At 36.4% G+C, this 72,089-nt stretch overlaps 1 protein-coding gene across 1 annotated transcript; it reads left to right on the top strand.

The window, feature by feature from the left end:
• Window positions 1-42,810: 42,810 nt before the first annotated feature.
• Window positions 42,811-53,543, top strand: LOC308415579 (UDP-glucuronosyltransferase 2B7-like; the record flags this gene model as incomplete). Its single annotated transcript, XM_080910622.1, has 6 exons — window positions 42,811-43,534; window positions 44,835-44,983; window positions 48,752-48,883; window positions 50,445-50,532; window positions 52,211-52,430; window positions 53,267-53,543. The coding sequence occupies 6 exons, from the start codon at window positions 42,811-42,813 to the stop codon at window positions 53,541-53,543; spliced, it is 1,590 nt and encodes a 529-aa protein (XP_080766748.1).
• Window positions 53,544-72,089: the final 18,546 nt, after the last annotated feature.

The raw sequence follows: 72,089 nt of genomic DNA, 5'->3' as shown, positions 1-72,089 counted from the left end.
CCTATAATACCACAAATGTCAGCCAAGACTACCATACCCAGGGAAAACTTTCAACCATTATGGATGGAGAAACCAAGATATTCCATGACAAAACTGAATTTAAACAGTATCTTTCCAATAACCCAAGCCTACAGAGGATACTATAAGGAAAACTCCAATACAATGAGGCAAAATACAGTCAATAAAATACAAGGAAAAGATTATTTAACACGCTTAAGACCAATATAAAAGACACACTACCACTAACATCAAAATAACAATCATTTGTCACCAATATCTCTCAACATCAATGGGTTCGATTCTTCAGTAAAAATACATGGGCTAACATAATGGAGGCATAAATTAAATTCATCATTATGCTGTGTACAACTAACACATCTCAGCAGTAAAGATTTTTATGTAGTAGCTATTCTAATATCTACTAAAATAGACCTACAAACAAAAGTAATTTAAAGGCTACTCCATATTCATTAAAAGAGAAATCCATAAAGATAATGCTTCAATTTGGAACAATTATGCCATTAATGCAAAGGCACCCATATTCATAAAAGAAACTTTACTATAGCTTAAATCACACATGAAACCCCACTCATAAATAGTGGAAGTCTTCAACACCTATGTTCACCAATGGGCAGGTTATTGAAATAGAAACAAAACAGAAATAATGAAATTAGCAAAGGTTATATGATACAATGAACCTAACATATGTATATAAAAATATTTCACCCAAACACAATAGAATATACTTTCTTTGAAGCATCTTACAGAACATTCTCAAGAACTATAATTGGACTGTATAACTGGGCACAAAGCAAACCTCAACAGAAACATAAACATTGAAATAACACCTTGTGTCGGAGCACAATATATTAAAACCAGACTTCAACAACAACAGAAACCATAGAAAGCCTACATATTCATGAAAACTGAACAATTCTCTACTCACTGATAACTGAATCAGGGAAGAAATAAAGACAGAAATTAGAGACTTTCAAGACTTCAATGAAATTAGGGCACAGTACACCCAAACTTACGGGACACTATGAGAAAAGTTCTGAGAGGAAAGTTATAGCACTAAGTGCCCCCATAAAGAAACTGTAACATTCTCAAACTAATGAATTGGAAGTACACCTGAAGGCTCTAGTAAAAAGAAGTAAACTCAGGTAGAAGTTTTAGACACCAGGAACTAATCAAACTCAGGGTTGAAATCAATGAATTAATTAGAAACAAAAAAGACCAATACAATGAATCAACAAAACAAAAAGCTAGTTCTTCAGGAAAATTAACCAGATAGACAAACCCATAGACAAAGTCTCTGCCAAACTAACTAAAAGAAAGAGAATGTACCCAAATTAATAAAATCATAAGTGAAAATGGAGGCATTACAGCAGGCAATGAGGAAACTCAAAAAATTATTAGGTCTTACTTCAAAAGTATGCATTCCAAAAAATTGGAAAATCTAAATAAAATGGATGGTATCCTAGACAGATACTATTTACCAAAGCTAAATGTCTCCCAACCAAGAGGAAAAAAAGTCTTAGGCCAGATTGTTTTAGCACAGATTTCTACCAAACTTTCAAAGAAGAGCTGATGCCAATACTTCTCAAACTCTTCCAGAGATTAGAAACATAAAAAACCTTGGCAAACTCACTCCATGATACCACAGTCACTATGATACCTAAACGCACAAAGATTGAACAAAGAAAGACAATTTCAGGGGCTAGAGTGCTGGCTCAGCAGTTAAGAGCACTGACCGCTCTTCCAGAGGATCTAAATGCAATTCCAAGCAACCACATGGTGGCTCACAACCATCTGTAATGGAATCCAATATCCACTTCTGGTGTCTGAAGATAGCAACAGTGTACTGGTATATATAAAATAAATAAATGTCTTTAAAAAGACAATATCAGATAATTTCCCTTATAAATATTGATTAAAAATACTCAATAACCAAACTCAAAAACTGAATCAAAGAACACATCAAAGACAGCATCCACGTTGATCAAGAACCTTCATCTCAGGGAAGCAGAGGTAGTTCAATATGTGAAAGTTCTTCAAAGTAATCCACAATATAAACAAATAGAAACAAAAAACAACAACAAAACAAAACAAACAAACAAAAACCGGGATAATCCCATTTAATGACAAAAAGAACATCTGACAAAATCCAATAGCCCTTCATGTTAAAAGTCATGGAGAGATCAAGGATACAAGGTACATACCTAATCCCAATGAAGGTAATATACAGCAAGCCAATAGCCAACATCAAATTATATGCAAAGAAACTTAACACAGTTCCTCTGAAATTGGAAACAAGACAAGGTTGTCTACTTTCTCCTTATCACTTCAATATTGCAGTTGATGTTCTGGATAGAACAATAAGACAACTAAAGAAGATTAGGAGGATACAGATCGGAAAGAAAGAAGCCAAAGTGTCACTTTTCACGGATGGTATGATTATACATAAGTGACCTCAAAGTTCTACCAGAGAACTCCTACAGCTGACAAACACCTTCAGCAAAATAACTGGATACAAAATTAACTTAAAAATAAATCAGTTGCTTTCCTTTATATAAGAGATGTGCTCTGAGAAAGAAATTAAGGAGCCAATACCCTTCACAATAGCCAGAAATTTTGAGCTTAACATTTTCAAAATATAGTTTTAAAAAGGGTTCTTAAAGGTTTTAAATTCCCTTCCAGCCCACCACCTACCAGAGGCAGTGGAAATAAAAGGTTATTAGAATACAAAGGAAATAGACCTGTTTAGAAATTGTTCTTCGGAGCAAATCCCATCTGTGTTATCAGTAAATAAGCAGTTCAGTTCACAGAACACTGCAGCTGCAGCTCCATTTACTCACAAGCACTTCAGGATTATGCCAGCAGGCCATTTCCGTAGTGTTTGGGATAACAAAAATGAATCAGCAGTGAAGGAACAACCTAGCAGAAACAGCCAGGCCCCAGCCTAGTTGGCAAGAGTGATAGCAACCATCAGGGACACCAGAAGTTCTTTGCCTTGTCTCTCTCAATGAAGTGAAGACCAGCAAAGGCAGAGACCAAGCAGTGTTGCAAGGCTAGATATGCAAGCCTTCTTCTTCTTTCACTGTATAGTGTGTCCTTTTATATTCCCACTAAATATTATATGTCCTGCAGGGATCTTGACTCTCCACCTGTCTTGTCTCAGCATCTGAGTCTGTCTTATCAAATCTCTACATGATATCACTTTGCCAATCAACCAGAGTCCACAGAAGTAGCAAGAAGCCACTAGAAACACATGAGATTCTTTATGTGTGTTTTTCTCTATGGAGTCTCAACAAAGGTAGCTCAGCTATGTAATATAAGGTAAACAAATACAAATGATTTTTCTCTTGCCTGAGCCGAGTCTTTATTGAAAATTAAAATGTAGCATCCGAAAACATGACCAAAGAGTTAAAATCATTGCTGTACAGTTTTAGTACCTGAGCAGTGTTTCTACCATTCTTCTTGACCTGTGGCTCTAAGTTGCCTGTAATGTCGTCTTCAAGGAAACTGCTGCCCCTTTATGATATCCACAGGCACTGGCATAAAGTTAACATATAGTCATGCAGAAATACATACACATAAATGAAAAGATAAATTATAAAATATTTTCTATGTATTTCCTAAAAAAAATTTCCATACCCTTGAAAGTTATTATGTTATTTCCCAAGCTTAAAAGTGGAAATGAGATTCCTACCAGCCCTGAATTTCTTTACTGGGTCCTTTCCTAACATTGACTGTAAATGTTTCAATGCTACAAAAGCATGGATACACATGTACATGGTCTGTATTTATTGAAGTCATGGTTTTGTCTTTAAAAATATATTATAATTATGACTGGCTGAAAATTTCTGTTTTAATTATTTTGGAAACTATTGATTGTTTTTTATAGAATAAATACTATTAAATGTGTTAATAAGAAACAAGATTTAAAGCACTAACCAGAAACCCAGCCATTCATGAATTTCTCATTTCTCTTGGTAAGAAAAAAAGAAAGAAAGAAAGAAAGAAAGAAAGAAAGAAAGAAAGAAAGAAAAATTAGCTACAAACTACTGTGACCCTGGGACTCCTGTGCAGGGTACACAGCCTGGGGTGACTTTTGAACCTGAATGTGAGTTTCTATTTGTACAGATCCTTTTAAAGGGTCAGAGAGAAGCAAAATGTGTACTCACTGACACAGTAGCTCAGTGGGTTATTTCATTGGCTATTTCTGGCATTAAATTAATGAGGATGCATGAGGTAAGTCCTAAAGTTTGCTTAAAAATAAACCCAAACTGACATTTATGCATGTTATATGAGCCAAAAATCAGTTGTGAATTAGAATTATATTACATAATTTTATTATTTGTTTATTTACAATCTAGCTTTTGCCACCATCTGGTCCCCACCTCACAGTTCCTTATCTCAAGCCTCGTCTCCCTATCTCTGAGAAGATGCTCCTTGCCCACAAGACCTCCTATCTCCCTGAGGCCTCAGGTCTCTTGAGGATTAGGCACATCTTTTTTGTTTGTTTTTCTTTTTTATTGGATAGTCTTTGTATTTACATTTCAGATGTTATCCCTTTCCACCAATCCCATCCCCCATCCCCCTCCCATTGCCTCCATGAAGGTGCTCCTTCTCCAAACCTCCCTCTCATGCCTCAGCAGATTAGGAACATCCTAGCCCACTGAGGTCAGACCAGGCCGTCTTCTACTAAACACGTGTCTGGACCTCAGACCAGCTCCTGTATGCTGCCTGGGTCACCACCCTCACTACCCATGCTCATTTTGCAGGAATTCCCAGAGACCAGGTTAGTTGAGACTCCTGGTCTTTTTCCTATATGGTTGCCATCCTCTTCAGCTTTTTCCATCCATCCCATGATACAACCTGAGGGGTCCCCATCTTCAGTCCAATGGTTGGGTTTAAGTATCTGCATCTGTCCCGATCAGTTGGTGCTTGGACCTCTCAAAGGAGAGCCACGCTAGGCTCATGTCTGTAAGCACACCATACATAGCATCAGTAAGAGTCAGGCCTTGGTGCCTCCCCACGAGGTGCATCATTGTCGCCGCCATCTCCGACCAGCAGAAAAGGAGCAACTACACAGCGTTCTTCTCAAAGCGGTTTATTCAGGAACCATACAGCATGCTCATGAAAATCTTTCTGTCCCCTCTCTGTCTCTCTTTCCGTCTCTCTCTAGTTTCTCTTTCTGTTTCTCTTTTTGTTCTCCTTTCGGTTTCTCTTTTTCATTTTTCATTAGACTGCCTCTAAGCGCAGTCCTATTGTCCTGATCTTGCATCATGGGTGCACCTGCGCAGCTTGCACGGTTGGGAGTGGCTAATCTCAGGGGCAGGAGGAGGTCAGGTGCTAGTCACAAGACAAGCCGGAGTCCCAAGCATCATCTTGGGACTACTGCTACACCCACTCTCCACAGATCATAAGTTGGCTTGGTCACTGGACTGCCTTTCCCTCTCTTCATTTTTGTACCTGTAGTTCTTTTAGACAGGAATAATTCTAGGTCAGAAATTTTGTTGAAGATATTTACTGGGCCTTTCAGTTGGGAGTCATCACTCTTTTCTACACCTACTATCTTTAGGTTTAGTCTTCTCATTGTGTCCTGGATTTTCTGTATTTTTGGTTATAATCTTTTTGATGTTTTCATTTTCTCCGACTGTTGTGTCAATGATTTCTATTGTATCGTCTGCTCTTGAGATTCTCTCCTCCTTCTCTAGTATTCTGTTGGTGATGCTAGCATCTAAGACTCTCAATGTCTTTCCTAGGTTTCCAACTTCAGGGTTGTCTCCTTTTGTGTTTGTTTTTTTTGTTGTTTCTATTTCTGTTTTCAGTTCCTTAATATGGTTGTTTGTGCTTTCCTTTAGCTCTTTAAGGTTTGTGTGTGTGTGTGTGTGTGTGTGTGTGTGTGTGTGTGTGTCTCCTCTTTGAAGGCTTCAACTTATTTGCATGTATTTTCCTGGTTATCCTGTACTACTTTAAGTGTTATTTATGCACTTCTCAAAGATCTTCATCATCAGCATGAAGTATCATTTTAAGTCTAAATCTTGTTTTTCTAGTGAGTTGGGATATCTACTATTTGCAGTGGTGGGAGAACTGAGTTCTGATGTTTCCAGGTTTTCTTGGTTTCTGTTTCTTAGAGTCTTGTGCTTGCCTCTTACCATCTTGTTATAGCTGATGCTGGGTGATCTTGTCTCTTACTGGAACTTGTCTCTCTGTGGGTTTGTGGCCGCTAGAGGGCAATTATTTCTGGGTATTCTTCTCTCTGGGTAGCCTGTGTCTTCTTCTGATGGCAGAGCCCAGTCCTTATCAAACCTGGCCTTGGATCAGAAGTTTGTACTCTCAGGCAGTACCTCTGCTTGTTCTGCAAGTTCTGGGAGGCCTCTCCTGGGATAGACAGTGGTAAGAAATTGACTCACCTTTCCACTTAGGATGGAGAATGCTCCTGCAATTTTTCCAAGCTCCCAGCGACCTGTGGGCAAGCGGGCTGCTGGCCCTGATAAAACTGGGCTGGGTCTCCCATTTATCAATTGTTGAGCTTAGAGTGAGAGCCATAGGAGTTTTGTTTATGGAATTTCCCCCTGTGCCAATTAGTTAGAGGTTCTTTTCCACTTTCTTTTTTTCTATTTGATTCATTATATCTGGTTTTATGTTGAGGTCTTTAATCCACTTGAGCTTTAGCTTTGTGCAAGGTGACAAATATGAATCTATTTTCATTTTTCTATATACAAACTGCCAGTTAGACCAACAACATTTATTGAAGACGCTATCTTTTTTTCCATTGTATATTCTTGGTTTCTTTGTCAAAATCAAGTGCCCATAGGTGTATGGTTTATTTCTTGGTCTTCAATTCTATTCCACTGATTGACCTGTCTGTCTCTGTACCAATACCATGCAGTTTTTATCACTATTGCTCTGTGATACAGCTTGAGATCAGGGATGGGGATTTCCCCAGGAGGTTTTTTTATTGTTGAAAATCATTTTCACTATCCTGGGATTTTTGTTATTCCATGTGAAATTGAGAATTTATCTTTTCATGTTTTGGAAGAATTGTGTTGTGAGATTATGATGAGCATTGCGTTGAATCTATAGAATGGTTTTGATAATGTGATGCCCAATTCATGAGACCAACCAAGAGACCTCTAGGACTACAATCCCTATGTAAGCACAGGAGAATTGTTATTGCAGTTCAGACTCAGGTCACAGTCCTCCCTGATACAACAGGTTAGGAAAGTGATGCTCAGGTCTAGGGATTTAGGCTTTATATAGAAAAATTGCAAGCACAGGCTTTTAGTTTTTTTCATTAAGTGACTGGGAAAATGGGTAAAGGGATGTTAAAGTTTAAACTGATTGGTGCATAGCAATTTTCAGAACCACAAGGAGAGATAACACACCTAAAAGGGTTATCTTGACCTGGAATTGATTCCTGCTTTCTTAACTCATCCCATTGAGACCAGTTTTCTTGCTCTTGCAAGCTGCTCACAGGTGCTATATCTATTATTGACTGCTGGGAATGCTTTCTGGTCTCTTTCCCAGAGACCAAGTGTAGGGGCCATGTCTCCATAAGGACAGCATCTTAAAATGGAGTTTGGAGGACAAGATGGAATCTGTCCTGCTGCTTTGGTCTCTTCAGTAAGATGGCCCTTTTACTATGATAATTATACTACCCCCTGAGCATTTCAATTTTATAAGATCTTCTTTGGTTTCTTTATTTAGAGACTTGAAGTTTTTGTCATACAAATTTTCAGTTGTTTGGTTAGAGTTATACAGAGAGATTTTATCTTTTTTGTGACTATTGTGAAGGGTGTTGCTTTTCTGTTTTCTTTCTCAGACTGTCTGTGATTTGTATCAGTAAGGCTACTGATTTATTTTAGTTAATTTTATATCCACCCACTTTTTGAAAATTGTTTATTAGCTGTAGAAGTTCCCTGGTAGAGTTTTGGGGATCAGTTACTTATACTTTCATGTCATCTGCAAATATTGCTACCTTGACTTCTTCTTTTCCAATTTGTGTCAACTTGATTTCCTTTTGTTGTCTTATTGCTCTGATTAGAACTTCAAGTACTTTATTGAACAGATACAGAGACAGCACGCAGCCTCTCTTGTCCCTCATTTTAGTGGAAATGTTTCAAGTGTCTCTTCATTTAATTTAATATTGGCTGTTGGTTTGCTGTATGTTTATTTTATTGTGTTTAGGTACAGGCCTTGAATTCCTGATCTCTCCAAGACTTTTAGCATGAAGGGATCTTGTATTTTGTCAAAGGTATTTTCAGCATCAAATGAGAACATGTAATTTCTGAGTTTGTTTATATAGTGAATTACATTAATGGATTTTCATATATTGGACCATCCCTGCATCTCTGGGATAAGGTCTACTTGATCATGGTGAATGATAGTTTTGATGTAATCTTGGATTCAGTTTGCAAGAATTTTATTGAGTATTTTTGCATTGATATTCATAAACAAAATTGGTCTGAAGTTCACTTTTTCTGTTGGGTCTTTGGAGGTTTTGATACCAGCATAACTGCAGCTTTGTAGAACAAACTAAGTAATATGACTTCTGTTTCTATTGTATGGAATAGGTTGAGGAGTGTCAGTATTGGTTCTTCTTTGAAAGTCTGGTAGAATTCTACACTAAAACCACCTGGTTTTGGACTGTGGCTCCTGCACCAGGAACAGCTCCTCTGAACCGGGCGAAGGCCTAAGGGTTTGAAAGAAATGCTTTATTCCATCTTGAACTGCAGTCTGTCAAGACTGACTCCAGTCTGGTTAGAAACACTCAGGTAATTACAGAGGGAATATGCAAATTCCCAAGCTGCTGGGTAGAGGAGTCACCCCCTAGGGTGAAGTCTGTAACCTGGGGCAACTGGAAACCTTAGTATGGAGTTTCAGAAACAAGTTAATACTGAGGATACTAGCCTGCTAAAATGGTGAGATTTATGTTCAATGAGAGACAGTCTCAAAAAAATGTTAAAGATTGATAGAGTAAGACACGTCATTTTAATTTTGGGTTGCATGAGCTAAAACAAAGGCAGGGTACCTCCCCAGCACCACCATTCTGAGCACCTACAAATATAAACACACACGCACACACACACACACACCTCACAAACTTACACACACCTCACAAACTTACACACAGGTGCATGAACATACAATACACATATATAAACTCACACAAAATGTCAGGGAAATTAAGTTGCTTAAAGACATCACATCAGAAACTGTCAATCATTCAAAAGCCATGATTATCACATATCAGAGTTAGTTTTTTCAAATCCAGAGAAGCAACACAGATATAACTTCTAATCCAATCATTGAATTGTTCAGGTTAGCTCTGAAAATAATGTAATTTATGCACAATATCAGAAAATTATTACACAGTTCCTGCCTACCATGCAGTTATAATAGTTTTACAAAAATTAAAACATTGAATTACTTGTAGTAGGAAATTTGTGTTAACTACCACATATGTACCTTCTATAACCTAGATATTATTTCATCAAACACTAGCTAATAATGTTAAATCAGCCATCATAAAAGAAAAATAAAGAAACAAGAAAAAAATCATACATTCTATCGGATGGAAAATGTAACACAGCTACAAATTTACAAATATTTCATATAGCATGTTGCACTCCTGAGCTTTTATTGAGCCAGAGAAGAATTTCGAGAATGTTTATTGAACATGTATCAGTACACACAAGGATTCCTGTGACACTCAAAGTGTTTGTTAATGTGAGTTTTTGTCTTCTGTGTATGTTAACACCACTATTCCTAAGAACACTTCAGTTTTTATTCTCTTATGTCTTACATAAAACTTTCATAAGTGATTTTTTAAATGTTGTTATTGTGTGATAAATCAAGTTCTTTCTTCACAGAAATGGAAGGATTCATCCAAAGCTCTGGACAGCATGGAATGGTGGAGTTTTCTATGGGGTCAATGGTCAGAAACATGACAGAAGAAAAGGCCAATGCAATTGCATGGGTCTTAGCCCAGATTCCACAAAAGGTGAGGCAAACTGCCTATGGGAGGGGAATGGATTCTGAGTCTGTGAAAGAAACTGATTCTAGAAATGACTGTGAGAAAGATAAACATTCAGGCAAGCTCTAATTTGCATTAGGCAAATTAGAAACAGATACACACAAAAAAAGATGCTACCATATTACAGTTGGTGTTTTTGACAGCAAGTACCTTGGATATCAATGTTGTGATCTCTGTGGGAACTTTCTGAAATGCTGACCTTGTGTTACTATCACTGTCAAGAGTGTGTAAACATAGCACATACTTCAGAGTTACTTGTTCCATTTGTTGATTATTTAAGTCACTGCATATGTAAGATTTTTAAGGGGGGGTTAATCTGTATTAGCCAGGAGAAGAACATTAAGCAACTATTGAAAATGTTAAAAACGAAGCTGCATCCTAATTTTGAAGTAGATCTTTACAGTTTGCATTTGAGAGTGCCAATCAAAGAAAGGGACTCCAATGTTAGAGTACCCTTCTAGCTAACTAAGGAAAAGGAAAAATAAAGAAAGAGCCTATCTTCATGGGTTGCCCTGCCAATATTTGTATAAGAAATATATAAAGGAAATATAGAGATTAGTACTGCCTTTGTGGTTATCCTTGTGCAATAGAAAACATGAATCATGGGACTCTCGTTCTAAAACCAGTCAGAGTGAAAATCCTACCATTCAAGGAAGAAATAAAAAAGTTTTTTAAAAGTTCAAAAAACAAAAAATATGATGTGGGATAAGTGTCAGATGAATCACTTCATACAGAATACCCAAAAGTAATTTTCTAGAGAATAAATGTGAATGTTTATGGATCTTTTAAGTTTTCTTGTGGAAAACCCTCTCCTTAATTACATACAATATTTTTTAGAATGATCCTTAATTGTATCAGTCTCAGAGAATCTTTGCTATAGGCATGTAGATAATGGTCCGTTTTATGAGATTGGTCTGAGAATAATAGTACTAGCACATGAGCTTGGATAGCATCATCAGCCTGGTCTTGGAACTGTTTTTTTCTGTCACAGAAAATTCTGACTGCTATGCTGGGACTCTTAGCAACTGTTGTCCTGTGATGGAGAAGGAGTGCACCCCCTGTGAGGTCTACCATTCTCTACTGCAAGACCACTTACACACAAATGTTTGATGTGCACAAATTGGTATTGAAGTGTTTTTAAGGATAGTTAGTTGGGTTAATAGGGAAGGACGTGATTTACAGAAGATTGTGGTCAAAAAAAATAAAATTTACAAGTACATCATATGAAATTCTCAGAGAAATGAAAAAAAGAGAAATGTCATTCTCACTCGGCGCACTCACAGTATCATTTGTACAGCAGAAAAAGGAGTTGATGCCTGCATGTTTTGAATCATTAGTCCAGAGCAAATACTCTACAAAGGTCATATGTCTATTTGGGTGAAGTTAGTATAACAGGTTTAATATCTGTGTTTAAATCCTACCCAGTCACCATTCCAGAGGAAGTGGGGGATAAAAGTCACATGCAATACCCAACTTTATAAGGATCAAATAACTTACACTCTGAGGCCTAACAAAGGTCTTATGCGTACGTATCACATGAGTTCAAGCTTCCCATCATCATAAAAATGAGCTGTGTATGGTAAGAACATGCTTTTCCATAGAGGAACAGAAAGGACAGTTTATACATTATACAACAGTAGCAAGCCAAAGTGATTAATCAGAAGATGATCCATTCTTATCAATAAGATAAGTCTGGGATGAGGCCAAACACACATTCCAAAAACAATCTCTTAGTGTAAAGAAACAAGGTCAAAGTCTCTTGTCCTGTTTAGTCTTCTCATTGTGACTCTCTTCCTGAACTATTTCTAATATTTGCCTCTTCGTAATTTTTTAACAGAGAATAGTCAGAGTGTTTTGTTTTGTTAGTTTGTTTCTGTCTGTGTGTGTGTGTTTTGGTCTGTTTTACATATAGATCTAACTGTCCTTTGAAGTGTGAGTTTTCACAGACACACAGGTCAAAGCAGCTATAATCACTGTAGAATAATTCTCAGGTGACAAAGGGCTTTGTGTAGCTTCTCGCTTTAACTGGCTCCAGATGTGCAGACTTGACCTCTGATGGTTTGGTCAATACATTTTTGTGCTCTTCTAGCTGGATGATTGCTGTGTGTTTTGGGGAGAAGAATGAAGAGAGTAAGGGGAATATGGCCCATGGAGGTGCAGCGAGGCCTGGGAGCAAGAAAAATGCTTCTGGGGGGCCCATGTTGAGAATACCTTCCCCCTGAGGGACCAGCCACACGATGGTATAGTACAGAATAGAGTTTATTCAGGTCATGGAAGCATTAAAAGGGTGGTAGAATGAGGGGGGAGGGAGAGAGAGAGAGAGAGAGAGAGAGAGAGAGAGAGAGAGAGAGAGAGAGAGAGAGAGAGAGAGGAATAGTGGAGTAGAGGCTGGCCATGAGCACGTGGAGGAAGAGGGGGGAAGGGAAGGGGAAGAGGAGGGATAGGGCAGAGAGCAAGGTCACAAGAGAGCTAGAGCAAGAGAGAGAGGGGTGGACAAGCAGCTCCTTTTATAGTGTCAGGTCAGTGGAGCGGGGCATACCTGGCCACTGCTGGGTAATTGAGGGGTGGGTTATACCTGGCTGTTGCTAGGTAACTGAGGGGTGGGGTTTACAAAATCCCAAAAGTCTTCATGATGGCTGCATTATTCTCTCCCACTCCACATTCATGGAGATGTTCTTCATGGCTCAGGGCTAGAGGATGCTGGGAGAAATTCATAATCTTTCAGTGAAAACATCTGCAATGCGATATGCATACCCTTTCCTAAATTATTTTAGCCAACCAGGCTTCCAAGTCTCAAAATGTTTAGATCTCACAGGCCTGTCTAAAGGCAGTTCAGAATGCTCTGTGGATATATGGATTGGATTCCTGAACATGTATCACCTTTAGCCAATTTTCAAATTAAGTGTAAATAAGAAAAGTACAAAGGCTTACCTTAGTGTCTCCCTCATTTTTTAAATAATTGTTATTTTAATGTTTGTTTTGCTCTTTCAATTATTCTCTGGCCTTAAGGACTAATCAAATTCTTCTGATTTTTTTATTTTTGTATTTATATTTCAGGAGGTATCCCCTTCTCCAAATCTCATCCCCTCTCCCTCTATCTTCTATTGCCTCCATGAAGGTGCTCCCTCTCCTAACCACCCTTTCCCAACTCAGCAAGTTCTTATAATATGAAAAATATTGCATCATTTTCAAAAGATTTTAATTTTTTTCTACTACAGACAAATCCATTGTCACTTTTATTGAACCAGACACTCCGATACCAGCAAAAGTTTGGATAAGAAAACAGTATATTCCAAAAGATTTCTCTGAAGATAGAGGTACAACCCAACAAAATTTAAAATATAAATCAATACATACATGCACATACAGAATTCATGGCAGAATCAGTTACATATAATTTTCATAATTCACTAATATTTTGCCTCTTGGATTAACTCGAGCTATGGAACTATGCAAGTGTAAGTGAAAACAGCCAGGACATTCTTGTACAATTTGAATCATTTGTGTACGTGGGATGTGATATTGCACGTGAACTCTGTTAGCATTACTGTGTAGGCGATTATGTTTGTGTTATGGATGGTAAAAATAATAGCACCATTTATTGCATCAGCTTACCTAGTTTGTTCTGCAATAGAACTTGGGAAGACAGAGAGTGCACAAGCCTGACTGATGAACAAAGGATAAATGCAGGTTTGAACCAGATGTTGTAGATCCAGTAGATACAGAAGCATGATAGGATGTGAAGAGAAAATTAAAAGGTTCCTATCCTAGCGCAGTAATTTGAGTTAAATTCCACTGACCAACCTGTCTGTTTCTTTGCCAATACAATGTAGTTTTTACACTATTGCTCTGCAATACAGTACAGCTTAAGGTCAGAAATGATGATTCCTGCAGAAATGTTATTGTTTTATATATTCTGGATTACCTTTTATTGTTCAGGATTGTTTTATATATCCTGGATTATCTTCTATGAGTAGTTGAGAATTGCTCTGTCAATGTCTGTGAAAATTTGTGTTGGAATATTGATAGGAAATGCATTGAATCTGGAGCTTGATTTGGTAAGATTTGATGACTTTCACTAAATTAAGCCTATCGATTCATAAAAATTGGAGATCGTTCTGTCTACTTTTTTATTAACAACTTTATTTTACAAAACAAAGATAAATGTACAGATTTTAAGCATTTTTTCATAAAATTATACAATATATTTTTGTCAGTATTTTTTCAGATTTTAAAATAATTTTTACATAAAACAATATGAATATATTTTTTAGTCAGTACTTGATTTTTTTAAAGGTTTGAGAGTATGCATTGAAAACTTAATAGTTACAATGAGCATAAAGTACATGTAAAACAAAATGTAACATGGAAATAGTGAAAGTTTTCTTGTTGTGTAAAGATTTTTTTGTTTTGTTTTGTTTTCTTTATTTCTTGGACTTCTTACAGTCTGTGAGTTATTTCTGGGGGAGTGCGAGCCTCTGGGGTTAGCATCCCACTATCAGTGACTGCATATTATGTCTGTTCTTTTGTGACTGGGTTATCTCACTCAGGATGATATTCTCTAGATGCAGCCATTTTCTTAAGAATTTCGTCAAGTCATTGTTTCTGGTGGCTGAGTAGTATTCCATTGTGTAAATGTACCACAATTTTTTTATCCATTCATTTTCTGAAGGACATCTGGGTTCTTTCCAGCTTCTGGCTATTATAAATAGAGCTGCTATGAACATTGTGGTGCACATATCTTTGTTGTGTACTAAGGTGTCTCTGGGGTATATGCCCAGAAGTGGAATAGCTGGGTCTTCAGGTAGTATTATGTCCAATTTTTTGAGGTATCGCAAGACTGATTTCCAGAATGGTTGTATTAGTTTGCAACCCCACCAAGAGTGAAGAAGTGTTACTCTTTCTCCACAACCTCGCCAGCATCTGTTGTCATCAGAGTTTTGGATCTTGGCCAATCTGACTGGTGTGAGGTGGGAACTCAGGGTTGTTTTGATTTGCATTTCTCTGATGTCTAAGTATGTCGAGCACTTCCTCAGATATTTCTCAGCCATTTGATATTCCTCAATTGAGAACATTTTGTTTAGCTCTGTACCCCATTTTTAATAGGGTTATTTAATTCTCTGGTGTCTAGCTTTTAGAGTTATTTGTATCCCTTAGATATTAGGACTCTATCTGATGTGGAGTTGGTAAAGATCTTTTCCCATTCTGTTGGCTGCCATTTTGTTTTCTTGACAATGTCCTTAGCCTTACAGAAACTTTTCAATCTCATTAAGTCCCATTTGTTAATCTTTGACCTTAGAGCTTGAGCCATTGGTGTTTTGTTCAGAAAATTTTCTCCTGTGCCTACATGTTCTAATGTTTTCCCTACTTTCTCATCTAATATTTTCAGTGTATCTAGTTTAATGTGGAGATCTTTGATCCACTTACACTTGAGCTTTGTACAAGGAGATAAGAAAGGGTCTATTTTCATTCTTTTGCATGTTGAGTGCCAGTTGGACCAGCACTATTTGTTGAATAGGCTGTCCTTTTTCCATTGAATGTTTACGGGTCCTTTGTCAAAAATCAGGTGACCATATAGCGAGGGCTCATTTCTGGATCTTCTATTCTATTCCATTGATCCACATGCCTATTTCTGGACCAGTACCATGCAGTTTTCAGCACAATTGCCTTGTAATATAGCTTGAGGTCAGGAATAGTGATTTCTGCAGATGTTTTCTTGTTGTTGAGGATGGATTTCGCTATTCTAGGTCTTTTGTTGTTCCATATGAAATTGCACATTGATCTTTTCAATTCCATGAAGAACTCTGTTGGAATTTTGATGAGGATTGGGTTGAATCTGTATATTGCTTTTGGTAGGATGGCCATTTTTAAAATGTTGATCTTCCCAATCCATGAGCATGGGAGATCTTTCCATTTTCTGAGATCCTCCTCAATTTCCTTCTTTAGAGGTTTGAAGTTCCTGTTGTACAGGTCCTTCACTTGCTTAATGAGTCACACCAAGGTATTTCATAGTTTTTGTGACAATTGTGAAGGGTACCTTTTCCCTAATTTCTTTCTCCACATGTTTGTCCTTTGAGTATAGGAAGGCTACTGATTTATTTGAGTTGATTTCGTGTCCAGGCACTTTGCTGAACTTGTTTATGAGCTGTAAGAGTTCTCTGGTGGAATTTTTGGGGTAACTCAAGTACACTATCATTTCATTGGCAAAGAGTGATGTTTTTATCTCTTCCTTTCCAATTTGTATCCCCTTTGATCTCCTTTTGCTGTCTAATTGCTCCAGCCATGACTTCCATTACTATGTTGAATAGGTAGGGGGAGAGTGGGCAGCCTTGTGGAGTCCCTGATTTTAGTGGGATTGCTCCAAGTTTCCCACCGTTACGTTTGATGTTGGCTGTTGGTTTGCTCTATGTTGCTTTTATTATGTTTAAGTATGGACCTTGAATTCCTGTTCTTTCGAGGACTTTTAACATGAAGGGGTGTTGAATTTTGTCAAATGCTTTCTCAGCATCTAGTGAGATAACCATGTAATTTTGTTCTTTGAGTTTGTTTATATGGTGGATTACATTGATGGATTTCCTTACATTAAACCATCCTTGCATCCCAGGGATGAAGACTACTTGGTCATGATGAATAATTCTTTTGATGTGTTCTTGGATTCGGTTTGCAAGGATTTTGTTGAGTATTTTTGCGTCAATGTTCATAAGTGAGATTGGTCTGAAGTTCTCTTTTCTAGTAGGGTCTTTGTGTGGTTTAGGTACGAGGGTTATTGTAGCCTCAAAAAATGAGTTGGGTAGTATTCCAAGTGATTCTATCTTTTGGAATAGTTTGGAGAGTATTGGTGTTATATCCTCAATAAATGTCTGATAAAATTCTGCACTGAACCAGTCTTGACCTGGGCTTTTTTTGGTTGGCAGGCTTTTGATGACTGCTTCTATTTCTTTAGGTGTTATAGGGTTATTTAGATGAATTACTTGGTCCTGGTTAAACATTGGGATCTTGTATCTGTCTAGGAATTTGTCCATTTCCTCCAGATTTTCCAATTTTGTGGAGTATAAGTTTTTGTAGTAGGATCTGATGATTTCTTGAATTTCCTCAGTTTCAGTTGTTATGTCTCCACTTTCCTTTCTGATTTTGTTAATTTGGATACTCTCTCTTTGCCCTCTAGTTAGTCTGGCTAGGGGTTTATCAATCTTGTTGATTTTCTCAAGAACCAACTCTTGGTTTTGTTGATTTTTTCAATGGTTCTTTTTGTTTCTATTTGGTCTATTTCTGCTCTAATTTTGATTATTTCTTGCCATCTACTCTTCTTGGGTATATCTGCTTCCTTTTGTTCTAGGGCTTTTAGCTGTGCTGTCAGGTTGCTGATGTGAGCTCTCTCCAGTTTCTTTTTGGAAGCACTTAGGGCTATAAGTTTTCTTCTCAGTACTGCTTTAATTGCATCCCATAGGTTTGGGTATGTTGTGTTTTCATTTTTGTTGAATTCTAGAAAGACCATAATTTCTTTCTTTATTTCGTCTTTGACCCTGCTATCATTTAACAGAGCATTGTTTAGTTTCCATGTGTACGTAGGGTTTTTTTTTTTTTTTTTTTTTTTTTTGTCTTTGTTGTTGTTAAAGACCAGCCGTAGACCATGGTGATCTGAGAGGATGCATGGGAGTATTTCAATCTTATATTGATTGAGGCTCATTTTGTGTCCAATTATGTGGTCAATTTTCGAGAAGGTGCCATGGGGTGATGAGAAGAAGGTGTATTCTTTTACTTAAGGATGATATGTTGTGTAGATATCTATTAATTCTAGTTGATTCAAAGTCTCTGCTAGTTTTGCAGTGTCCTTGTTCAGTTTCTGTTTCCATGATCTGTCCATTGGTGAGAGTGGGGTATTAAAGTCTCCCACTATTATTGTGTAAGGTGAAATGTATTTTTTAAGCTTTCGTAGGGTTTCTTTTATGAATTTGGGTGCGCTTTTTTATTTGGAGCATATATGTTAAGAATTGAGAGTTCCTCCTGACAGATTTCCCTGGTAATGAGTAAAAAGTGTCCTTCCTTATCTTTTTTGATAACTTTTGGTTTGAAATTTACTTTATTTGGTATTAGAGTAGCCACTCCCGCTTGCTTCTTGGGGCTGTTTGCTTGGAAGTTTATTTCCCACCCTTTTACCCTGAGATAGTGTCTGTCTATGTCTCTGAGATGAGTTTCCTGTATGCAGCAAAAGGCTGGATTTTGTTTATGTATCCAGTCTGATAGCCTATGTCTCTTTATTGGGGAGTTGAGTCCATTTATGTTAATACATATCAAGGAATAATTGTTTCTGTTTCCTACCATTATTGCTTTTGTGGGTTGAGTTGTGTCTGTTTCTTTTTATTTCTTTTAGTTTTCTTGTTTAGGAGTTTTCTTGTTTTTACTAGGCTGTATTTTCCCTTATTTTATTGGGTTTTCCACCTATAATTCGTTGTTGTGCTGGGTTTGTGGTCAGATATTGTGTAAATTTTGATTTATCTTGAAATATCATCATCTCTCCATCCATGGTGATTGATAGTTTTGCTGGGTATAGCAGCTTGGGCTGGCACTTGTGCTCTCCTAGGGTCTACATGATGTCTGTCCAGGCTCTTCTAGCTTTCATAGTCTCTGTTGAGAAATCAGGTGTGATTCTGATTGGCCTGCCGTTATATGTTACCTGACCTTTTTCCCTTACTGCTTTTAGTATTCTTTCTTTGCTTTGGGCACTTGGTGTTTTGACTATTATGTGTCAGGAGGTATTTCTTTTCTGGTCCAACCTATTTGGAGTTCTGAAGGCTTCTTTTATGCTCCTGGTCATCTCATTCTTGAGGGTAGGGAAGTTTTCTTCTACGATTTTGTTGAAGATATTTACTGTGCCTCTTAGTTGATACTTATCTCCCTCTTCTATTCCTATTATCCTTAGGTTCGGTCTTCTCGTTGTGTCCTGGATTTCCTGGACATTTTGGGTTAGGAGCTTTTTGTGTTTTGCATCTTCTCCAGCTGTTTTGTCTATGTTTACAATGTTGTCTTCCGCCCCTGAGATTCTCTCTTCTATCTCCTGTAATCTATTGGAAATGCTTGCTTCTGTGACTCCTGATTTCTTTTTTAGGTGTTCTACCTCTAGGGTTATCTCTTTTAGTGTTTTCTTTATTGTGTCAATTTCCATTTTAAATTCCCTCTTCCATTCCTTCATCTCTTTGGTTCTGTTTTCCTCTAGTTCTTTGAGTGTTTTTCTTGTTTCCTCTTTAAAAGCTTCTGAATCTTTTTTGCTTTCCCTCCCATTCTTGTTTAAGAATCTCTATCAGCATCTTGAGGTATGATTTCAGGTATGCGTCTCTATTTCTGGAGTGTTTTGGCATGCTAATCTTTGCTTTTATGGAAGAGCTGGGTTCTGGTGTTGCCAGGTTGTCTTGGATTCCTTGGGATATACTCTTTTGCTTTCCTCTTGCCATTTTGTTGTCAGTGATATGTTCTCGCCTTTCCCTTGTATCTGGTCTGTGTCCCTGGATCTCCACTGGTCCAGTTGGCAGATGGGCCCAGCCCTGTTCTATGCCTCAGAGTCACTGGGTGGAAACAGAAGTTCCAAAGTTCTGTTCCTGGTCCCTGGATCAGGCACGTCAGAGGGTCCGCTTACCGTGCGCACTCTGCAGAGATCTCTCTGCTCGCTGGCTGCCTAGATCTCCTACTCACCAGTTTTTCAACCTTTAGGTGCTGCCAGTTGGAGTGCTTGTTCTGTCTTCTGATATCTTCTTCAGTTTCCTTCTTTAGGGACTTGAAATTTTTTCCATACAGGTCTTTCACTTGCTTGGTTACATCAAGAAATTTTATATTTTTTATGGCTATTGTGAAAAATGTTTTCCATCATTTATTATTCAGCCTGGTTATCATTTGTGTAGAGGACTGCTAAGTTTTTTAGTTAATTTGTATCCAACTACATTGTGGAAACTTCATAAAAAATAGGAGCTCTGTGTTAGAATTTTGGGGGCCATTTATGTATATAAACATATCATATACAAATAGTGATATCTTGACTTTTTTCTTTTGAATTTGTATACCTTTGACTTCCTTTCCTTGACTAATTGCTCTAGTTAGAACTTTTGAGTACTATATTGAATCAATAGAAGAAGAGTGGTCTGTGCCTCTGCCCTACCTGATCCAGGGACCAGAAACCCAGCATTGGGACCTCTGTTCCCACCCGGCGGATTTGGGGCACAGAACAGGACTCGGACCATCTGCCACCTGGACCAGTGGAGATCCAGGGACACAGACCAGGTACAAGGGAAAGGCAAGAACATATCACTGACAACAAGATGGCAAGAGGAAAGCGAAAGAGCATATCCCAAGGAAATCAAGACTGCGGCGTGCTCATCGACCAGCAAGGAAAGACGACCACCACCAGAGGATTCTTCTCAGATCATGCTTTATTGTGGGAGCCTCTTGATTGAAGGGGAAAGCAGGAAGAGAGGGGCCCCGAACTACCCTACCTATCTGCTTATATAGGGAGAAACACATACAGGGCTTGCCATGATTGGTTGTCTCCAGTCTGCTGATACCAGAGGCCTCGGGATTGGCCGGAGATAGGTTATATACTGCACGTGCGCAGGGTACAGTGCCTTAGCTGACAAGAGCATTACTATATATGGAGTTGTTTACCTCAAACCATGAGGGAGCCAGCGCCATCTTGTAATGGCGTCTGCATTCGGCTCCCTACAGTTACCCCTTCTTTTTTAACTTGAGCACAAGCAACATTGGACTTACTCCTGTACAAGTCCCGACCTCATGATGTGTGGACTGCTTCGAAGGAGGCCGTGTCCAAGGCCCACCTTCTCCCATGCAATGGGAACTAGCCCAGGGAGGTGCAAAGGCTACACCAAAGACCGGGTTTTACACGTGCCTTCCCCAGTGCAATGAGACAATGTGGTCTCATGGGGGTGCAAAAGCCGCATGTGCAACCCAACTTAAGTGCTCTTTAATGCTGAGAGCCAAATTTGGGGTGAGGCACCATGCTCCAATGCAACAAATGCCTGGGTAATAGAAACGTATCTCGTTGATTCTAGGCATGTGATGCCTGCACACCAACCATAGAAAAAGTATGCAACCTCCCAGACAGCAAGCTATAAACAACCCCAGGCCCACTCATTCTTTAAAGTAGGACACAGCAGAGGAGAGCCAAGAGGTAAGTCCATCAGCAAATAAAGGATCGATGCAAGTAGCATTGATAGCTGTCACTGCTCTTCTTAGTTTGTCAATGTTGGCATTAAAATTTTCGAACCAATTTCGGGAGTGGCAGAGTAATTTTTAGTCTCAACTACAAAATTTTTCAGGGTCCAGCAGGCCTCAGTGAAATATAGACCATGGTGATCTGAGAGGATGCATGGGAGTATTTCAACCTTCTTATATTGATTGATGCTCGTTCTGTGTCCAATTATGTGGTCAATTTTCGAGAAGGTGCCATGGGGTGCTTATAAGAAGGTGTATTCTTTTACTTTAGGGTGATATGTTCAGTAGATATCTATTAATTCCAGTTAGTTCATAGTCTCTGCTAGTTTTACAGTGTCCCTGTTCAGTTTCTGTTTCCATGATCTGTCCATTGGTGAGAGTGGGGTATTAAAGTCTCCTACTATTATTGTGTGGGGTGAAATGTATTTTTTGAGCTTTAGTAGGGTTTCTTTTATGAATGTGGGTGCTTTTGTATTTGGAGCAGAAATGTTAAGGATTGAGAGTTCCTCCTGACAGATTTCCCCAGTAATGAGTAAAAAGTGTCCTTCCTTATCTTTTTTGATAACTTTCAGTTGGAAATTTACTTTATTCGATATTAGAATAACCACTCCAGCTTGCTTCTTGGGCTGTTTGTTTGGAAGTTTTTTTCCCAACCTTTTACTCTGAGATAGTGTCTGTCTTTGTCTCTGAGATGAGTTTTCTGTATGCAGCAAAAGGCTGGATTTTGTTTATGAATCCAGTCTCATAGCCTATGTCTCTTAATTGGGGAGTTGAGTCCATTTATGTTAATAGATATCAAGGAATAGTTGTTACTGTTTCCTGCCATTATTGCTTTTGTAGGTTGAGTTGTGTCTGTGTCTCTTTCTTCTTTTGGTTTTCTTTCTTAGGAGTTTTCTTGTTTTTAGTAGGATGTAGTTCCCCTTATTGTATTGGGTTTTCCACCTATAATTTGTTGTAGTGTTGGGTTTGTGGTCAGATATTGTGTAAATTTTGATTTGTCTTGAAATATCTTCATCTCTGCATCTATGGTGATTGATAGTTTTGCTGGGTATAGCAGCTTGGGCTGGCACTTGTGCTCTCTTAGGGTCTGCATGATGTCTGTCCAGGCTCTTCTAGCTTTCATAGTCTCTGTTGAGAAATCAGGTGTGATTCTGATTGGTCTGCCTTTATATTTTACCTGACCTTTTTCCCTTACTGCTTTTAGTATTCTTTTTTTGCTTTGGGCATTTGGTGTTTTGACTATTATGTGTCGGGAGGAATTTCTTTTCTGGTCCAACCTATTTGGAGTTCTGAAGGCTTCATTTATGCTCGTGGTCATCTCATTCTTAAGGGTAGGGAAGTTTTCTTCTACAATTTTGCTTAAGATATTTACTGTGCTTCTTAGTTGATACTCTTCTTCCTGTTCTATTCCTATTATCCTTAGGTTTGGTCTTCTCATTGTGTCCTGGATTTCCTGGACATTTTGGGTTAGGAGCTTTTTTGTTTTTTGCATCTTCTCTCACTGTTTTGTCTATGTTTACAATGTCATTTTCGTCCCCTGAGATTCTCTCTTCCATCTCTTGTCGTCTATTGGAAATGCTTGCTTCTGTACTCCTGATTTCTTTTTTAGGTGTTCTACCTCTAGGGTTATCTCTTTTAGTTTTTCTTTTTTTTTATTGTGTCAATTTCTGTTTTAAATTCCTTCTTCTATTCCTTCATCTCTTTGATTCTGTTTTCCTCTAGTTCTTTGAGTTCTTTGAGTGTTTTTCTTGTTTCCTCTTTAAAAGCTTCTGAATCTTTTTGCTTTTCTTCCTGCTCTTATTTAAGGAAATCTGTCGGCGTCTTAAGGTATGATTTCAGGTCTGTGTCTTCTTTTTTGGAGTGTTTGGCATTCTAATGTTTGCTGTGATGGGGGAGGTGGGTACTAGTGTTGCCAAGTTGTCTTGGTTTCCTTGGAATGTGCTCTTTTTCTTTCCTCTTACCATCTTGTTGTCAGTGATATGTTCTTGCCTTTCCCTTGTACCTGGTCTGTGTCCCTGGATCTCCACTGGTCCAGGTGGCGGATGGTCTGAGCCCTGTCTGTGCCCCAAAGCAGCTGGGTGGGAACAGAGGTCCAGATGCTGGGTTCCTGGTCACTGGATCAGGCAGGGAAGGGGCGCGCTTTTTGTGTGCACTCGGCAGAGATCTCTCTGCTCCCTGGCTGCTCAGATCACCTTCTCCCCAGTCTTTAAACATTTGGGAACTTCTGGTCCATGTGGCAGATGGGCCGAGCCCTGTTCTGCGCCCCAAAGCTGCCGAGTGGGAAGAGAGGTCCCAATGCTTCTTTTTGGTCCCTGGATCAGGCAGGGCAGGGGTGTGCTTTCTGTGTGCACTTGGCCGAGATCTCTCTGCTCCCTGGCTGCTCAGATCCCCTTCTCACCAATCTTTAAACTTTGGGAACTGTATCTTTGTTTTTTAAAATAAAGTTTAAAAAAAGAATAAGAAAAAGAGTGGTCAGCCCTGTCTTGTCACTTTTATTTTAATGAGATTGCTTTTAGTTTCTCTCCATGTAATGTTATTTTAGCTATTGACTTTTTGTATATTGCTTTATTATATTTATATATACACTAGATATTTCTAATCTTTCTGAGACCTTTAACATGAAGGGTTTGTTAGATTTCATCAAAGTTTTTCCAGCATCTAATAAAATTATCATGTGATTATTTTCAGTTTGTTCATATGGTGGATTATATTGATAGGTTTGCATATATTTAACTATCTCTGCATCCATGGGATAAAGTCTATTTGATCATAGTAAATAATGTGTTTGGTGTGTTATTGGATTTGGTTTGTGAGGATTTGAGTAATTTTGCATCAAACTTCATAAGAGAATTTTGTCTGAAATTCTCTTACTATGAAAAGTCTTTGTGTGGTTTAAGTATCAGTGTGACCATGTCTTCATATAACATGTGTAGGAGGATGGAGAGATGGCTCAGTGTTTAAGAATACTTGTGGCTCTCCATATAGATCTAATTTTAATTCCCACCACCTATGCGCCATTTTACAACCATCTGTAGCTCCAGTTCTAAAAAATCTGGGACCCCCTTAATGAGAATGCTAAAGAAAGAACTGAAGGAGTTAAAAGGTGGTGCAACCTCATAAGAAGAACAGCATTATTAACCAACCAAACTCCCAAAAACTTCCATGGACTAAAACACCAACCTTTGAGCACACATTGAGATACCTATTGATGTAGTTACATATGTAGTTGAAGATAGCATTGTGTGGCATCAGTGTGAGAAGAGGCCTTTGGTCCAGGGATGACATGGTTTCCCAATGTAGGAGAATGCCAAGCCAATGGGGTGGAAAGGGTGATTAGGATTAGGAAGGAGTGCACCTTTGTGAAGTCAAATGAAAGGAGATGGGGGCTGAGAGCAGGGTGGGGAAAGGGATAATATCTCAAATATAAATACAGAATATCTAATTTAAAAATAAAAGAAATCTGCCCCCCCCCCACACACAGACATGGAGGTAGAACACTAATCCACATAAAATTAAAGAAATACGCTTTTGTAAAGTACCATGTATGCAATTATTTCTTCCTAATAAATTTTAAAAGTATTTTAAAATAGCCTATCTAATTGATATTTTCATGGGTTATTAATAGGAGTTCTTGTAAACAGGCATCCCAGATATTATACCATGTCTAATTTTTGTACATTTTCATGAGAAATAATAGCCCATTTGTATGTAGAACATCCTCAATCATACACTATACACACTGGAATTCTTTCTATTTGGAATTGACTAACAGAACATCATCCACATAATGAATACTATAAGCCTGAGAGAAAGCCTGCTCCATGGGATCAATAACTTTTCCAGCACTGAATTGACACAAATAATGGATGTTTGCCATTACTTAAGGCCCATTGATAGTGAAACTGGGGTTTGTTATGACTAAGTGAATAAACAGAAAATGTTATATGTACCTTGTTATCGAGTCAGGTTTTCAAACTCATAACAATTGAAGGCCAATCTTTAACAATAGATGTCCATGTAGATAATCCAGGCTGTAAAGCTACAACTGGCCACATGGTGGCATTAAGATTTCATAAATTAATAAACCATCTCTATTTACCATATTATTAACTACAAAAATAAGTGAATTCCATGGAGAAGAAGAAAAGAAAGATTTCTGTTTCAATTTTCCAACTGTTGTCTGACTACTGATAAGGAGCCTATAACTTTCCTTTAAAAATGGGTCTTTGAGATGTTCAGTCAGACTAACAAAACTTTAATGTAATCTTTGTCCACCATAAAATCCCAGCCCATGCTTCTGATATTGTTTGTGTGAGGACATAGGTTCCATAATCCTTTGTTACTCTTAACTTAGTCCATTTCCTTTTTTGATAGCACAATCTTTTTATTAGGAACTGCAATTTCAAAAAATAGGTAGAGTTAGAAAGAGGAATATAGAACTCTGCATTAGATGGTTGCCTCTTCACCAAAAATTAACCAGAACATGAGTAGCAGAGGCAATGGTGTTTGTATTATGCCTTATTGACTTATACACTATAATTTTTAAAACCTTTTTAGAGCTCATATTTCCCAACTCTATCAGAGTTGACCTAATATGTCATTCAGGTCTATACTCTTCAGTGACTATAGTAGAAACATCAGTTCCAGAATCAATCAATTCCATAAAATTTTTTTTTTTTGGTTTTCTTTTTAAACACAATTATGGTGCATCATCTTCCTGTAACAAGCTGATTACAGCTGCAGTTTTAAATGAACTCCTGAATCCTCCTGTGTGAAGCACTGTCTATTTCCAATTAGTAGGTACTGTGATCATGACCACTACTTGCCCTGTATAACATTCATCTATGTATCTATGAGCTATGTTACCTTTCATGGGTAAGCTACTGTGACCCAAAAAGTCCAATGGTTCTGGGCAGATTAGGTCTCCAAAAAACATCTGTATCATTTAAAAGGACATTGAAAAGGAGAAATGTCAATACTTTAGAATATGTAATATGAATAGCAGCACCTTCTAGAGTAGTAGCTTGTAACAAAAGAATAGGTTGATCACAATCTGAAGCTGACATGAATGCTACTCTTTTTAGATTTAAACTCTTACATTGTGGAGTTCTTAGGATGCCCTAATCAGATTTCTCTGTTGTTTCGTTGTATTGCTATTGTTGCCAAGAGAATTGTGGATAGAAACATCTGCCATAAGTAAATAATTTTAAAAATTAAACTCATTAAAAATAACAGAGAACAAGTGAATAAAATTAAATTCTAAAGTATTTTAAAATGTAAATATTTAAATAACTGGAATATTAGAACTATCAAAATAGCTGATATAAAATATAAATTATAAATAACATGGCACTCTCCTCTGTAGTTGAATTATGGTACCATAGCAATAAATTAAATACTTCCATGTATGATCAACTAATTTTTCTAAATATCTCTGCTTCAAAAGTGATGGTTGTGTTGAACCTGTTTAAATGTAAAAGCAAACACTGAAACTGTTGGCACATTTTACTCAGTCTTTTAAGAATTCCTATTGCTCACATCCTCTGAGTTGCCCAACTATGCAATGGGAGATATTTTGCTATGGTTTTCCTTTTAAATGGCTATGTTTTTAATAATTTCTCTTTTGGAAATAATAATGACATTATTTTTCCCTTACCATTCTTCCTTCTACACACTCTTATATCTATTCCCTTGCCCTCTTTTGAACTCACGGTGTCTAGCTTCTTGAGTTTTTTGTATACATTGGATATTAGCCCTCTATCAGATGTAGGATTGCTAAAGATCTTTTCCCAATCTATTGGCTGCTGTTCTCTCATCTTGAGGGTGTCCTTGGCCTTACAGAAGGCCTTTTCAATTTCATGAGGACCTATTTGTTGGTTTTTGATATTACAACATAAGCCATTGGTGTTCTGCTCAGGAAATTTTCTCTTGTGCCTATGTGTTCTAAGGTTTTCCCCACTTTCTCTTTTAATAGTTTAAGTGTACCTTGTTTTATGTGGAGATCTTTGATCCACTTGCATTGAGCTTTGTACAAGGAGATAAGAAAGGGTCTATTTTCATTCTTCTGCATGCTGAGTGCCAGTTGGACCAGCACCATTTGTTGAAGAGGCTGTCCTTTTTCCATTGAATGTTTACAGCTTCTTTGTCAAAAATCAAGTGACCATAGGTGTGTGGGTTCTTTTCTGGGTCTTCAATTCTATTCCATTGATCTACCTGCCTATCTCTGTACCAATACCATACAGTTTTTATCACAATTGCTTTGTAATATAGCATGAGATAAGAGATGCTGATTCCCCCAGAAGTGTTGAGAGCAGAGTTTGCTATTCTAGATTTTTTTTGTTATTCCAGATAAATTTGCAAATTTCTCTTTCCAACTCTATGAAGAATTAAGTTGAAATTTTGATGGGGATTGCATTGAATCTGTATATTGCTTTTGGCAAGATGTCCATTTTTATAATATTTATTCTTCCAATCATTGAGCATGGGAGATCTTTCCATCTTCTGAGATTGTCTTCAATTTTTTTCTGCAGAGTCTTGTAGTTCTTGTCAAACAAATCCTTCACTTGCTTTGTTGGGATCAACTAATGGTATGTTATAGACTTTGTGACTATTGTGAAGGGTATAGATTCTCTAATGTCTTTCTCGGTTTGTTTATACTTTCAGTAAAGGAAGACTTGTTTCAGTTAATTTTATATCCACCCACTTTGCTAAAGTTGTTTATCAGCTGTAGCAAATTTCTGGTAGAATTTTTGGGGTCACTTAAGTATACTATCATATCATCAGCAAATAGTGATATTTTTACTTCTTGTTTTCCTATATGTATCCCTTTGACTTCCTTTTCTTGTCTAATTGCTCTAGCGAGGACATTCAGTACTATATTGGATAGTTACAGAAAGAATGGGCAGCATTGTCTATTCTCTAATTTTAATAGGATTGCTTCAAGTTTCTCACTGTTTAGTTTGATGTTGGCTACTGGTTTGCTGTATATTGCTTTTACTATGTTTAGGTATGGGCCTTAGATTCCTAAACATTTCAAGACTTTTAACATGAATGGGGTGTTGAATTTTGTCAAATGCTTTCTCAGCATCTAGTGAGATGATCATGTGGTATTTTATCTTTGCTTTTGTTTATATGGTGGATTACTTAGATGGATTTCTGTATATTGAACAATCCCTGCATTCCTGGGATAAAGCCTACTTAATCATGGTTGATTATTGTTTTGATTGTTCTTGGATTCAGTTTGCAAGCATTTTATTGAAAAATTTTGCATCAATGTTCGTGAGGAAAATTGGTCAAAAATGCTCTTTTTTTGTAGGGTCTTTGTGTGGTTTAGAAATGATTAGATTAATTGTGGCTTCAAAGAATGAGTCAGGTAGTATTCCTCCTGTTTTTATATTGTAGAACAGTCTGGTGAATATTGCTATTAGATCTTCTAAAAATTCTGATAGAATTTTCCAATAAACCCATCTGGTCCTTAGCTTTTTTTCATTCAGAGGCTTTTGATGACAGCTTCTATTTCTTCAGGTTTTATGAGACTGTTTACATGGTTTATCTGATCCTGATTTAACTTTGGTATCTGGTATCTGTCTAGGAATATGTCCACTTCCTCCAAATTATCTAGTTTTGTTGAGTATAGGCTTTTGTAGTAAGATCTGTTGATTTCTTGAATTTCTTCAGTTTCTGTTGTTATATCTCCTCTTTAATTTCTCATTTTGTTAATTTGGATACTCTCTCTGTGCCCTCTCATTAGTCTGGCTAAGCATTTTTGATCTAGTTGATTTTCTCAAAGAACCAGCTCTTCTTTTTGTTGACTCTTTGTATAGTTCTTTTTGTCTCTATTTAGTTGATTTCTGCTCTGAGTTTGATTATTTTCTGCTGTCTACTCCTCTTGGGCATATTTCCTTTTTTTGTTCTAGAGCTTTCAGCTGTACTGTATATATGTTAGTGTATGCTCTCTCCAGTTTCTTTTTGGAGGCACTCAGAGCTATGAGTTTTCCTCTTAGTACTGCTTTCATTGTATCCCATAAGTTTTGGTATGTTGTGCTTCCTTTTTCATTAAGTTCTAAAAAATCCTTAATATGTTTCTTTATTTCTTCCTTAACCATGTAATCATTAATCAGATAATTATTTAGCTTCCATGTGCATATGGGTTTTTGTTGTTTTTGTTGTTATTATAAACAAGCCTTAGTCCATGGTTATCTGATAGAATGCATGAGAGTATATTGATCTTCTTACATCTTTTGAGGCCTGTTTTGTGACTGACTATATTGTCAATTTTGGAGAAGGTACTGTGAGGTACAGAGAAGAAAGTTAATTATTCTGTTTATAATAAAATGTCCTGTAGATGTTTATTAATTCCAATTGGTTAATAAACTCTACTAGTTTTGCTGTGTTTCTGTTCCGTTTCTGCTTCCATGACCTTTACATTGATGAGAGAAGGGTATTGAAGTCTCCCAATATTATTGTGTGTGGTGCAATATATGCTTTGAACTTTATTAGGATTCTTTTATGAATGTTGGTGCCCTTGCATTTTGATCATAAATGTTTAAGATGGAGAGTTCATCTTGATAGATGTTTCCAGTGATGAGCAAAAAGTGTCCTTCCTTATCTTTTTTGATAAATTTTGGTTGAAAATCTATTTTATTTGATATTAGAATAGCTAGTTCAGCTTGTTTACTGTGACCATTGCTTAGAATGTTTTCCCCAACCTTGTACTCTGAGGTAGTGTCTGTCTTTGTCTCTGAGATAAGCTTCTTGTTTGAAGCAAAATGCTGGATCCTGTTTACCTATCCAGTTTGATAGTCTATGTCTTTTTATTGGAGAATTGAGTTTATTGATGTTAAGAGATATTAATGAATAGTGATTGATGTTTCCTGTTATTTTTGTTCTTAGAGATAGAATTATGTTTGTGAGCTTTTTTTCTTTTGGTATTTTGCATGATTTCTTTTTTTTTTTTTTCCATTTATTATCCTTTGTAGGACTGCATTTTTGGAATTATATTGTGTAAATTTGCTTTTGTCCTGGAATATCTTGGTTTCTCCATCTAACGTGATTGAGAGTTTTTGTGGATATAGTAAACTGAACTGGCATTTGAGTTCTCTTAGAGTTTGTATGTCCAGGATCTTCTATCTTTCATAGTCCTTTTTTTTTCTGAGAAGACTAGTGTAATTCTGATTGGTCTGCCTTTACATGTTACTTGTCCTTTTTTCCTTACACCTTTTAGGATTCTTTATTTGTTTTGAATATTCAGTTTTTTGACCATTATGTGGTGAGAGAAGTTTCTTATCTGGTCCAATCTATTTGGAGTTCTGTAGGGTACTTGTATGTTCATGGTCATCTCGTTCTTAAAGGCAGGGAAGATTTCTTTTATAATTTTGTTAAAGATTTTTACTGTGCATTTTATGTGGGTGTTTTCTAGCTTTTCTACATCTATTATCCTGAGATGTGGTCTTCTCATTGTATCCTGCATATTCTAGATATTTTGAGTTAGGAGCTTTTGGGCTTTTGGATGTTTCTTTAACTGTTGTGTCTATGTTTTCAATATTTTCTTCTACCCCTAAGATTCTGTCTTCCATCTCCTGTAATCTGCTGGTGATCTATGACTCTTGATTTTTTCCTTAAATTTTCTATTTCCAGGGTTGTCTCTTTTTGCTTTACTTGTTTGGTTTTATTTTTCAGTATTTCTTTAAGAGATTTGTTGTTGTTTCTTTTTTTAAGGGATTGTACCTGTTTTTCTGTTTTTCTGTATTGCTCTAGGGGAGTTCTTTATATATTTCTTAAAGACCTCTATAATCTTCATGAGATGTGATTTTCGATCAAAAATCTTGCTCTTCAGGTGTGGTAGAGTATCCAGGGCTTGCTTTTGTAGAACTGGATTCTGATGGTACAAAATTACATTGGCTTCTGTTGCATATATTCTTTTGCTCACTTTTTACCATCTGGTAATCTTTCGTGTTAAAAGACCTGAGTGTATTTGACTGGAACAGTCATTCTTTGAAACATGTAGAGCTCTATGACCTGGGTTAGAGCAGGCCTTCTGGGAGGCAGGCAGTGCTGTGTCTTATTAGAGCAGGCCTCCTATGCCCCTGGTTAGTGCTGGCCTTCTGTGTTTTTGTGTCCCTGGTTAGGTCTGAGTTCTGGGAGACAGGCAGACTTTGGGCTCTGGGTGAGAACACAGTGATCTTTCTCCCTATTTAAGATCTTTCTCCTGTTTATCTCCTGGAAAATAGGTAAGTTGTGGAGTCCCATGTGGCAATGAAGGTAGGCTGATCTTCCATGGTTTCAGGTGGAGATGCAGACCTGGCAGAGCAAGGTAGATCCCACATCTGCAAGGCTCTGTGGTGATGACAGGGCTCTAATTGGCATGGGTATTGGCACAGAGATCTCACCTATGTTCCAAGTCAGAGCAGACCTTCTGTGAAACAAACAGGCTCTGGGGTCTTGGGGGCAGTGGACAGTGATTCACGTAGAGGTGCAGAACCTCTCTTACTTCTAAATGACAATGGTAACAAAAAATGGGGATCAGCAATAATAACAAGTCACAAGAGCAGGCTGCACATGGTGGTAAGTCATGCCAAGTGAAAGGTGACTTTCCATACACACATATGAACAAATAAAATAACATTTGTAATGAACAATCTGAATTAAATTCATTCATATCATATTCATGCAATACCCAGAAAGCATAATCCATGAACACTTCTATGTTTTTGAAGAATCTGAGGTTTCAAGATTTTTGTTTCAATGGAGTTTTCTAAAAAATGCTTGGAAATCTCATTAAAAGATTCTATTCTTGGACCATATTCTGATACTAGATAACTGATGTTTCATATACTTAAATAAAAATATCTCATTTTGATATTTTTTATATTTATGGTTTAACTGTCTGTAAACTGTAGATTAAAATATGTGACCTATTGCAATTTTCTTTTCATATGCTTCCATCATGTTTGCTCAAGGAGTTTAGATATTCTTACTAAGATCTTTTTAAACTTGAATATAAAACATAATTTTCCTTCATTCTAATTTTTGTATAATCATCTTTACTATCTACACAAAAATTAATAACTGTGTGTTTTTATTCATTCCATCATTTTGTTAATGGCCACTTTATCTCTTGCATTATAAAAAGAATGCTGTGTGGTTGTCAACCATTCAGTATGACCAAACTATGAAGGCCTGGACAAAGCAGTCTCCAGATCTTAGTAATCGCCTTTATAAGAATTTTGGGTATTCTGATTTCTTTCAATATATATTATTTGTCTGCCCTTGTGGGGTTTTTCTGTTGGTTTTTTTTTTTTTTTTTTTTTTTTGTGCTGGTAAGTAAGAATGATTTTGCTATTTGTTTAGGAATAATACTGAAGTCATGAGTCATGATACAATCTGAGAATGACTAACAAATGAGATCAATCAATGCTATATAAATATTAAACTTTAATCCCTACCTTTAACAATTTAGTTCCTAGATAGAAGATACACACACAACTTTTATATTTATAATTAGCCTTTATCAGTGAAAGAACTGAGAGCTAAAACAAAGTTTCCAAGTTAGCAAGAATCTGGGCACATTACCAAAATGTATTTTACCCAAGGCAAAACTCTCTGCAAACATGAAAAGGTAGAAAAGCAAGCATGTACAGAGACTGCTATCACCACATCAACTCTGTAATTGCAAATCCTGGTGACAAATGCTTTTATAAAAATCTTTTAGTCCTAATCAAGGTTATGAAGAATATAATTTTCTCTTGTCTATTTAAGACAAGTCATTTTGTCTTGAATGTCCTCTCTCCCTATATTTATGACATTTGTTGACTTTTTCTACCTGGAGTCTCTCTTCCATCTTGCTCTGTTTAAGGTTTTTGCTTGAGAATTTTAGTTTTATTTGAGAGAGGATATATGCTAAACTTATCTATATGTATAAGGATAGATTATAATAGAAAATTAAATAGGAAAGTAGTAATAAAAAGTTATTTTGTGTTGATGACCCCCATCAGCACCAGACTATGTTTCCAGTATCAAGCATGCTTTCTCACCTGCTAAGTAAGCCTTGGGTGAAATTAGGCAGCTGTTGGTTACCACCTACTTGTAAAAGCCAGTTAGTATGCCCTTGCGTAGATACCTTGACATGCTGGCTACTGTTGTGGATCATAAGCATTATAGCATAGCTCCTGAATCTATGACTCTTGGAAAACTGTGGAAAGGAGCTGAAAAGATTGTAAAAGATTAAATACCAGCAAATATCAGCAATATTCTCATAGAACTGGCTATAAAAACAGGAGCAGAAGAAGAGCATTCAATTTCAAAAGCGCCCACCCATAGACACTAAATAACAAAAATTTAGTTGCCTGTATTTTCAGCATAAAACCTAATCACATTCTAAAGATTTATCTTTATAGCCACCATAGAAGTTCAGCACCTTAACTGCCTAAACATGAGCAGCCAAACACATTACAACTACTAGCATGAAGAGAAAATGTTGCAATTTTATTATAAATTCATACAGTTCTGTCCTTAATCTTTATATTTTATTCTTGACAACTCTTGTCATACAATAACAGAAAATTCATATTTCTTGTGGTAGTTCTTGTTGTTACCTACACCCTGGATATTTTTAATATCATTGTCTTAAACAAGAATTGAGTCCATGTAACACAGGGCACATGTATAACTTTAAGAATCCCTGAAGATATTCACTTAGCTACTAAATATTTTTCTTTTGCAAGCACGAATCAAACATTTTTTATGCTTTGTTATTTACACCAGGACTGCTTCTGCTTCCTCTCCCACTTTGTGATTTAACAAAACATGGGACAAAAGGGGGAATGTAATTTAGCAAGAATCTAGTCACAATTCCAAAATAGATTTGATCCGAAGAAATACTGACTGCAAACATAAAAAGGCAGAAAAGCAAGCAAGTACAGAGACTGAAATCTCCACATCAATTCAGTAATTGTAGTTCCTGATGACAAACGCAATCATTAAATCTTTTAATCCTTATCAAAATCATAAAGAATATAATTTCTCTTGTCTTTTTAAGAATGTTCTCTCTCCCGACATTTATAACATTTGTTCTCTTCTTTTTACCTGGACTCTCTCCAGTCTTGCTCTGTTTGAGGTTTTTCCTTGAGGATTTGAACCTTGAGTTCCTGCACACCCCACCCTACCCCCATTAATCTGATAAATGCTTGTCTATATTCTGTCAGCTGCTTTCGTTTAATTTCTTCTCAAGACCTGTTGTGACTCTCTCAGTAACTCTTTTAATTTCCTGTCCTTCCAGGACTATGGAGCCTTTATCATTAGGCTATTTGGTAAGAAGTTGATATACACTGTCATTGTTTATTGGTCCTTTTTTAGGTTTGTCTCCCTGTACTAGTACTCCCAGGACTAGAGTGACCTCACTTGAGGGCAATCTGAAGAAAATGAATTCTTATTGCTATAAGATGTTTTATACTTCCACTATTCCAAGAGGAAGCCTGGATTTCTATCCCTATCACATCTGGGATGAAGAGTGTGATGATATCTTATGATATATGATGTTCTATTTCATATATGCCGTGCGACATCCTACATCCTGACTGTTACGCCATATGAATGTGTCCACCAGATCAGCCCCTTTTGGATTCACAGAGGTTTCTTGCACACTCCTCAAATCTGTTGCTCAGACTTGGACCAGATCCTTCGGGGGAGAATAGAAACACAAACAGTGCATCCCCACTCACTTGGAGTATGATTACAAACCTCAGTCACAGTCACACAACTTCTCTGATGTCCAAGACATCCAATCAGTACTAAGGTATAAGTAATTTCCATTTTCAATATAAAATTGAACCAGCATGTTTTTATACTTTCAGACTACATTATTACATAATGCTGGGCAAAGGTGTCTCAGAGGAGAGCAGCTCTGGTTGTGGTGGCCACACGCAAAGGAGGAGAATTTCTGCATTATCTCCTTTTGACTTATATTTTATTTACACTTCCAGTCAAATAAGTAATGATCTCCAAATTCAGCTTTGAGTTAGCCCTTCCTGTAGTTAATCCTCCCATGAAATATCTATGAATATATGTTGATTGCTTCTTGGGGACTTCTCAACCTGATCAAATTAACATTCAAGGTTAAACATTGCATATCACAATCCTCTCATCTGTTTAACATTAAACACACTGAAACCATAATACACTACTCCTAAGTGTTGTGGAATGTCATTTTAACAGTGCAAAATAAATCCAGTTATTCTCCAGCATCATTCATAGTCTCAACAGTTTCAGAATTATTCAAAACTTAAGTAAAAATCTCTCCTGAGATCTTTGTTTTGAAGCTCTATAATTTTTTTTAAAAAGGATGAATTCATAATCTTGCAATACCACTCACACATATTTAATTTCATCTTATCTCAGAAGTTAATATTGGGGTCTGAAATTTGTCAGAAAGCAGAACCTAGCAACCTTCCAAGACACAATGAGAGTATTGACTAAGAATGGAGATGTTAATGGATGTGATCTGTGATGTGGGTGGTGGAATTTAAACTTTGGTCCTCAAGAAGTGTTCATAGCAGTAATTGTTTATACCCCATAGTACTTGTTTGTTTTATGTGTTTGGAAGTTTGTCTGCTTGTCTGGCATCTGGTATGCACCAATGACAGAAGAGGGTGCCAGCTCCCAAGAACTGGAATTACAGAGAGTTATGAGCCACTTTGTGTGTGGTGGGAGTTGTATTTTAGGTCTTTTTGGGGAAAGGCCAGTAACCCTATCTTCTGAGACTTCTGCCTAGCATTATATTATATTTATTAAAAAGTTACATATTAACAAGTACAATGTGAATTTAAACATTAAGATAACATTGCAGATAGACATATAGAATGACTAAATAATACACTCTAGCTTCCTGTTTTGCTAGCAAAACAATCAAAAGCAATGTGGTACACACACAGATGATATCAGACAGTCTTTAGTTGGCTTAGTGGATGAGTATAATATATTCTATAAAATATTATGGAACTCTGATGTGTATCATATAGTATGTTTGTGATACATAATCTGAACCATAGTTGCATTGCTTACATGTTAGAAAATTTTTGCTCATATGTTTCTTTAAAAGGTAAAGAATAGAATGCACCTGTTCTAAGTCCAAATGTCTACCAAGCCAAATGTTTTTAGAGGCAGATAAAATTTGCCTATTCAGGGAATCATATCTATATTTTTGTTTGAGTAAAAAATACAAGACAAAGAAGTAAATTTTAGCAAAAAAAATAACGGCAAGTATGTAATAAAATTTCTTACAGTACCAAAGTGCATAACATATTTTAAGATACTGAAAAATAGCATGTCATAAAGCCTCAATCTGTGGCACATATAATGGAGTAAATATGCTATAAATTATAAAAATGTCTTGATCACATGTAATATTGTAAATTACATTTTAACATAGATTTGAAAGTAAAACTTTTTAAAAATGTAAAACTTTTGATCTGCTGTGTCTATAGCTAACAGGCAAAATTTTGTTGTGTCATATTAGTAAGTAATAACCTTTAGATTACTGCCCACGTAATATGATAAGATTTAATAGCATTAAGTGTAATTACATTGTATCACATTGTGTTCTGATTATGTGCCACAGTCTGAGCAGTTGAGATGGTTTAAAGTGGCAGCAGAGTTATGAAAAGTTGGCCTTGGGATATGATAAAACCATGACTTCCATTTCATGCTTTCATTTTATTGTGAATATGTCATCTGATCCCCACTTAGAAAGATGTCAATATCATTTCTAAATAATTTGAATTTTCTGCATATTAAAATGTGTTTACAAAACTACCTAACTGACTTAATCCAAGTTTTTACAGAGAGAAAACAATAAAACATTTTAGGATATGAAGAATTCCCTCATTATTGGTCATAATTTTTAAATATTTTTATTTTATTTGGGCCAAACATGATTAATAATCAATTCAAGGAGTATGCTTTCTAAGTTTGATCATCATATATAAAATTATTTACCACATCAATATAACAACATCTACTAATATGATAATGTAACCAGATAGAATCTAAGTTATGGTATTATGTGATATTGAAGAGATAGTGCAATTTTTTTCATATCCTTTAGTTAATACTTTGTGGGGCCTATGTTTTCTGCTAATGAATAAAAATCTCATGTTAACAACATGACTTATAAGCATAGTGTGAGTCAATATGCCAACAGAGTGAGACATAACCTTACCTGTTAGATTAAAGTTCCACTCTGTAGATATAGCTCATCAACTTACATCCCAACTAACATGAATATGCCCATTTGATATGGAAGGGTATGAGAACTTCTACATATTCAGATGCTATTTGCACTGGAGTCACTTCTCTTTTTGGCCTTATATGAGCATCTAAATTTGGGTTGAACTAATTTTATGTAAAATATAAAAAAATAAAATAGTCCCTAATATCAACAATATTTATGGTACACTTACCAAAAATGACTAGATGGTAGACTTTAGACTCAAAAGATTCTTCAACTAAGGTATAAGACTAGACTAGGAATTTCAAGTCATATTTTATTTGTTGTAATTAAAGACATACAATAAGACCTTCAGAGGGGAAAACTTCATAAATAAGAAGAGGAAAAAAAAAGGACCTCTTTAAAACTAAAATAGCTTATTTAATTTTAAAATTAAATAAATGCTAGATAAAATATACAGGATGGCCTATGAACTCAAAGGTGGTTAAAAAAGGCTTGATAATTTTCATTATTAATAAAGTAGTATTACATATGCTCACAGAAATTACAAACTTACATATACATGTTTTATTAAGAAAAGGAAACAAGTCCTGGTGCAAATCAGGAAGTTATAAATCTAGAACATCAGACAATTAGATGAGTGGGTGTATCTATTATACAGAATTGGAACACAATGATACCTTCCACTTAGGCTTAAATTTAGCTCTTAGAGTATAAATAATTTCTAGCTCATATTAGTATTTACCTCCCATTTATAATGGTAAAAGTTGTTGTTTTATGTATGCTATTAAGAGGGCAGAAGTCACTAAGTGGAGAGAGAATATTCATGAGTATTCAGTAGTCAATACTACACAAGAAACACCAAAAGAAACATACCCAGTGAGACTCTACTTTGATAGTTAAGGGAATCTAGAACAAAGAAAGAAAAAGAAAGAGAGAGAGAGAGAGAGAGAGAGAGAGAGAGAGAGAGAGAGAGAGAGAGACAGAGAGACAGAGAGAGAGAGAGGAAGAAATGAAGAAAGGAAGAGAGGAAAAAGGAAGGAAGAAAGAGGAAAAAAGGAAGGAAGGAAGGAAGGAAGGAAGCAAGCAAGCAGGAAGGCAGGCAGGCCTGAAAGTAACTAGTTTGTCAAATCTTCAGCTTAGTTAAGTTACCTAGAATACAGGGTAACTGTATACACATATACAATAAAATGCAAACATAAGACAGAAGCCATATCTTTCACATATCCTAAGGCAAACTTCATAACTGTGCTTCCAAACATTAAGCCATCATTTCTACACAGCTCTAACAAGAAACACAAGGTAATAAATTATGGAATTACATTGATCCTATTAAATCTTATCATAGCACTAGCGCTGTATTCTAAAGGTTAGTATCTATTAATATGACTCAACAAAATTTTGCCACTTTACTCTAGACACACAAGATCACTCAGAGTATGGCATGGTTATGGCTCACTGCTTCAGCTCAGATCTGCATCAGCAGATGGTTATGAAAAGGGTGAAGGTTGGTAAGGAAAGGAGCAAAAAAATATTTAAGTTGCCAGCAAGAAGGGTACTGAAAATAATAACTATTTTTTTGAAGAAGTTAGCATCATTAAAGAAAAACCTTGTCCCTTGTAATGGTTCAACATGAAAGTACTTTGAGGACATAACTCGTCCATCACAATCTCTTCCAAAGATTTTTCAAAACAACTGGAAAAAGGGAGACTAAGTTAAGACAAGTGTAGCTTCAAAAACAACACCCTAGAAAAACATTTAGTCACAGATAGTTTACCTTCATATACATCAGGCTGCTCCAAGTGGGCTATGATATTTAATGATTTTGTTGAAAAATTTGGTAGCAAAATCCACATAGTACTAGTTCCACAGACATGAAAGATACAACACAAATATGTTCATGTAGTCTCTGCTGAACTTACTGGCCAAAGCCAAGATATGATTAGTAGTGGGAGACCCTGGAAGGCTATTACATGAAGCTACTGAGTTGAAGTTCAGTTCCACTGGTAACTCCAGGCTATAGGAAATGCCAGGATCATGAAAACCACATTAAAGAACATAGTATAGAAAAGCCTATATACAATGTCCTGGCCTTTTATAAATAGCCAGGCTTGTTGTGCCCTCAAACTTCAGGTTCCACCCAGATCCCACAACATCCAACTAAATCTATAAGTCTACAAACAACCACTCTGCAAAATCTGGGTTTATACATTTTATATCAGAATATAGTTAAGTGAATCTGTTTGTTCCTCCCTTCCTTTGACCTGCCTCAACCAATATATAAACCCCTCAGCTTTATAATTTGATCAGAACATTGGTCCTTTGTGTCTGAACTTGAGCCTCATGCAGTTCTTGGGCTCTGGTTGCACACCCAATCCAACAACACACAAAGGAAGCCCATCACTCAAATGCACTAACACTCCAAGGACCACAGGAACACAGGTGTGCTAACAGGCACAACTTGATGGAAATATTCATCACAGGGTACCATTTGGTCTTAATTAATTAGAAATTCCTTGATGGTCTTGGACCTTGATATTCCAATCTTTCTAAAGATAGAAATACAACTACCAAATTATTTTATTAGAAGCCCGCCACCCCAGAGAGAGAAGGTAGATTTTTCTTTTTTCACTCTAAAACAATGAAAAACTCATTGTCTGGTTGTTTGTGTTTTTGAAGAGCTTTCTGAACTTGTTTTTATTTGTTTTCTCCATTTCCTTGACTGCCTTGGTTGTTTCATATAACTTAATCTGGGGTCAGATATTCTTCTGACTGATTTGCTGATAGAACTAAGAGTCAGAGGGAATTGATGGCACTGGGAGAGCTAAGCAAGGGGCACGAGAACTCACAGAGACTGAGGAAGAAAGCACAGGGTCTATATGGGGGTATAACAAGTCTGCTGCCCAATACCTTAGCAATTAGCTTAGTAATTTTATGGGACATTAAGAACAGGTGGTTCTCTGGGTCCTGTGCCAGTTGTTGGGATTCTGTTCCTCCTATTAGGTTGCTGTGCCCAGCCTTGCTATGATAGTTTTGCTTCAACTTACTATGTTTTTTTTTCCATAATTAAGTGGTATCTCTTAGAAGCCTGTTCTTCTCTAGTAAGAGAAAAAAGTGACATAGTTTTGGAGGGAAGGAGGGGGAATTGGAAGCAGTAGAATGAGGGAAACTGTTAGGATAGATTATAAAAAATAATTTAATTTAAAAATAAACACACAAAAAGTCATATTCTTAAAATTTTGATGTTACTGGATAGCTATAACCATGTACATATTTGATTCTATACACTGAGCTCCATCTCTGGAAATATCTAACTCATTATGTGTACTCTGGTTTTGTCAAATAGCTGGACAGTGTACTCTAGTAACACAAAATTGCCTTATAATTCACATTTTGAAATCCTTATGAGGAACTATGTCAGTGGTCTGTTGGGAGAAAGTTTCTTGCTCCTTTGGATAAAAATTTGTCTTGTTTCATAAAATTTGTATCACGGTGTTGTGATTTGTCTATAGGGCAGAACAAGTACATTAATTTCATATATGGGGGTATGGTGGCTAACCTAATTAATCTATTAACTTTAATTAAGAAATACCTAGTGTATTATGGAGAAAATCACTAAGGTCCATCCATTCAGAAATTTCCAAAGATATCATTTTATTTCTCAATCGGATGAGGAAATAGTGAAAAGGCTTTTACAAGCATTCTTAGGTATTCAGTGGATGCTGTAATGATAATGACACAGTGGAAATATTTGCTAAGTTATCTTGCAATTGATTCTACTGAGTGAGACACACAGAGTAATTTTCCCATATGCCATTCACTTTTTTGAATGCACACAGAACTAGATAATAAGATTTTAGGGAAGAGTGACATAACATACAGTGGGCATGAGTAAGTTGACCAGATACTTTACAAGATATCACAAGATAATTATTAATTTATACAAGAGGATCTAGTGATATAGAGCAAAATATATATTGGGTATTTTTGCTGTGGTAAAATGCAGTAGTGTGCTAACAGAGAAGCCCATCAAGCCAGCTACATAGACTCTGAGAGATAAGGTATTCTCCCATCAGGACATGACAAGAAGCTACTTGGAGTCTCTGCATACTATGACATGCCAGGTTAAGCTTTCTTTCATTTTGATTTGTATTCCGAGAGAAGACTATCTACTTTGTATTCAGTTTCTTTTTAAGGGATGTTACAGTTTGAGAATTTCACACATGCATATAACAGGTTTTGACCAAATCACCATCTCTGCCCTCCTCTCCATATTTTCGCATTACCCACCCCCTATCACCACTGCTTTCCATTCCCAACCTCAAATTCATTTTTAAACCCAAATGAGTTGACATAGATTGCCAGCATGCAGATAGAAATAAAGCCATCTCTTAAAGCATGGCTAGTCCTCCCGAAGCTGCAGCTCCAGCTTCTCTCTTCCGAGCAGCCACAACCTGCCAACATCTCCCCGGGTAGGGAAAGAACGTCATGTGTCCCCTACCCATTTTGGGATTATGGCTGGCTGGATCTTGTGCAGGCTTTGTGTGTGCAGTCATAGCCACTGGGAGTCATATGAAATGTGAAATGGTTCTGTAATGTCCAGAAAATAGTGTTCTGCCTCAGACATCCACTATATCTGCCCATTTTACCTATACTGTGTATTCTCAGAACATTCTTTTATACTTTAGACCTCCATAGAAGATGCCAGTGAAGTGGCTGATTTCACATTCCCATGTTGGATGACTTTGTTAAAGTGAAGGCTGATTGAGATAACTACTCATAAAATTTTTGGAAATTGTAGACAAGAGATCTATCTATGGCTTACTATAAGTATACCACAGAACATTTGTCATACAACTTAAATTGTTGAATTGGGTTACATGAGTACACCTATCAACATTGATATAACATTTTTTGATTTTTTATGTAGAAGAAATAATGATCAACTATGTAAATTAATGTGTTTTCAATTCTGTATAAAAGATAATTCAATAAGCATCCATGGTATGATATTACTGCCTTTGTGAAATACATTAGAATATTTTAATATCTATCAGCATTAATGATTGAACATGCAGTTATCACTTCCTGGTTTATTGTAAGCACTCGGTCATAAAAGAGACATTAAACACTCTTGTGAACAGTGAGTGTACTTAACATTTGCTTTCTCTATTTTTTCTCTTCAAAAGCCAATGTTCATTCAGTTATCAGCTTTGAGCAATGCAAGTTATATTTTAACTTCTTGGCTACTTCTTTTTTGATAAATGCTCAAGCAAGTGACAGAAGGGAGCACAGTCTGAAGAGAAGGCCTTTGATTTTCAGGATGCCTGTGAAGTGGATTTCTGCTCTGCTCCTGCTGCAGATAAGTTTCTGCTTCAGATCCGGAAACTGTGGGAAGGTGTTGGTGTGGCCAATTGAATACAGTCATTGGATGAATTTAAAAATAATACTGGATGAACTTGTACAGAGAGGCCATGAAGTCACTGTTCTGAGACCTTCATTTTCAATCTCTCTTGATCCTAAAGAAGCATCTGGTTTTATATATGAAACATTTCCTACAGCTTCCAATAATGATGAAGTAGAAAAGTTTTTTTCCCAGTGGGTGAATATGTGGACATATGATGTGCCAAAAGATAGATGTTTTAGATACTACCCATCATTGAACATAATGTTTGGGCAATTTTCTAAAATGTGGTTAAAGTATTGTAGAGAAGTTGTTACAAACAAACAACTTATTGCAAAACTAAAGAAATCCAAGTTCGATGTGGTTCTTTCAGATGCTATTGGTCCCGGTGGGGAGCTGATAGCTGAGCTTCTGCAGATACCTTTTGTGTACAGTCTTCGTTTTAGTATTGGCTATGGAATAGAAAAGAACAGTGGGGGACAACTCTTCCCTCCTTCTTATGTACCTATTATTTCGTCAGGATTAAGTGGTCAAATGACATTCATGGAGAGAGTAGAAAATATGATGTGTTTACTTTATTTTGATCTGTTTTTCGAGTCATTTCCTGCTAAGGATTGGGATCCATTTGTCAGTGAAATTTTAGGTAAGTGGTATTCTTTGTTACAAATTTGTCTCTGATGCTGATATGATTAAATTAAATATAATATTGTATAGCAATCTTGCTTAACAGATGAGAGAAGTTATATTACTGATCAAAAAGAACCAGACAGCAGCTGTGGTCCAAGCCACTTTAGGAAGTTATACAGTTACAAGTTAAAGGGTGCAAGCTTTCTCTAAGAAAGTTCACATTTATTTGATTTTTTTCCTTCATTTAAAAAGGCAAGGTACTTCCTTAATGTGCTGTGCTATGTGTGTGTGTTTGTGTATGTGTGTGTGTGTGTGTGTTTGTGTGTGTGAAAATGAAGACCAGATGTCAACATTCACTGTGTACTTTCATCCCTTGCTAATTTATTTAGTGAGAGAAGGACTTTTTCTGAATAAGAACCTTAACAACTCAACAATGTGGCCTGGACAGTGACTCCAAGGTTTCACTCAACTCTGCTTCACAAGCACTGCTGTGCATCCTGTGCACAGGTTTTAGGTACCTGCACCTAATGAACATCCACATGCAGGGCCTAGTGCAGCTACAGCAAATGTTTCACCAGACAAACATCCGCCTATCTTAACCTTGATAAATTTTAAAGAGAAAAATACTTAATACTATCTTTTCTGTATAGCATGTGGAAGGTTGTTTTGTCTTTTTAGGATCTGTTTTTAACTTTTTTCTTTAAAATGTTGTTTTCTTACTTTATAAAAAATTCCCTCTTTTAAGACATGCTGAGGCTTTAGTCACATAATCACCCCTCAAAACACACTCTACAGCATTTTGTCTAAGTCGCCATTTTAAAGAGTAAAACTCCAGAAGCTTGGACACAAATGTATCTGGTCTGCATAGTATGCAGTTACAATCCTCTAGTTTAGGTGAGAAAGCCACAATTAAGCAAAAACAAACTTGTCGATTCTCATAAGTTCTGAAAGTTTTCCAAGTAGTATTTGTAAACATTTGTACAAAGAAGTGCATATTATTACATTGCTAGTGTGAAGGAAAAGTGGGGCTTGGTGTCAGAATTCTTCCAGGCATTTTTGCTGGAATAGGATGGTTGAGTTACTGATGTCATATTAACAGATCATCTGAGTTTTCCTTTCACAAACTTTTATTCCTATAACTGAAAATAGATTACACTCGAAGGGCATTATACATAAATAAATGTAATTGTTTTTATATGCAAGCTTTGTGTCTTTGAGTAATATTATTTCAACACTTTTCAGACAATATACTATTCACATGGCCATACTTTAGTTATCCTTTTGTTCTTCAACCCCCAACTCATTTCTCCATTTAGGAAGACCCACTACTATGGTGGACACAATGAAGAAAGCAGAAATGTGGCTCATTAGATCCTACTGGGACTTGGAGTTTCCCCGCCCAACCTTGCCAAACATTGAGTTTGTTGGAGGACTGCACTGCAAACCTGCCAAACCCTTGCCTAAGGTAAATACATTCTTTGGGTTTTGTTTTATTTCACTTTATTTCAAACGGCTCCACACCATACTTTTGCTTTTCCTTCCAGTGAGAAAGAATTGCTCATAGGAAAAAGCATATGGTCAAATAGATGCTCCAAATTAAAACAGTCACAAATGTATGCATTTCCTTCAATTGATGGTATAACAGAAGAACATGGGGTGACATCTTAGTTCAATGATTTAAAATTTATGATCTTTCCTACAAACTTTACAAAATGATTAGTATACACCTGAATAAGTTCTTGGCCTGCAAAGAAACAAAGTAAAAGTGTCTCAGCCCAAACCACAATATGTAATAATCCAGTAACAAAAATTGAATGAAATATATTTTAAAAATATGATTATAATATAAAGAGGTCATTGAATAGAAATATCAAAACAGACTCTAAATTTATTGATTGTGAAAAAACTAGGATATGAAGAAAAATTCAAATAAAACAGCTAAAAAATATACAAGAAAATGAGCCACTAGGTTATCGAGAGCAAATTCTAGGACCTGCAAGTATAGTGTGTGCAAAGCAGGGGGTTTTGATTAACAGATCGATTAAAACTTCACAATAGAAAACAGAGAAAGAAGCTGAACTGAGAAGTAAGATCACATTTTCTTTAAAATTAAAAAAAAATCTACAAGATGTAGAACCCAGTTGGATTTCCAAGGGCCAAGTCAGGAAACAGGGAACCTATAAGAGACTAATGTTGCAGTTTTGCTAGCAAAGAAGATGAACCTAGAATAGAATACCTACAGATCTCATTACTACTAACCATAGTCTAATACTACCAAGATCATAAGATGTTTGGAAAATAGAAACCAGTGAAAAAAAATATCTCAGGTTCTTAGTGGGGAATGATAAGTTAATGTTGAGCATTTCCATCACTGCTATTTTGTTGTTACTGTTAGGCTGTGAAACATTGTTGGTAGAACAAGGTACAGTGGGATGTGTATATATGTTTTACACATTTTATCTTTATTTGAAGGATTTCTCAGTTTTTAAAGAGAAGCAGGCAGTGTTATTAGCATAAGAACAAGGAAAAGAAGACAGTGAAAACAGCATTTAACAATAAAATAATTGTAATTGGTAATAATAACTATTGTAATTGTGTTTCACAAACAAGATTATAACCTGTTACATATTATAAACTTTGTTATTCTGTATTTAAGATTGCTCTATTCACTCCAATGAATGGCTCAACAAATGACTTAATAGACAAAGGACTAGCCTAAAGTCTGACATCCTGAGTTTCTTTCAGGGAAATACACACCAAAAAGAGAGGATGCTGGGTGACATCCCCAGTAGAAAGACAGGTTGAGCAGAAGAGATAAGGAACTGGCAGAGGGGATTTCAGATGAATAAATCAGAGACTAGGGCTTGGAGAATCTTGTATCTCTGCCAGAGTAGCAACCAGAATATTTGTTTATTTATGCAGATTCCACAAAAGGGGCAAATTTACATTTTTTAAATGCCAATCATAGTCATCTTGTCCCAAGACTAGAGTTAAAAGTAATGAAAAATAGGTATTATCGATGTCAAATCATTTTGGAGTACATGAGAATTTATGACATATGACATTGTATTCTGCAGGAGAGTGAAACATAAAACACATAGAAAAGAATCAACCCCACAGGAAGAACAACAACATCAACCAAGCAAAGCCCCCAGAGCTCCCAGGGAATAAAACATCAACCAATGAGTCTACAATGGAGGGACAAATGACTCCAGCTGAATACGTAGCAAAGCATGGCATTATCAGTAGGAGGAGAAGCCCTTGGTCCTATGAAACCTCATTTCTCCAGTTAGGGAATTGCCAGGGTGATGAGGTGGAAGTAGGAGCATCTCCAAAGAAGCATAAGGAGAAGGGAGGAGGAATGAGAGAGAGAGGAAATCAGATAACATTTCAGTGTAAATACATAAAATATTCAAAGTATTAAAAAAAGAAAAAATAAAGAATAAGGAAAAGAAAGCAAAAAGGAAGAGAGATAAAAAGGAAAAAAAGAGAGAGGAAGGAAGGAAGGAAGGAAGGAAGGAAGGAAGGAAGGAAGGAAGGAAGGAAGAAAAAGTGAAGATGGAAGGAATGAAAGAAGGAGAAAGGAAGGAAGGAAGGAAGGAAGGAAGGAAGGAAGGAAAAAAGGAAGGAAAGAAGGAAGGAATGAAAGCATCTGAGTCATTATAGGTGGGTTTCCAAGCCTTGAACAAGGCACAGAGGTTGAAATACAACTTGAGAATTACCTTCGTTGAAAAGTTTGAAAGCTTTCCCAAGCTGCAGGCTGACTTTTTCTGTTCATTTGTTTTCCAGTTAAATGACCTCACTGTAACACTGTGATCCACTCTCCTTATGATTGACAAATTCTTATACTTCTTTTATAACAATTTTATTATACTGTGTGTGTTTGTGAGTTTGTGTGTGTATGTGTGTCTGTGTGTGTGTGTCTGTGTCTGTGTGTGTGTGTGTGTGTGTGTGTGTGTGTGTGTGTGTGTGTGTGTAAAATCAAAAGTTGTTTCAGGAAAATTAACTTTGTTATTAAGTGTTTACTTTCTGGGGGCAATATCTGAAAACTACCTGTAAGAAGAAACCTGTATTATTATCTGTTCCCAAATATATTGTTTTTGAGTTGTGCCAAGCACAACTCTAAAGCAATCAATTTTCTGTGCTGTTCACAATCTCCATGGCAAGGAAGACTTCTGAGTAGAGGTAGATAAGGTTACTTCTTTAAAACAGAAATGGTGAAGACAACACTTGGCTTAGCCTTGGCCAGCTGTGTCATATAGCTATGCTGGATTCATAATTCTCTGTCTTTAGTCACAGGTGTTCCAGAAGAGAAACACTGAAGCTTGTCTTTTGTCTTCTGCTGTTCTCTTGGTTGCTGTTTATATAATATGTGAGATAGATAGATAGATAGATAGATAGATAATACTCTCTTAATAAAATTACATGTTAGAATTAATATTTTTGCATTCCATAATTTTAATTTTTTATGGTTGATCAAATATCTTTTTGACTTCTCTCCTTTAAAAAAGAAATCAGAGGCTAAAGAGATGACTGGCAGCTCACAACTGTCTGTAACTCCAGTTTCACGGGATACACCACCATCCCATAGATATCAAGTGTCTTATTAATACTTATACACAAACATTACATAGCCTGTATATCTGAACTATACAATTTAAACTCAACTTTTCTATAATCAATATGTATCATAATTTTATAAGGACAGCTTTAGAAAATTATTATAAAAATCATATATGTAAATACTACACTTTTGGAAATGTTTTACCAAATCATTTAATATCCTAAACTAGGATAAATATTCATACTGAGTAACTCATACACATATCCTTTATTAAATAGTTTTTTATCACTGTCATTTACATTAAATCACCAGTCCCAGAAAGTTTACATGGAAATAAAGAAATGGGGAAATTATGTACTCTATAGGTTAAAAAGTAAATGCCAATAATGATTATAAGTTTCAGATCACATTATATAATGTAAATATTATAATTTTAATTATTTCAGAAGATAATACTTGAAATACTCGCTGCTCAAACACTTGAATATATGTAGTGCTGCTCCCCATGAGCATGGGATGACTAAGTAGCAGTGATCGTCCTGAATGTGTTTGACCACTGGTACTTATTGTTCCTGTGATAGCTAATTTCCTCTTGGTTTTTAATAGCAAATTTAATAGTGTTTCATGTGCTGTTGACTTTTGGCAGTAAAACATTCTCTGCATTCACAGGAAATGGAAGAGTTTGCACAGAGCTCAGGAGAACATGGAGTGGTCGTGTTTTCTCTGGGGTCTATGATCAGTAAAGTAACACAAGAAAGGGCCAACACAATTGCCTCAGCCCTGGCACAAATTCCACAAAAGGTAAAATGGTGCCCCAATGGGAGACAACTGTCTACTGAGTTTATGACAGTGTAGAAAGATCCTATACTTGGATGTTCTCTTATTCAAAGGCAAGTGCTATGATTTGCTTTGCCAGTTAGGAAATAAGAATTTAAAATCCTGTAGAATGTGTTTTTTAATTAGGATAACCATGACATAAACATGTAATCACAGAGAAGAATGGTGAGCACAGCGATTGTAAGGGAAACTACACAAAATAATTAAACTCTTATCACTTGCTGCTTTTGCCTGAGACTTGTTTGAATCCAGAAATTTAGGAATCCGTTTATTCAAAAACCTGTTTGATTTAATAACTTTACTAGCAGACTGGGGGCAGGGGATATGCCTTATAACATGTAGATTTCCCAGGAAAACCTCTAATGTTTACAAAAATGCTCTAGTTACTTAATTACCATTCAGGAGACATTTTACAAAAAGGGAGATTAGGTTCCACGATCATAGTCCCTTTGTGCCATGTTTGTTCAAAGAGATAAAAGGAAGCACCAGGCCTTCTAAAGAAAAACCTGCCAATGTCTGAAACAGGGAAATGTAAAAGAGAAGGTGGAATAATACCTATCCTTATAGTTAACCACCCATACAGGAACAAACATCATCCATGGGACTGTAAGAGAGAGTCCAGTAGAAATGAGCATTGTACTAGAAAAGGACCGAGTGGCTCTCTCTTCATAAAATATATAAAGATAATTTATATATCAACTGAACTTTAACCAGTAGAACTTAGAATCTAGATTGTTGTTTTCTACTGTATGAAGTTATGATAATGACCTATGCTGGTTTTCACTGAAGTCTCAAAGTTAAATCTAAACATCTCACAGCAAACAGATAGTAAGTGTGTAAGCGAAACTCTAATTTGTTAGGATAGTTTGGGATTTCAAAAATCAGTCCAGTATGTGTGATTCAAGCAAGCATATGGACATTTCTGCCCTGTAAAAATGCTGTGACAGAGGCAACATCATGCCATACATGAAGATAAATGTGACAAGGGTGATAAAGTCATGGTCACATTAATGGGCAATGTAAATACAGTCTGTGAGGTTATTCCCAGGATGGTACAGACAGATGATTCAAATGTCTGATTTGCCATTATGCCAACTATCTAGAAAATTCTGAACAGACAAATTAGTGGATATGGACAACCTTCCAAAATACATAACAAATAATAATTTTAAATGCTAAACTCTTTTAAAATAACATAGGAGAAGTAAATATACAGGCTGGGGCTATTTTATTCTAGCAGGAAATTCAAAACAAACATTTCTTAAATACATTCATATTTCATTAACAGTCTCATGTGTGCATATAACTGCATATGGAAAATCATAATTATATTCAACCTGATCAAATGTACAGAGAAACATGGAAGGTGGTAATAGTGTCTATGTCTCAGGTTTTTGGTATATTTTAATGATTCCTTTCCTGATATCTACACCTGCAGACATTTATAGTTCAGCAGTGTTAAACTTCTAAAACGTTATAATTTAAATTTTGAATCCCTCCATAAATTATTGTCTACATCTAACAGGTTTTTTGGAGATTTGAAGGCAAGAAACCAGACACCTTAGGACCCAATACCCGGGTGTTCAAGTGGATACCCCAGAATGACCTTCTTGGTAAGTCTCTGAGAATCAAACACAGAAAACACGAATCAAAGAATCATTGGGTTCATAGGGACACAGAGACTAAACTAATAACCAAGGGGCCAGCATGGGTCTCACTCAGGCACTCTGAATATGTTATAGTTGTGTAGCTTGTTTTCCTGGTATTCCTAACAGGAAGCAGGAACTGTTTATTCCTAGAGATCTCCTATTGCAATTCCAATACTATTTAACTCCTCAGAAAAGAGGTGTCCATGCCAGTTTCACCTCAGCTCATTTAGGCCCTATTTCTGGCCTTCAGCAATGAGCTCTTAACTTCAAGCTATGAGAGGCAATCAAGGAGAAAAGCTTATCTTTTTTGGAGAAAGTCCTAACTTTCACCACCCCTACCCATCCCCAGGCAACCAAACAACCGTCCACACCACCTCTGTAACCCAAAACTCAAAGTGAATGTTCGCTTTCTGGACAATGGGTTTTTAGCTAACATTGTGTAGTTCCTGAGAGCAGCAATATCACCTTGCTTTGCAAAATTCCATCCAAATTCTACACACACACACACACACACACACACACACATAAGGGGAAAGGTCGGGAGAGAGAGAGAGAGAGAGAGAGAGAGAGAGAGAGAGAGAGAGAGAGAGAGAGAGAGAGAGAGAGAGAGAGGTGGGGAGATGGAAAGGTAGAGGGAGAAAGAGAGAGGAGAGAGGGAGAAACAGAGAGGGGAAGGAAGGGGGAGAGGGAGAGATACAGAGACAGAAAGAAAGAGACACAGAGACAGACAGATAGACTGATGAACAGAAAAAAAGGTGTTCAGGCTAGTGGATGGACAGACAGTCAGGCAGAAACAGAAAGACAGAGAGTGTGTGTATGTACTAATAAGCAAGTCTAATTAGTCAGTAGGGAAATAACAATATTTCCCTATTGATTTTTAAGCATCTTTAGTTGCATTACTTACCTTGAGAGGGGAGGAAGGTCATAGAAGGAAGAGTCAGAAAAGCAATGACTAGCACTAAGAACAAATAAACACTTTATGTTAACAAGTTATAACAAACACATGGTGTTCTCAGACATTCATTTCCTCCATCTAATATGTACATTGTGTATTCAACTGATCATCACTTTTCATCACAAGACACATACCAGGACACATAGCACATTTGTCATTCATCCCTCAACTACTTCTTCCATAAACTGTAGCTCCATGATAAAGAAAACGTAAGATAAAGCTCTCTCACTTACACTTAGGTATTTCTTGCTCTGAGATATTAAAACATTTTAGACAATTCAAATTAAGTTTATATTAAAAAGTACTATGTCTCTTTGAGTACTTTATTACATATAAATTCTTTTTTTATTGAAAAGCTTTATTTTAAGAATCAAAGATAAATGTACATTTTTGCATAGAAGTATATGAATACATTTTTAAGGTTGCAATTAAGTATTTGTGGGTACATATACATACACATATGTATAAATGTAACAATAACATAGGAAAAGAAGGTATTAGTTTGAGGGGATGGGAGAGAAACTGGGGTGGGTTTTAGGAAGGAAAACTGGATTTGATACAGTTCTATTTTAATTAAAATATATTCTTTTTTTCTTGAACTTGACATATAAATTCTTATATACTCTTAAATATAGAAACCTATATTTAAACTTCTAATGAGTATATTTTCTGATGTTTTCATCTTAGGTCATCCAAAAACTAAGGCTTTTGTAACTCATGGTGGAGCCAATGGCATCTATGAGTCGATTCATCATGGGATCCCCATGGTTGGCATCCCTTTATTTTCAGAACAACATGATAACATTGCTCACATGGTGGCCAAAGGAGCAGCTGTTTCTGTAGACTTTCATACAATGTCCAGCTCAGATTTGCTCAATGCACTTAATGCAGTAATCAATAACGCCTCGTGAGTATAACCATGTATTCATTTATTTGCACTGTATTGGAACCCAGGACTTTACTCCTGGGTGCTAAACAGGTATTCTGTCACTTTGCTATGTCACAAACCCATGCATTATAGATAATTTTTTATGGAAAACTCCAAGAAACAGCAAATAACCAAAAGAAATAATGATGAAGGCAAAAGCTGTATTAGATAAGAAGGAAATGTAATTCTATCATTATTTTTGTTTTAGAGTCTTCATTTAACCTTCTGTATTTCTCTTTCATCTTGCAAAACTCTGGAATATAGTATTGTACGAACCCCAGACCAAAGTGCTCTTCAGTTTTACTAAAACAAATTCTCAAATTTTTAGGATAAATAATTTAGATTATTGAAATCTCATGAGTGAGTGAGTGAGTGAGTGTGTGTGTGTGTGTGTGTGTGTGTGTGTGTGTGTGTTCGCGTGTGAGTGTGTCTGTGTTTTTGTCTGTGTTTGAAAGAATCACTGAGGCTCATAACAGGTGACATGGGAAGCAATAGGCAAGCAGTGAAGTTACAATGTCTCTATGTAACTTCCTGTACCATTACTGCTTGGATTCTCAGATTGAGAACTCATAGATTTTAATTTTAGAGTAAATGTAGTTTTTATAAGTTTAAATACCTACTGATATTTGAAATTTTAGTAGAGTGAAGCAAATAAAGATAGTTTATATGTTCCTTAATAACATCTTCACTATGATAAGTGACCACAATCATTTTCTTTATGCTTTCATATAATCTTCTTTATGATATACATAACTTTAAGTACATTTATCTTCATGTTCATTCTGTAAGGGGATTTCCACTGTATTTTTCTTTAGCTATAAAGAGAATGTAATGAGGTTGTCAACCATTCACCATGACCAGCCTATGAAGCCCCTGGACAGAGCAGTCTTCTGGATTGAGTTTGTCATGCGCCACAAAGGAGCCAAGCACCTGAAACCACTTGCCCATAACCTTACCTGGTACCAGTACCACTCTCTGGATGTGATTGGGTTCCTGCTAGCCTGTGTGGTGGCCATTGCTTTTCTTGCTGCAAAGTGTTGTCTGTTTGTTTACCGATTCTTTGTAAAGGTGGGAAAGAATAAAAGGGACTAGGACTCTTTAAGAAAGAAGACTCTGATCTGTGTCATGATGGGGAAAACTATTCCACTCAATGCTAACACTCTATATCATGTGCTTTCTGTTTTAGAAGACATTGTGCTACTTGATTTATCTATATATTTTACTCCATAAGTTAAGAAATTCACTATTTTTAATCTTTATGTTTTTATATAAGTTGTTTTTATGTTGATTCTTCCATGTAATAATTCTGAGAATAATAATAGAGATTGAAACACCAACTTGTTTATGGGCAAAAAATAGGAAACCTGAAGTTTTTAGTAGAAACTTTAAGATATCATTATTAAAATAAAATGGACTATCAAGGACAGAAGAAAAACATGATTCATTTTTAAAGTGATAAGCTGAAATAAGTAAATAGACATATATATGATAGATGATAGATAGATGATAGATAGATAGATAGATGATAGATAGACAGACAGACAGACAGACAGACAGGCAGGCAGGCAGGCAGACAGACAGGCAGGCAAGCAGGCAGGCAGGCAGACAGACAGACAGACAAACAGACAGACAGACAGATAGATAGATAGATAAATAGATTTAAAAAGTTTCAATGCAGGTTTTATTGAAACTACCATAGTAAAGGAAAGAGGGTTCATAGTACATACACAGTCACATACCAACACCAACAACAAAACAACAACAACAGTGAATACAAAGTAAAGTTTAAAGAAGACTAAAAGATGAATAGAAGGAATTTAAAGAAATGGGAATTTAAAATGGAGTCTTGGAGTAAGTGAAGAAAAATTGCTTAAATGTCCTAGCACTGGAAATAACAGTGTACAGTACTCTGTGCACTTTCACAGAAATACAGTTGCTTGCACATATACAGTAAAAGTTAAACCCCAATTAAAACAGAATCCATGACAAAATACAAGCAAACTCCAGAATAAGTTTGTTTAGGCTAAGATGAAAATAAAAATAGAATGCTTGCTCTCAAAACAGTGTCAATTATTAACGTTTAAGCCATTCTTACATTATTTCTATACTGAAAATAATTTGCTATGTTGTTTATTATTTGTAGAACCAAAAAGTTACGAACATAATAACAATTTTCAAGAGATACCAATTAAAGCAAACCTATAACATAACTGGCCTTATGCCAGAAGCTTAATCAATCTATCATCTAAAGTGATGAAACCTCCTGTGTCCACCAGCTATTATTCTCATGTTATGGTTACTATTTTCACTTCACTACAAGAGTCATGAGAAAACATTTGATTTAAAAATATATTTACTTGAAGATATTAAGTGTTTTAATCATAATTAAACTGAGTAAAAGTGACCAGAAGCATACAGACCAAACAAGAATCCACTGGATCCCATGTTATCCATAAACAAGTTTTAACAACGTTTTCATTTTATGGATGGAAAAAGAGGTATTCAGAGACTGCCACAACCAAGCATTTATTTTTCTTCTATCCTATGTGTCTGACCAATGAAGGAAAATCAATTAGTTGGTTTTCGTGTTGGTTTTGAATTTCCACTGATAGCCCCATGAAGAGGGGATGGGGAACATAAGGAAATACACTGTATTTGGGACTTTCTCACATAATATTAAAATCATTGGTATACCTGCTCTCCTCCTATAAATAAAGAAAAAAATAAATTTTAATATGATCAAATTGTGATTTTAAAATTTAGGATAAAGTAAAAACAAAGAGGAGGAAAAAAAGTAAGAATGAAATTGTCTCTTGCACTTTCAAAAGCTTTATCATCAAGAACTATCTGAGGTCACAGGCTAGCTGTTTATCACTACTTGTGCAAGAACTAAGTGTAAGTAAAGTGTACAGAATATCTTAGACTAATGCATGATTCAAGCAGTCTTTTACAATCATACAATAGGAATTCAACAATGGCCAAATAAAGATCCCTAGCTACTAGATGGAAGCAGGGATGAATTAAAATCAGTATATCTTCCCCATAGGTTCAGTGTGAAATACTCTTGCAAATCTAATTATATCTAACACTTAAAGACCTTTTGAAAAAGTCATATGGAAACTGGCTAGTATGAAAATTCCTAATACATAACAGACTGATTTTTAAAAGCACTGCTTTCTTTGACATCAAAGAATCAGCTTTAATAATGAAATCCTAGAAATAAGTCATTGATGCAACAAATGAGAGAAGAAAAAAATGAAAATAAGATGACTTTTTGAGTTAGGGAAGGAAAAACTGCTTACATAGTAAGTCCTTTTAAATAACATGTGCTTGTTCTACATAATTTTATATAAGGTAAAGAGCTATCATGAATATTGGTGCTGATAGGTTCAGGTTTATCCTACTTTCTTTAGGTTTTAGAATGGTATACAAAGTAGAGGACTTCTGTACAGCCTTTTCTCACACTTTGTTTGTACTGATTCTCCTTCCAATCCTTTAAGTCCTCTTCCTAGCAACAGCCTTCTGGTCCCCTTTATCCTCCCAGTGGCCACTCCTTGTTTTTCTTATTTCGTATTCATTATTATCTTCCCTACCTCGCCCCCATCCAACCTAAGGCCCTTTCTTAGGCTCTTCTTTGTGGTTTCTTGACTAAAACACACACACACACACACACACACACACATACTTTTTAAGCAGGAAAATCCTAGTTAGAGCACAATATGCCCACAGTAGTTTCTCCATGCATATTTTCCTCAAGAAGCATGAAATAAGTAAGTACCTATGTTTATCTATTTAAGCCTGTCACACTCTTATTGTTTTCACTAAATGTTGACCGAGTCCCTCCCTCATAAAATCCACTGTGGCTCTGACTTAATTCTGTCAACTATTTGTTGATGAGTAGTTATATTTTTCTTTCCAGGAATTTGTGATAAGTAGGGATTGATGCGAAAGGATAACAAGAGAAGGATGCAGACACTGAAGAGGCCTGAGCCAGTGTGCTTAGATAAAGATACAAGTTTCCTCCCACACAGCCTGATAGTTGATTCTCATTGAGAAAAATGATTGCAAGTAAGATTTATGGCCTTCTGTATTTATAAGGAATTAACCAAAAGCAATCTACAGATTCAACGCAATACCCATCAAAATTCCAACACAGTTCTTCATGGAATAGGAAAGATCAATGTGCAATTTCATATGGAATAACAAAAGACATAGAATAGCTAAATCCATCCTCAACAACAAGAAAACATCTGCGGGAATCACTATCCCTGACCTCAAGCTATATTTCAAGGCAATTGTGCTGAAAACTGCATGGTACTGGTAAAGAAATAGGCATGTGGATCAATGAAATAGAATAGAAGACCCAGAAATGAGCCCTCACATATATGGTCACCTGATTTTTGACAAAGGAGCCGTAAACATTCAATGGAAAAAGGACAGCCTATTCAACAAATGGTGCTGGTCCAACTGGCACTCAACATGCAAAAGATTGAAAATAGACCCTTTCTTATCTCCTTGTACAAAGCTCAAGTGTAAGTGGATTAAAGATCTCCACATTAAACCAGATACACTGAAACTATTAGATGAGAAAGTAGGGAAAACTTTAGAACATGTAGGCACAGGAGAAAATTTTCTGAACAAAATACCAATGGCTCAAGCTCTAAGGTCTAAGATAAACAAGTGGGACTTAATGAGATTGCAAAGTTTCTGTAAGGCTAAGGACATTGTCAAGAAAACAAAACGGCAGCCAACAGAATGAGAAAAGATTTTTACCAACTCCACATCAGATAGAGGTCTAATATCTAAGGTATACAAAGAACTCAAAAAGCTAGACACAAGAGAATCAAATAACCCTATTAAAAAATGGGGTACAGAGCTAAACAAACGTTCTCAGTTGAGGAATATCGAATGGCTGAGAAATATCTGAGGAAGTGCTCGACATCCTTAGCCATCAGGGAAAAGCAAATCCAAACAACCCTGAGATTCCACCTCACACCAGTCAGATTGGCCAAGATCCAAAACTCAGATGACAACAGATGCTGGCGAGGTTGTGGAGAAAGAGGAACCCTTCTCCACTGTTGGTGGGGTTGCAAACTAATACAACCACTCTGGAAATCAGTCTGGCGATACCTCAGAAAATTGGACATAATACTACCTGAAGACCCAGCTATTCCACTTCTGGGCATATACACCAAAGACACCTTAGTACACAACCAAGTTATATGCACCACAATGTTCATAGCAGCTCTATTTATAATAGCCAGAAGCTGGAAAGAACCCAGATGTCCTTCAGAAGATGAATGGATACAAAAATTGTGGTACATTTACACAATGGAATACTACTCAGCCACCAGAAACAATGACTTAACCAAATTCTTAAGAAAATGGCTGCATCTAGAGAATATCATTCTGAGTGACATAACCCAGTCACAAAAGAACAGAAATAATATGCAGTCACTGATAGTGGGATGCTAACCCCCAGAGGCTTGCACTGCCCCAGAAACAACTCACAGACTGTAGGAAGTCCAAGAAATAAAGAAAACAAAACAAAAAAAAATCTTTACACAACAAGAAAACTTTGACTATTTTCATGTTACATTTTGTTTTGCATGTACTTTGTGTTCATCGTAACTATTGGGTTTTTGATGCATACTGTCAAACCTTTAAAAAGATCAAGTACTGACTATTCATATAGATTTATGTAAAAATTATTTTAAAATCTGAAAAAAAGTACTGACAAAAATGTATTGTATAATTTTATGAAAAAAATGCTTAAAATCTGTACATTTATCTTTGTTTTGTAAAATAAAGTTGTTAAAAAAATTATGAGGCATTAAATGTCAAGCATCACAGGCAAGATCGATCACTCCAGAAATGATCAATCTAGGATACTCTTTCGTTTCTTCCCACACTTTCAATGGCACAACAGAGAAAATCCCATCTATTTCCTCTCAAGAAAAAATAAAGCACAAAAAAAAAGTTTGTTTAGGCTAGGTGCAAGTTATATCTGTTACATGAGGATAAAAATACATATGGTTTGTTTGTTGTTTGTTTGTTTTAATGCATTTGTTGGTTTATTTTACATCCCAAATGCTGTCTCCATCCTGGACCTTTCCTCACAGATTCTCTCCCTCTATGCCCCTTCCCCTTCTATTCTGAGAGGGTAGACAAAATACTTCAATGTTTTGTTTTATTTATTACAACAATTCAAGATGTTTTCTAATACATTTCCCACTGAAAATAGATCATCCAATAAACTTTTTGTTGGAAAGAGGAGTGTTGTTTTGTTTTGTTTGTTTTGTTTTGTTTGGTTAACACATGAGAGGTACATTGAGTATCCTTTTCATTGGATGGTCTTGTGAAGTTGGACAGTATGAAAACACACAACAGATGGCCTGCATATCCCAGAATAATGTCTGACTACTTCAAGCTCAATTCAGTGTTCTGGGTGCTACAACACACTTCCTTGCTGTAACAACAAAGTGAGCTATATCTCTCCTTTATTCATCTAGCCAGTCATTTCTGGCTGCTGTCTACCCAGAAGTATGAGGAAAATTCACAAACTTATGTACTTTTATTTATTTCCCATTAGAAACATAGAGAACAAACGTTGTCTAAAGAAGAAATAATCGAGATTGAATGAGAAACTTTGGTGTCATATCATAGTATCTGTGCTAGACAGAATATTTGAAATAGTAAAAGGTTTTCAAGGTCTGATTTGTAATATCTACAATTACATTTTTTACACTCAGCACACAGTTGCAAAGAAGGACACAAAAGAAAGACTCCAACTGAACAGTACTTCTTTTGCTCAGTAAAACACTATAAAGTTTGAATGGGAGGTATAATTATCACTTTTGATGCATGGAAAAGATTTCTAGGGTGCTCTCTGATACAATACTTGAACGGGATCATCAATAATAACAGATAAGATAATAATGTTGGGAATAAACACTCTTTCTTAAAACTACATATTCAGAGAGCTCTAAACGTATTGTAAATGGAGGCCTTGAATCCATAACCTTTTCTTATGGACAATCAGAGTTTGCCAAGTTTTGCAGTTTATCCAGCACCAATTATACGGTTTGAGTTTGCTCAAGGGAAGATTTCTTGTATAATGACCTTGTCTACCTATGTGATTATCTGTGGTTAATGATCTCCAGGGCATAAAGAAGACTTCCAATAGTAGTCTGAAAAAGTTAATTTTATGATTTTTCCCCAAAAGACTCTGAAATAAAAAACATAAAATGAATCATAATACAGACAGTTCCCAAGAATGCAACATGCAGAGACTAAAACGAAAAACTTCAAGACAGGACAGTGATTGCGGCATTTGGCTCAGCTTTGCTGGAACTTTGCCAAACAGCTATGCTGGCTTCATGACCTTTAGAGTTTCCAGTGAATATAGCTGTGTCACACCTGAAACATGAAGTTCTTTGGGGAAATACCAAGAAGCAATGTGACTGGGTCATATGACAGCTGTAGTTTTAGCTCTCTGAGAATTCTCCAGGCTGATTTCTAGAGTGGTGACACTGGTTTGCAATCACACTCACATTAAACATGGGTTTCCTTTCCCCACATCCTCACCAGTGTTTGTTCTCAATCATGTTTTCCTCTTAGTTATTCTGCCTGGGATAAGATAAAAATTCAAATTTGCATTTTTCTATTTTTAACGACAATGAATACATCTTAAAATATTTTTAATTCATCATTTGAGAAATCATTGTGTGGCAATGAGTTACTGTGAAAATATCTCTCAAATACATAAAAAAAATAATAAAACTGGAACTTATACTATAACTTTAGTCCAGAGTTAGTAATACAAATACACCTTGAGGTCACATAAGGTTCAAGACTAACATTCTACTTTGTCCTCAGCCTAAACTGCTTAACTTGTCTTCATGCAAGCATGTTTCGTAGTCTAATCTTAATCATAGCTATGATCTTAAATTATCAATGTTTCCATGGCTCTGACCCAAAAGAAATGCATATGTGTGTGCATGTGACTTTGTTGGTGGTTTTGTTGCTGTGAAGAGACAATATAACCATGGCAACTGCCACAAAGGAAAGCACTTAATTGGGACTAGTTTGTAGCCACAGTAGGTTTGGTCTATTATTATCATGGTAGTTATCATGGTGGCATGCATGTAGACATGGTGCTGGAGAAGTAGCTGATAGTTCCATCTCTGGATCTAGAGGAAGAAACAGTGCACCACAAGGCCGACCTTGAGCTTTTTAAACCTCAGAGCCCACTTCACAGTGATACAGTTCCTTCAACAAAACCATACCTCTTAAGAGCATCATTCACTAGGAGGCTAAGGGGATCATTTTCTTTCAGATCACGAAAGTACTTTATGACAATAAATGTGGGAAACAATAAGTATATTGATAAAAACCTTATGAAATAAATATCTACTTTAAATACTGGAGATAATATCCAATAGTACTCAACAGTATTGCTGGTTCATTTGTTTGGTTGTTCTGTTGGTCATTTGAGGTCAGTTGGAATCAGATATAATATCTGTGATGTATCCCTCAATTTCCCTTGTTATGCTTTCTAGGTGGCTAATAAATGCAGAGCAAAAGCCCCTTTTTAGAAACACACAGGAACATTCACAAGCACAGACAAATGGACTGATTCACACACAAAAAAAAATTGAGGTAGGCACAGACAAATATATTTTATCACATACAATAATGTAATTCTTTCATTTAGAATATAATTTGTAATTCTCTATAAAAAAGCAATATATGAAAATATGTGCACTTGGGTATAAATTTGACACACTATGGAAATTTCAATTATATATTAAATACTACAATTTTAAATATCACCAACAATTGCTTTAAAACTGATTGAAGAAAATGTCAACTGTGTCATTTACTAAGTGTTTTAGAAGGAAGGCATGAATTTTCATATGTTAGGCCAAACAAAATATAAGCATGGTTATTTTTAAATTTCTGGGAGGTATTATATTTTTTAATATAATGCTTATATTAATTATGAGAAATACTTATAGTTGGGAATATGACTGTAACTGCATGGTGGAAACTAAACAACCATGAGGTTATTTTTGAAAATGGTTCACTAAGCTGAGACATCAACATTAAATATTAAGTGAAAATTTCCTCCCCTAACTCTCAGAAAGAATGCAATAGGAGTTAAGAATGAATAATACAAATGTGCTAACTGAAAGACAGCTTCTGAATACTCTTGAAAATCCAGCATTTAGTATATAACACAGAAAACATTTTTCAATAATTTATTTTTGTTGATTTTACATACTTATAATAGCCCCCATCCCTCCCTTACAAATTCCTCCCCCATTACCCTCATTATCTCTGAGGAGAAGGGGAAGTTCACCTTGGGTACCATCCTACACTGGGGCACCTAGTCCCAGCAGAACCATCCTCTCCTACTGAAGCCCAAACAGACACTCCAGGTAGGCAACAGAATCAGAGACTGCCCCTGCTCCATTTGTTATGGGACTCACATAAAGACCAACATTCACATCTACTGAAAATGTGTAGGGAGCCTAGGTTTAGACCCTGCATGCTCTTTAGTTGGTGGTTCCATCTCCTGAGCCTTCAAAGACCCAGGTTAGAAGGCTCTGTAGGTCTTGTGGTGTCCTTGACCTATCCAGTTCACTCAGTTCTATCCCCTACTCTTCCCCAAGAGTCCCCACGAACTTCATGATGTTTGGCTGTGGGTCTCTGCATCTGTTTTCACCAGCCGGTAGATGAAGTCTCTCAGATGACAGTTATACTGTGCCTCTGTCCACAAGCACAGCAAACTACCACTAATTATGTCAGGGGTTGGTTCTTTCACTTGGGCTAGTTCTTAAGTTGGGGCAGTCTTGATTGGTTGTTTCCTCACCTCTGCTCCATCTTTATCCTAGCACATTTTGTAGGCAGAACAAATTTTGGGTTGAAGATTTTGTAGGTTTGATGTCCCCCTCCCTTTATTTAAAGTCTTGTGTGGTAAAGGGAGGTGACCACTTCTGAGGTTTTATCATATACACAACAGAATTACTAATATTAAAATCTCAAGTGAAAGGACATGCTAAAGAGGGTGAAGAACAAAGGGAGCACTCTTACTTTGCTCGTAGGAGTAAAAAACTTGTACACTCACTTACTAAATCACTTATCAAAAATAAAGACACAGTGAAATTTGTAGGCAACTGAATGAAACTGGAGAATATCCTCCTGAGTGAAGTCACCCAGACCCAGAAAAATACATATGGTATGTATTTGCTTAAAAGGAGATATTAGCCATACAGTTTAGAACAACACATCTACAATCCACAGACCCAAAGGGACTAGGTAAGAGAGAAGGAGAGTTTGTGAATCTTATTCAAAAGATGAAATAAAATAGTTATGAAGTGGATGGAAAGAGGGAACTGAGTGGGAAAGGGGGTGAAGAGGAGAACTGGGGTGGTGATCAAGTGTGATGAGGGGTGGAGAGAGGACTAGAATAGAAAAGAAGAGTGAGAATTGAAAACCAGAAGGGTTAACTCTGGACCTAGTTGGAAACCTAAAATGGGGAGGTACCAAGAAGTCCCTGGGAATGACCTTAGCTCAAAAAACTTATTCTTAAGACCAACAAGAACTAGACACAAAACTGAAGAATAATAAGGACTGGTCATTAGAACAAATGTGTCTTCCCTAGAGTCACTGAAAGTCTTCCAGCAATGAAACATTCAGCTATCAGGGAAAACAAAAGGGGAAAGAACTACAGTCCTCGTTCAGTTGAACAAAAGAACACCTAGATGTTGATACACAAAATATCAGCATTTCATCTCTTAGTATCCCAAATATTGATTTCTTGGGAATTTTGGTATGTTCAGACAATCATAAGGGGGAGAGTGGTGACTTGGAAGATGAATTCATTGAACAGGAGATCAAATAGAGAATGTGGCAGAGGTGAATTGAGTTAGTCAGTGGTTTTCCATTTTGGGGGTAAACATTTACCTGATGTTCTAATATGTGAGCCATCTTAATATTTAGCAGAATGTTTTGTGGGATTTTAGCTCCATTTGTGTTTACCTCCATCCTGGTTAGGAAGCCCAATGTAGTTGGGCTCATTTGCACTTTTCATACATGGCAATTCTACGTGTACACTCACAAGCCAGCACTTTGGTGGCCAAGTATTAGTTACCTCAACTCTGTTGTTCTGAATACAGGGTTTGTGAAAACACAAGATTAAGGTAGAAAATCTCTACTTAATGACCTAAATAATCATCTTCTTATGTTGATGATACATTCACGTTACATCCTACACTCATGTCTTTGAGGTTTGTTTCTAATGGGTCTTTTTTGGAGAAGTTAGAATAACCTTGACTCTACTCAGTCTGCTGAGTCACCGTGACATTTCTCAGTCACACTTTGAGAAATGAAATCAATAAAAGTTTGATAAAATGGTAATAATTAACCATAAATTCTATGTCAGATAAGGTGAGACCTGAGAATGATTAAGTAATAAGAGTTAATACATGCAGATCACAAGCATTAAGTAGCTGTCTTTTTCCTTTATTGTCATTGGATTAAAAAAAGCCAAAGTTTAACTGTACTTAATTCTTTCTGGTTGCTGTTAAAAGCACAACACCACTGTACTGTATTAATAAGGACATTATCATCTCTAACCATAAAATTTATCATTCATTTGGTTACAAATAAAACCTGACCAGGAAGATTAGTTCCCAATTTTGTGAGAAACAGCCTTTTTGATTTCCATAGGGGGTGTGCAAGTGTCTCCCCCACCAGTGCCCCTCTCATTTGTACACCCTTGCCAGCACATACTGCAACTTTTTAATGATCTTAGCCATTTTGCCAAGTTTAACATGGAATATAAAAATAGTTTTGATTTGCATTTTACAGCTCAGGGTGTTGGAATTTTCAATGTTTCTTAGCTGCATGAGTTTTCTCTATTGAGGATTCTCTAGTTACATCTGTAACTCAATTTTTAATTGGGTTATTTGGGTTTAGAATACCTAGTTTCTTTAGTTCTTTACATATTTGGGATATTAATGTTCTATCAAATGTGGAGTACGCAAAAGTCTTTTCTCACTTTGTAGGCTGCTGTTTTGTTTAAATGACGATGTCCTATGCCTTGGAGAAGCTTTTCAGTTTCATGAAGTCACAGTTTTGTAGGATGATGTCATTAGGCACCAAGCCAGGTCTACATATCATTGGATAAGAAAGAAGGGTAGGCAGGAATAGTTTAGGAGAAAGAGAGAAGATTCTGAGAAGCGGAAGAAGGAAGATACAGATGGAGAATGATTCAGATCCAGTAAACTAGATCAATTTTATATTGTCTAGGTGGGCAGTTTATATCTTTATTAATTGACAGTGAATTTATTGCGTGGTTGTACTGTGAGATGATATTTTAACATATAAATATAATTGCTAAATTGCACGTTTCTGGGAACATGACTTCACCAGGCTTCAGGGAACAGTGACTGAGAGCAGCCAGAGCAGAATGCGACAACCTCATAGAGTCTCTTATTTCTTCCTCTATACCCTTCTCCTCTGAGAGGTTAGGGACACACTAGGTATTCCCTCCACCCTTTAACATCAAGGTAATCATTGATCTTAGTATCTGTTCTATTACTGTTCTCTTCAGAATGCTGTCTCCTGTGACAATGAGTTTCAGACGACTTTCTAAGGTCTCTCCCATCAGGTTTAATGTGTCTCGTTTTATGTTGAAGTCTTTGATGCATTTGGACCTGGGTTTTTTGCAGGGTGATAAATATGAATATGCTTTCATTTTTCTACATGTAGACATCCAGTTTGACTAGTACTATTTGTTAAAGATACTGTATTTTTTTCAGTGCATATTTGTTTCATTATCAAACATCAGGTGTCCATTTTCTGTGTAACTGGTACTTGTGGCTACCCATGAGGGTTCCAGGTAAAAAGTATTTCTGGGAATTTAGAGCTAACACATAGGAAAAAGGGAGTCTTGGAGTCTGCAGGGTTTCACAGGAGGGAGAAGAACAGATTGTTCAACTGGGATCAGCTTATTTGGTCTGCTAGAAATGAGAGGGGACAGTGATGAGAAGTCACAACCACAGTTATGATAGATCTGGGGTTGAGACTGGAGTATTGGATCTGGAGGAGCAAAAGGAAATGTAAAGATCTGCAGGCAGCCTACCTGCTCTGCTGGCAAGAGTGGCCCTTAAGTTAGCAGTGGGTGACTACTGGAGTTTGGGGCAAGGACAAAGGGTAGAGAAAAGAGGTTAAGGAATGTCTGTGGGATCTGCAGGAATGTGTGAAAAGCTGGGGGGGAGTGGGAGGAAGCCTACAGCAGGTGTTCTGTTGCAGAGCTAGAGATGAAAATAGGAGGTTGGATTTAAACTTGAGGAGGGAGCAGTGAAGATCATTATTTGGCTTACCAGTTTCCCTACAGGTTCAGCTGTTCTAGTGATACTTGATGGTGTTGAAGGGTAGGATAATGGGATGAGTTGAGGGGAGGAAAGTTGGAAGTAAAAAAAGTTGTAATATTGAGAGAATGGGGTCAGAAAGGAAAAGGAAGCTGCATTAGGTATTCTGCTACAGAGCTGAGGTTGAGACTGGTTTGTTGGTGACTGAAGAAACAGAAGGAGACATGGATATCTATATGCAGCATACCTGTTTCTCGAGTTATCTTTTGACATTCACATTTAACTTAGAAGTTAAATATTTATGAGTGATTCTGCATGAGAATTATCTGGGCATTCCAAGACTGATAGCTTATTCAAACTGGCTTGACTAACATTTTGACACAACAGCCCATCACAATCTTTGCTATGCATACTTTCCAATGTGCTGCAGAGTAAATAGTCAATTGAACAAATTTTAGCACCATTATGATTTGGGACCTTTTCATTTAATTGTAAAAAATTCTCTTAGTTAATAATACTAATCATACTTCCTGTTGAAGATGCCCTTGCTATTTTTGCCAGGTTTAAAGATTAATAATTTGTAGGGTCAACAAGTCATATGCAAATTCTGAGAACAACTCACTATTTTAGAGAAAAAAATAACATAGCTTCAAAGACAGTATATACTAATCAAAGAGCTTGTGGAATACGTAAATATCCTTGAGATCTAGCATTTAAAAGTGAGGCTGTTTGTAAGGAGTGGAAAAGGAGGGGTGAAACGGGGTTAATAAATGAAACAAGTATTAATCGTTAGCAATTTGTTCCCCTTCTTATCAATAAAGTATGACTATATATCTGTTTCTTAAATGCAAGCCTTAGGCATTTATTAGCCACTTTCCTGGGTCACTCTCTATTCCATTTCTTTCAGCTTTTCAGTAGTTATCACTATATCATCTCTCTTATCACTCCTACATATAAGTCACAGACTTGAATCTCTAGAGAATTGAAATATAGCATAATCTGACATCCAAAAGTTTATTGGAGGTCTGAGAATGAGAACCCATATCTTAAAGGGAGCCATACTTCCATACGCAACTAGAGGACCCCAGAATGACATTCGTGGTAAACTCTAGAGAATAAAGCTGCTATGAACATAGTAGAGCATGTGTCCCTATTATATGTTGGAGCCTCTTTTGGGTATATGCCCAGGAGTAGTATAGCTGGGTCTTCAGTTAGAACTAGGTCCAATTTTCTGAGAAACCACCACATTGATTTCCAGAGTGGTTTACCAGCTTGCAATCCCACCAGCAGTAAAGGAGTGTTCCTTTTTTAACTCATCCTTGACAGCATCTGCTGTCATCTGAGTTTTTGATTTTATCCATTCTGACTGGTATGAGGTAGAATGTCAAGGTTATTTTGATTTGCAGTTCCTTAAAGACTAAGAGTGTTGAACATTTCTTTAAGTGTTTCTCAGCCATTAGAGATTCCCCAGGTGAAAATTCTTTCATTAGTCTGTACCCCATTTTTAGTAAGGTTACTTGGTTCTCTGGAGTCTATCTTCTTGAGATTTTTTGTATATTTTGGGTACTGGCCCTCTATCAGATGTAGGGTTAGCAAATTGTTCACTCAGTTTTAATTTTCTTAATGATCTAAATTGTATTGATGATTTATATGGGCAAAAAGGCTGAAATATATTCAGACACCTAGAAATGTGCTTGGATAAATAACCTAATTTTACAATTTTTAATGGGTTACCAATGTATTTTCTATGTTTTAAGGAAAAAAACAAACTGTAGCAAATTGAAGAGACAAAAATCATAAAAATAAAGTGCTAAAGAGTTAAAAAAAAAAAAAAAGATGTAGGGTTAGTACGGATCTTCTCACTCAATACATTAGTCTCTTTTTTTAAAGTCCAAGGCTCCAAATGACTTATAAATGAATCCTTTGCTGTCTTATAAGTAACTGTATTACTACCAAAAGAACGAATCTCATCATGAACTGATAACACACATTCTGTGATTGTTATATGTCTCTTTGCATACCTTAAACAACTGTAATTTCAGACTGAAATGTGGAGCTATTTTTCTGCTTGTTGTTGTTGTTGTTACTGTGTTGTTTTAAAGCAGCAGTTAAAATATGCTCACAATTTCTTTTTGTATGTGGCCTTTGCAATTCATGAAGATTTCTTTCTATACATTCAACCGGTAATTGTATGCCCATTTTTTACATTTCAAGTCATACGTTTTTGCCATGTAGCCTTCACTCACTTTCAAGGAGTAAAAATACTTCTTGCTCTGATGTAATAAAACATAAATGTGTTTCTATGTTTTCACAACCTATTTATGTAGAATATACTGCCCTTGCAATGCCTCATATTGTGCTATACATTGTGTGCTAGTAACTTCCTATTAATCATATCACTAAATTTGTTTTTTTTCCCAAATCTCTATATTTGACACCTTGTTGACACATAACTTCAAAAGCTTAATCTAGGGCTTGTTTGAGACTTTGAGTCAAAAATGTGACCGAACGTAATAACAGAATGCCTGGCCAGTCAGAGTTGTTTTCTATGAAGAGCTTAAAACAGGATGTTTGAAAAGAAAAGAGTCATGGTCACAATTAAAATTTCAGGGTGTGGCTCCACTTCTCCTACTTTGAACCATTTCCAAAATCTCCAAAATCTTCCACTAGTTTACCAGTACCATGCCAAAACCTTCAAACATAGCTCATGAGACACCACTATCCAAACTATAATAGTATTATATTAGTAGTAACAATATAAAAGATGTAACTCCAAGGGCATGCTATTATTTCATGTACTGGCTTGTTTGGGGCCAACTTGACACAAACTAGAGTCATCAGAAAGGAAGGATACTCAGTAGAGAAAATACCTCCTTAAGATTCAGCTGTATGGCATTTTATTAACTAGTGATCAATGAGGGAGGACCCTAACCATTATCGGTGCTGCCAACTCCAGGCTGGTGGTCTTGGGTTCTACAAGAAAGGAGGCTGAGCAAGCCAGGAGAAGCATAACTCCTCCATGACCTCTGCACTGTCTCCTGACTCCAGGTTCCTTCTTTCTGAGTTCCTGTCCTGAATTCCTTTGGTGATAAAAGGCAATATGTAAGTATAAGCTGAATTAGCTTTTTTCTCCCCAACTTGCTTTGTAGTTGTGCTGTTTTGTTGAAGCAATAGAAAGACATTTAAGAAAGATAGTATGCTTGCATCATTTTAATGATAAATCATGTGAAAGTTTTTTGAGTACCAGTATTGGCAAATATAAGTTCTCTATTAACTTTCTCAAAATTTGTACATCAACACTGCCACATATTTGTTTGCATTCATAAATCTTGGGCCTTATTTGCATCATGACCAACATTGAACATCACAGTTTTTAACCTTTCCTCCTGAATAACTCAAGCCCTACATCCATGGCATGATAATTTCCACTGTTCGTTGTTTCTTTAGAGACTAACTTAATGCAGCCTGTAGTTTAACTGTTTGTCTCCTCTACCTAGCTGTTCTCTAAAACCTATGTTCAAAAGCCATCAGGAATAGTGAAGATAATAAATTATTTTTGTTCTCTACTTATTCTCATTTTTATCATCTTTTCAGAATTATTAATCTATTTTTCTTAATTTTATGTCTATTTTTCCTTTAGCTATTTCAGATAAAGATGCATAGATATTGTTGGACCATCCACAAACAATATCTCACAAAGCCCCTTTATAAAGAAGTCTTCTGGTTCATGTTTGCCATGTTCCACCAGCACAAGACACCTATGGCCATTTGCCAATGAGCTTACTCTCAGTGAAATACCATTGTCTGTGTGTGACTATGTCCTGCTTGGCTCTAAGAAAACCATTATTTTACTTGCTATAAATGACATATATTTATCAGAAGGTTGTTGAGAATAGGGAAAGAAAAGGGTATAACTCTTTGATATATAGTGGTATGATCAAGGTTGTCTTCCATGTTTTATAAGACTAGATTTCTGATTTACCTGTATACTTTACTCATAGTTGACCATTAAAAATGGACAACTCTAATTAATGATTTACTCAAATAGTTTATTTAGTGCTGACATATTCCCATTATCATAACTGAACATTAGACTCACTGAAGCACCAGCCATCTGGGTATGAGAAGAACACTAAAGTTTCTATTGTTCCTTTTCAAAAGCATTGTCTATTTCAGTGAAAAGCAATTGCAAGTACTGTTTTTGTTTTGTGTACTTTTAAAATTTATTGGGTTTATCAAAGAATTCAAGAGACAAATTTTTGTTAATTATGGCAACACACATTTTACTTAGACTACTCAAGTATATACTGAGCTTAACTCCTATGAACAGAACATGAAGCTGACTGAAGGTTTCATATTAATGAGCAGTTAGAGAAAGGAAAAAGCTTGCACCAAAGGGTATTTGTCATGGTTTAGAAGTGGAATGCTCTCCTCCAAGTTCATTATTTTTCCCCTTCTGTGGTGCTTTTCTGACACTTTCACAACATGAAGCATCACAGACATATATATGTTCATAGGGGTAAGGCTGGTGCATCATGCCCTGGCCCTATTTCCAGCCCGAATTTCCCTATTTCCAGGGCAACTGAGATATGAGAAATCACAACCACATACTCCAACCACCAGAAACCTAGGTATGCTCTTTCTTGCATGATGAGCTGAAGCATTTGCAATTCTGAGCAAATTCACATCCTTCCTCTGTAACTTGCTTCTGTCAGAAACTATGAATGGTGAGGACAAAATTAACCAGGGTAGAGAGGACTTTTGAGTTACATGTAAATGAAAAAAATCACAAAGGAAAATTGAAAATTATTACTAGTTCCTGGGCTGTGGAACTGGACAATGATCACTTTCCAGCTTCATAGAATCCCGTTTGCATGAGACAAAACAAGGAGGATTGATATTGCCTACAGTCTCGCACAGCCTTTTAGTCAGCAGAGGCAGAATCCAGGATAGGTTTGCCTGAGTCGCTCAGTACAGAATTAACACGTCCTTCACCAGATGTAAAACATTCCATTATGAGTGATGGAGAGACTGTTCAACAGTTAAGAGCACAGAATACTCTTCTAGAGAACCTGGGTTCATTTCTCAGCATGTGGCAGATCGCAACTGTAATTCCAGGGAAATTGGCAACCTCTCACAGACATACAAGCAGACAAAACATCAATGCACATAAAAATAAATGCATCCTTTAAAAAAATTACTTTTGGTCTGGAGAGATGGCTCAGTGGTTAAGAGCACTTACTGCTCTTCCAGAGGTCCTGAGTATATTCCCAGGAACCACATGGTGGCTCACAACCATCTGTAATGGGATCTAATACCCTCTTCTTCTGTGTCTGAAGACAGCTACAGTACATTTATATATAATAAATAAATATTTAATTTAATTTTTTGTTTTATTATAAATCTTTATTATGCAAAATCTAGATAGTTCTAACAGTCTTTCCACCTAAACGTAGACAAATGGTAATATCTTTACCTAAAATACCTTTCCACTTAAGACTTTAAATATTTTGCTACTTTTGCTTAACTGAATGTCTGAAGCATTGAGTAACATTGTACACAATGTAATATTTTAGTAATTCTGTATGTGTGCATAGTAAGATGCTTGACTTACTATGATTGAATATTTTCCTACTTCTTTTTTATTACAGTTTTGTGGAAACACTAATTAATCCACTTTTGCTGCCCATACTCTAGACTACTCAGCTCCTGACCCTACCTGCCCTTGGGGGTTGGAGGTGAGGGAGCACGGAATCAACGGCACAGCTCTGAGGGCAGGTGAGAAATGCTGCAGCAATCCCCTCTGAACACTGCTGTAAGCTCCCTTAATACCGTCCACCTGTACCCCATGCCTTCCAAGAAAGCATCTCTTCTAAACAGTTTTCCATTTCCATCTTCACAGGTTGGACTGACCTCTTGTGGACAGTCCCTGCTACTGTCTAGACCATCTTGAATCCCCAGCAATGAACAATGTGGCCCAGAAAAACTGACAGAGAAATGAACTGACTCAAGCAATGGCAATAATTAACTAGAAATTCTAGGTAGAAAAGTGATACTTGTGAGTCAAAAGGATATCCTAAGGCCATGACATTCGCAAGGGAAATGCTATGGTAAAATCAAAATGGATGTAAACACAGTCAATCACAAAAATAAAATAAAATAACGAAATAGGTGATTGTGACAGAGAAAATAACCAGAAAGAAACAAATTTGGGGTATACATCTGGATGAACTTAGGCCTAACCTACTGTGGTGAC

This window comes from Micromys minutus (assembly GCF_963924665.1).
Source record: "Micromys minutus genome assembly, chromosome: 1".
Lineage (NCBI taxonomy): Eukaryota > Metazoa > Chordata > Mammalia > Rodentia > Muridae > Micromys > Micromys minutus.
Note: the sequence above shows the minus strand (reverse complement) of the source record. Positions and strands in the feature narration are given on the sequence as shown.